General features: G+C 36.4%; 2 protein-coding genes and 4 long non-coding RNA genes across 6 annotated transcripts; 3 read left to right on the top strand and 3 right to left on the bottom strand.

Moving 5' to 3' along the window:
- The first annotated feature begins 919 nt into the window (after nt 1-919).
- Nucleotides 920-21,239, top strand: LOC130054826 (uncharacterized). Its single transcript, XM_056165736.1, has 29 exons — nt 920-998; nt 2,011-2,061; nt 2,168-2,577; nt 2,694-2,846; nt 2,941-3,136; nt 3,228-3,483; nt 3,582-3,747; nt 3,826-3,993; nt 4,097-4,246; nt 4,346-4,921; nt 5,025-5,368; nt 5,521-5,703; nt 5,794-6,055; nt 6,157-6,304; nt 6,396-6,650; nt 6,777-7,034; nt 7,132-7,369; nt 7,545-7,767; nt 7,880-17,944; nt 18,046-18,381; nt 18,472-18,634; nt 18,717-18,901; nt 19,014-19,225; nt 19,348-19,441; nt 19,525-19,633; nt 19,737-19,948; nt 20,045-20,396; nt 20,507-20,706; nt 20,833-21,239. The coding sequence occupies exons 1-29, from the start codon at nt 947-949 to the stop codon at nt 21,121-21,123; spliced, it is 16,308 nt and encodes a 5,435-aa protein (XP_056021711.1). The 5' UTR covers nt 920-946; the 3' UTR covers nt 21,124-21,239.
- Nucleotides 21,240-30,437: 9,198 nt separating this feature from the next.
- LOC130054825 (uncharacterized) lies at nt 30,438-32,255 on the top strand. Its single transcript, XR_008803158.1, has 3 exons — nt 30,438-31,020; nt 31,588-31,886; nt 32,128-32,255. It is a non-coding gene; the product is annotated as an uncharacterized LOC130054825 (long non-coding RNA).
- LOC130054824 (uncharacterized) lies at nt 32,145-34,095 on the bottom strand. Its single transcript, XR_008803157.1, has 2 exons — nt 32,381-34,095; nt 32,145-32,275 (listed from the first exon to the last, which is right to left on the bottom strand). It is a non-coding gene; the product is annotated as an uncharacterized LOC130054824 (long non-coding RNA).
- A 1,330-nt stretch (nt 34,096-35,425) lies between these two features.
- On the bottom strand, nt 35,426-48,565 carry LOC130054823 (uncharacterized). Its single transcript, XR_008803156.1, has 2 exons — nt 48,360-48,565; nt 35,426-39,380 (listed from the first exon to the last, which is right to left on the bottom strand). It is a non-coding gene; the product is annotated as an uncharacterized LOC130054823 (long non-coding RNA).
- Nucleotides 40,353-41,457, top strand: LOC130054822 (uncharacterized). Its single transcript, XR_008803155.1, has 2 exons — nt 40,353-40,627; nt 41,068-41,457. It is a non-coding gene; the product is annotated as an uncharacterized LOC130054822 (long non-coding RNA).
- A 3,694-nt stretch (nt 48,566-52,259) lies between the features above and the next one.
- LOC130054821 (sex peptide receptor-like) lies at nt 52,260-53,751 on the bottom strand. Its single transcript, XM_056165735.1, has one exon. It carries the CDS (start codon nt 53,631-53,633, stop codon nt 52,398-52,400), a length of 1,236 nt encoding a protein of 411 aa, XP_056021710.1. The 5' UTR covers nt 53,634-53,751; the 3' UTR covers nt 52,260-52,397.
- Between the last annotated feature and the right edge of the window lie 18,338 nt (nt 53,752-72,089).

Genomic DNA, 72,089 nt, shown 5'->3' with positions numbered 1-72,089 from the left:
CCATTAACTTGATAGTTAATTGTTATTGAATTCTTCCATTTAGAATGCTTGGGCTTTAACAAAACCATAAAAACCCACTCTGTAAAATGTAAACAACTGTGCACTTCTAGAATTAGACGTGAATAAAATGTGCCCTTCTTAAGCCGTTCCGCGGTAAAGTCGACCTAACTTACAATAAATAATTGTCTCAAGATTAAATAAAACTTGTATCTATTTAAAACATTAAATGAAAGTTTATACAAAAGTAGCTATAGAAAATGAAAGCTTGATAGTGATCACCAGAGTAGATATTAACGATGTAATGATATTTAGTATTGTAAACAAAAGAGGATAAATCGCATCAGTTCTATAAAAAGGTTGTTCAACTCTAATATAATTCACTACTAGCTCTAAAAGCTAATCAATTATACTTATGTAGTTAGTATCTTAGTATTTTTAACGTAACTCGTATTTACTGAAAGTGGAAAATGGAATTCTAAAAAAAGGAAAAGAGTGGAATTTTTTCTATACACAAGTCTATAATATTTGTATAAAATATTTACTATATAAAATACCATTCAGAAAGAAGCACTCAAAATTTTCCGACAAATTAGAAAATAGATAGCAGAATTTGAAAGAATTCTAAACATTTTAGCTTGTGGTACGTAAGTTTGTACGAACGCAAAAACTGCAATTAACTTCCGATTGCACCACAGATTAGTAATTTATATTTGATATGCAGTATCTCTATAATGAATTGAATTTGTCGATAAACGCTATTATTTGAATTGATGAAAACTTTGTACCAAAGATCTGATAACGCTACATACACACAATTAGTATCAGGACTGGTGTCCCCTCGTCATCATTTCTTATCATCGTACTTTACTCTCACTGGATTAGTATAAATTCACGACCGTACAATCCAGATACTAAAACACAGAAAAGCAACCGTCAAGCTCCCACGATGGAGCGAACGTTACTTTTACTTCTAGCCTTAACGGCAGGAATATGGGCGGGTAAGTTCTTAAATCTTATTTTTAGTATATAAATTATGATATCATTAAGAGATATGATTCGATTGAAATCAAACAGAATATACTATTATCATTTTAAAAATTTTTAAATAACTTTCTGGTTTATGATTGTTCTCTGTCTTTCTTTAATCAAGATGAAATACATTTCATAATAACATGTACTTTTCACTAGTGTTGAACCTTTTTATATATAATATTGTATTATTTAGATTACACTCATTACTTAATAATACTTGCATTAAAATGAGTCATAATCGTGTTTGGGCATTTATATTTGGATAGATATCTCATAAACATATGTACTTTTTACAAGTGTTGAATTATTATGATCTTACATAATATCATATTTAAATCATACTCGTTAGTTAACAATATCTCAAGTTAAAATCAGCCGACTACAAATCGTATGTAGGCATGTGTACATGTATATAAAATGTATATCTCATTAAAACATATTTTTGACAAGTGTTCAATTATCATGATGTTGCATGATATTGTATTATTTGAATTTCATTAATTAGTTAACAATATGTAAAGTACATCAACTGACTCCCAGTCGTGTGTAGGAATGTTTATTACGATTGTGTCGTGTAATGATTGTTGTTCATATGGAAAGTAGTGAACATGTTTGTTGACTTTGAACCTTGCCCTGTAATGCACACTAAAGCAATAACATTTTAAGAACTTGTGATTAGTTTAGTGCGTGAACAAAGACTTTTTTATAATTACACTAACCATCTACCTACTCCAACATAGTACTCTGTGTTAAAATATTTAAACACGATATATCTCGTAGTTATCTAAAATTAACTTGACTATATATTTAGCAACGTAAAGATTGTTATAATATACATGTAAAGTCAATTTTATTCTAACATTTTCAACCTGGAACTTGATAATGACGATCTATAAAATTCAACATTAATTACTCTAATTTCACTTTTTCTATTTTACTTTTTCATACATACCTATGCTTTTTCTTTCTAATCTACAGGACCTATAAATGATATAGCATCAGGTGATACATGCTCAACAACATGCACAGGTACATATTGAACTTTGTGTTCTCATTATGTCTACGATTGCTGTGTAGTATTTTCTGCAAAATATTCGGGACATGACAGTTAGAGCATAAATCATTCCTTTTTCAGACTCTACAAAATTCGGATATCAACCTGGAACTACTTACGAATACGACTACGATGTGGACACAACCACTCTCATTCAGGGGGCGTCTGAAGGGAAATCGGGAATGAAAATGACCACCAAAGTTCAAGTGGAAGTTCTGTCAAAGTGTGACCTTGTTCTGAAGGTCAAGAATGTACAGCTTCACGAGCGAAACCCCGAGTCACCAGAAAATTTTGTCCTGTCAGCCATGTCCGGAGAATTCAGCAAACAGTTGGAGGAGAATTCACTGAGATTCTCTTTCCAAGATGGTCGCATTGAGTCTCTGTGTCCAACTGAGAGTGAGAAGACCTGGGTTCTCAACATCAAACGAGGTATCCTTTCCCTCATTCAAAACACAATGGAAGATCTACAGGTTGACCAGAAAGTCAAGGAGGTAAGCATCAAAGACAGTTTATTGGGTTTTTTTTTCATCTTAACTAAGTGATGAAGAGAAAGCGACACGGATATAAGCATGAGAAATCGATATGAATATCTGTACATTAATTCCAGGCTGACGTGACAGGAACATGTGATGCTGACTACACAGTGTCCGAGAATGGGTGGTACACCGTGACCATTAAGAAGCACAAGAATCTTTTAGGCTGCACAGAACGCCAAGGATTCCAAACAGCTCTGCAAGGAACACCATACAGAGTTCCATCGGTAGGATATCGGGTTCTGTTTATGGTTTAGTTGTTGTTTAGTGTCATTTCCTTTCACTGATGCAATTATCATACACTCGGTTCCTTCTCTTTAGGAAATCCAGTCTTTGCCTGTCATGAAGAGTAGTCACTCTTGCCAGCAGGAAATTAGCAAATCTGGAATCCTGAAAGGATCTTCCTGTACAGAACAGCATCTGTTTAGACCGTTTTCACGAGAATCAAGTGGCGCTATCACAGAGAGCAGACAGACACTGAAATACACGACCGAGAAAAGTGGAGTATCATCAGCAAGTAAGTTCAATATTGGTACACTACGTTGCTTGAAAAGCAGTGATCAATGTGAATATGTTCACCCTAACTGAATTCTTTTCAATTTTGACAGGATCTGTGAGCAGGAAGACTGACATGAACTTTGAGCACTACTCAGATGCTGCCAGTAGCATGAAAACTCGCAAAGACATTGAAAGACAATTGGTCAATATTTGCATCCAAACAAAGGAGGATATTCGCCCTGAGACACCTCGTCTTTTCTCCGATCTTGTGTATATCATGCGAGCAGCCGACTCTCAAACTCTGAATGACGTTTATTCAAACATACAGAGTGGTACACTTTGCAGTGACAACAACCAGAAAGTCAGGTAACATGTAAATCTCTCTCAAAGCAACTGTCTTATTATAAAACATTACGTTACTTGTATTATATTGATATAATTAAATGTTTCAATAACTATTCCAGAAAGTTTTTCATGGATGCAGTTCCCATGGTTGGAACATCAGCCTCTGTTGTCATGCTTACCAAAATGATCAACGACAATGAGGTGACAGGAATGGAGGCCGACATGTGGTTGACGACCTTGGCCTTTATCCAAAGTCCTTCGAAGGATATGATCAGAGAAGTCTTGGTAAGAATTTGTACATGTGAAAATACATTATCTTTATTTCATATGAAAGAAATATTCTAACACTTGTCTCCATCACAGCCTCTTCTGAAGAAGAATGGTAAGGCATTGCTGGCTGTGAGCTCCTTAGTCAACACCTATTGCAAGAACGCTGCTTGTGAAAACGATTTGGACATCGCTAATGTCATTTCTGCTCTGGAGGATAAAATTGGATACGGCTGCTACGTTGACGAAAACAACAAAGACAATGTTAGTATGATTTTGAACCATTTTGAGAAATAATCCTTGATTAATATCAATATTGCATTTTCATCTTTTCATTTTTCATCTGCTTTCGTTTATTATTTTTCAGATCATCTTGACGCTTCGCGCTCTTGGGAATTCTGGTTACATTAGCTCAGCTACTGCAACACTCAACAGCTGCATCTCCCGAAAAGACAACCCAATTGAAGTACGAATTGCTGCAATCGAGGCCTTCCGTCGTGCATCTTGTGAGAATGACGTACGTACTATATTAATTAATTTAGGACATTGAATGAAAATATGTACAAACAAAACTAGTATAAATGACTTCTAATATTACGACGATTCTTCATTACAGAGAAGTCAGGCTTTGAAAGTTTTCAATGACAAAGAAGAAGACTCTGAATTAAGAATAGCCGCCTACTTGGCCCTGATGCAATGTCCATCTAAAAGCATTCTGTCTACGTTTCAATACGCTCTGGAGAAAGAAGAGGTTAACCAAGTCGGTTCTTTCATCTGGTCTCATCTCACAAATCTGATGGAATCCTCCAGTCCACTGAAACAGGACATCAGATCCATCCTGGAAAACGAGTACCTGAAAAAAGAATTTGATATGGACAAGAGAAAGTTTTCTAGAAATTACGAAGGATCCTTCTTCCTCGAGAAAATCAACACAGGGGCTTCAGTTGAAAGTAATTTGATCTGGTCGTCGAAATCATTCATTCCGCGATCACTGATGGCTAACCTGACAGTAGACTTGTTCGGAAGATCTGTTAACATTCTTGAAATAGGAGGACGAGTTGAAGGTCTGGAGTTTTTCTTGGAATCCTACTTTGGACCCAATGGGTATTTTACCGAAAAGGATGTCAAGAAGGCAACCAGCCAGGTTGTTAAAGGTATTGATGCCAAGAAAATGAAGAAAATCGACAGCCAGGTATACATTTTTACATTTTACATTTATATTCTTTTTATGTGACTTTTTGGATATTTTTAACTCTCTGAAAAGATCATATACAACGTTTATTTTATACATGTAGTTCGGTATGGGAATGGATCAACTAAAAGGAGCTCTATACATGCGAATGTTTGGAAACGAATTATCCTACAACAGTTTCAACGGATTTGAGAGTCTTTTGAGTGGAGATAGTTTCAACATTCTAGAGATGTTGATCAGCATGTCTAAAAACCACGACTATTCCTTCACACAGAACATCATGTTCTTGGACACTTCCATGATTATTCCAACCAGTGCTGGATTCCCATTGAATTTGACAATTAACGGAACAGCCACAATTGACATGAAAGCCTCCGGAAAGGCTGATCTCCGAAAGCTGGGTACAAGTCCGAGTAGTCTTCTTATTAGTGGATCAATTCAACCCAGGTTAGAGCATTGCTTTTGCCTTCAAAGAAATCGTCTTATCTATCTGTGACATTTAAGTAAAACTCGCATTGCAACGTACATTTCATCCAGATAACAAAAGAATGATACACTAATACACTAAATTGAGAATATATATAATATTTTGTTTGTAGTGCTGCAGTCGAGATCTCTAGTATGATGAGTGTCGATGCTTTTGTGACAAAGAGCGGATTGAAAATGGTGTCAACTGTTCACTCCAGCACGCTGCTAAAAGGTCATTTAGAATTGCAAGATGGAAAAATTTTCAATGCCAACTTGGACATGCCGAAAGACAAAATGGAAATATTTAGCCTGAAGTACGGTATTTTCTAAGATTGCTATTTATTGACTGATTACAAGTATTTACAGAGCAAAAAGGGAATTTTTTTGAAATGAAATATTTGTAGGACTGCTTTCTTTACTGTTCACCGAGATGCGGAAAAAGAACAAAAAATGATCACAAAAAATAGGCAGACTCACAAAACATGCACTGGATCCCGTCTTTCCAAAGTCACTGGACTGAAATTGTGCGGAGAAATTCAATTTCCCAATGCATCTCTTGATGCCAACGCCCCGTACTTCCCTCTGACTGGACCAGTGAATATTGATCTATCCCTGTTGAAAGCTGATTCGCACAAGTCATATAATATAGAGGCTAGGTTTACCTCGGTAAAGTATTTATGTTTTCTACACGTACAGTTATAGCATTGACAATTATTTCTCTTTTGAGGAAACGAACCCAAATTTGTATCATTATTTTCTGTCACTAGAGCAAGAAGGACGTTAACATCCGTATGGCTTTTGACACACCAGGATCACGAATTGACAGGGCTCTTTCCGCAGAATTTCTTCTGAACAAAGCGGACTCTAAAATTCAGCTTGGTTTACAGTCACCATGGAGTAAATATGCCTTTACAGGTATGCTACAAAATATCAAGCTAATATACAATGAATTATAATCCCCGTTTGACAGACATAATTCACAATACTCTTTGAATGTTTAACATAGGTAAACTCCAGAATGAAAAAAATCTGAAACATGTTAGTGGAAAATTCGTCCACAATAAGAGGGAATACTCAGTAGTTGCAGAACTGGCAAAAAAGAGGAAGGGTAACTCTTATACTTATACACCTAATGTGGAGATATCTGCTCCCAAAATGAAACCCATCCAACTTAAAGGAGGAATCAACTACGAAGGAATGAAAGTTTTAGACGCTAATTTGGTGTTTAGCGGAATATCCAAACAACCAATTAAGATTTCAGGTAATATTTAGTTCACACTTTGAAAAATTGTCACTTCTTAATCACGTTTCTTTACAATTATTTTCGGGGTTTTTTTTTCTCTCGGATTGATGGCCTAAACTTTCAGGATAATATATTTCGTTTCAGTAAATTATGCTACAAAGCGCGTAGTGATGTTAGCTAAAGCCAGTATCAGCTTTGAGAAGAAGAAAGAGTATGTGATTGAGTCCAGAGTTCAGAAATATGCTACTAAGAAAGCTGCTAAGTATAGACCATATCTATCCATCAAAACACCTGAAAAGGAACTCATAAGCTTTGGAGGTTCAGCTGAATACAGAAGCGGAAAGGCTTTAAAGGTCGATTTAACTGTTGATCGCATCGTTTCCAAACCCATGAAATTCTTCGGTAAGTTAATCAAGCAGAAATAGTCAATGTTAGATGATACTTTCGCTAGCTTTTATCTGACTTCAGTATACTCACAAATGTTCATCTATCGTTCCAGTTCAACTGAGAGATGCTAGTAACAAAAAGAGTACAGGAATACGATCCAAAATCGACATCAAATCTCCCATCTTAACAACAAAGTTAACTTCCATGTTCCTGTTGAAAAATAAGAAAATAGCCATAGTACGATCAACACTTGATTACGTCATTCCCCGTGTCAAAAGAGACAGGGTCACTCTAAATGGAAAACTTAATGTTGCCAACACGAAGAGCCTTTCAGCTGCAAAAGGAAACATGTAAGATTAAAATAACTCCGGATTAGGGCAAAAATTTGTATCCATAAATACTGATATTTTACAAATCATATATATATATATATATATATATATATATATATATATATATAGGCTGCATGCAATACGCATCAGATATATTTAAATGTTTTTCAATTAAAAATGTTATTTGATTCAGGATTCTGAGCTTCAAACAGCAATCTGACTGCAACGTCAACGTCAACTTCGATATCAGCAAGAACTGGAAACACTCCGAGGCCACTGTCATTGTTCAATACGGAGCAAACAAGAAAGATATGAAGAAGCGGATTGAGATTGCCACTGCAATGAATCATATTCTGAATAAGAAACAGAAGAAGTTCAATCTTGACGCTAACACCAAATTCATCTTCCCGTACCTTGTAAGTAAAATCCCAAGTACCAGGGTTTGCTTCCATATCATTTAATTCAATATTCAGTACTATGTTCCTAGTTTTCTTGAGATATCAATATTGATTTTTTATATACTTACAGGGTGTGAACTATCAAATGAAAGGAAAACATGTTCAGACTTCCAAATCAATTGATTCTTCCTTGGATGTCCTCTTTGGCACGAAATCCTCCTACAGTGCTTCTTTGGAGCTTAAAGACAAATCCAAGAAATTTAGAAGTCTGGTAGGTAAACTAGGCATTTCTATTCCAGGCAGAGATATTGTCATCAGCAATATCTTTGATCAAACCAACGCCAAGAAATGCAGCAACGTTATCACAATTCAACTGGAAAACGGAAAGAAATGCGTCATCCAAACAAAGGTACGCCAAGTTGCAGTAAAGGAATACGACATCTCTACCTCTTTCAACATTCCCTCCTACGAAATGTTGACTGTCTCAGGACAGTACAGACTCATTCCTACAAATCTACAGGCCAACTCTGAAGTTCAATATGGCAAAACAAAATATGCAGTTTCCCTGTCCTCTCTGGTCCGTCCTGGATCTAGAATCCAGTTGGCAGCTGATATCGAAAATCCCGCCCGCAAAATCATAGCGGAGTTTGACACTCGAATGAAATCGCCAGTGTACTCCAGCAAATTGGATGTTAAATGGGATGCAAATAAAGACCCTTCAAAACAACTGATGCTACAAGGCGACATTACCTTTGAAGGAATTGAGAACTTGGAAGCTACAATTTCAAAAGTAAGTCCTTTGGGATCGGGCAGTATTAATCTGAAACACCAGAGTGGAGCTAAATATTCTACCCATGCCCATGCTGAATGGAATAAAAAGAAAGTTTCCGTAGACTCTATGTTTGGTAAGGAAAAGAATGGCTACAAGGCTGGTCTGAAAATTGCATCTCCATTCAAAGACTACAAATCCATTAATATCAATGCTGGTCATCAACTTGACAAAACACAATCTTCGACAAACATAGAGATTGACTGGAAACCAATGAAGCGCATGTCTTCCACCCTCTCCGTGAAACGGCCATTGCAATGGGATGATTTTGAAGCAAGTCTTGATTTAAAAACACCAGTTCCAGGATTTGAAAGATCTGGAGTCGAAATGAAGCACAAGAAGACCGGACGAATTGAAAGTATGATCAAATTGTCTTGGAACAAGGATTTCCTTCAAGCGGATATGCTTGCTGCTGACCAAACGACGTCTTCTTCCAGAGATATCACAGGAAGACTGAGTCTGAAATCAACTCTGCAACAAATAGCATCTCTCTACCTTGCTGCAAAACATGTTGACACCGGAAAGAGATTTGAAAATAGCCTTACTTTCGAGCACAACGGAAACACTTACAGCTACCTTGGAAAGGTAATGCATTTTCGAAATGGATGGAATTTACAGAGCAGTGGCAATGTCAAGCTAAGCAGTCCATCAAGACAAGTAGAATCCTCCTGGGCTCACAGAAACACATTTGAAGAGATCCAAACTATTTTCAAATTTGGATCCGATGGTAGCATCGTTGACTTCAGTGTAAATGCAAAGCAGAGTATGTCAATTCCACGTGGAACACTATCTTTCGATACAACTTTGCGTTCTCCCTTTAGCATTGCTGAAGACATTGCTCTGACGATTTCGCATGAACACGGTGTTGGAATGATCGATAACCAGATCAATTACAGTAGTAAAGGAAGGAAAGTCCTCTCTTTGGTGAACATCTATAAACGACACAACGGAGTTGCTACATCAAGTCACACTCTTTCATGCCATGGAGACACTAAGAGCCTGTCAATCTCCTCTCAATATGATCGCTATCCTCTAACAGGTAAAGTTGAATATCTTTCTAACAAGAAATCCCTTGCTATGATAGATGGACATTTTGATTTCCTTCCAACTGGACTGATGAGCGGAAGAGTCGAACTAGTAAGTCAGATACCTGGAGTAGAAAAGTTGAAGCTTAGTATGGACCAATCCAACGAAAGAGGTGAAACTGTTACAAGATCATCCATCGTCCTACCATCTGGAGATTCCATCACGATGGAAAATCGTGGACAATGGAATAACAAGAAGAGTTTGAACACTGTTTTAACGACACCACATAGAAATCTTCGCAAAATGACCATTGGTGCCGAGTTCTCAGGCAATTCCAAATCATTCCATACCAGTGCTAATTTGATGGCCGATCCTTTAGTTGGAGCTATGTCCGTTACTTCTCAATGGAGTTCATACGGTGGAATAATAGCAAGCATCCAGGTCAAAACCCCATTTGAGCAGTATAAACAAAGCAGTGTCTCATTTACACATAATGACCAAAAGGCAAAGAAAGTTACCGAACTGAGTGTTGAATATTTGCCAGGTAAAACAATTAAGGTGGAGTCTACTTTACGCCCAAATCTTCAAAATCTTGAAGGCAGTATTGCTCTCACAACACCTTTCCAAGAGCTTCCCTATTCTGCAGCATTGATTCGTCATACCGGCAATAGTCGTCAATTCCAATGTCATGGTGAGATTGAATACACCCGAGGAAAGAAAATTCAAGGAGACTTAACCTTTTCCAATGATAAGAAGTTAGAAGGAACTTTGGTACTAAGATCTCCCTTTGCAAAAGATTTTATTGCTGCATTCAACCACGAAGGGTCCATTTCCCAATTCTCTTCCCACGCTGAAATGCAGTATGGAAAGTCAAAGAAATACGAAATTACTGGAAATTATGGCAAATCAGCTGGTAGTATTTTGATTAAATCTCCACTCCATGATGATATAGCCGCTTCTTTCAAACATATGGGTACCATATCCGATTTTAGCTCACATTTGGATGCTTTATATGGCAGAGGAAAGAAATATGAATTGGATGCCAAATATAGCCAACAAACGGGTAGTATTAGCATCAAATCCCCTTTGTCAGAAGACATGAGAGCGTCATTCCAGCATAAAGGAGAAATGACAGATTTTGTATCTCAGGCTGAATTTCAGTATGGCAAATCCAAGAAGTACGAGGCCAATGCTAAGCTTTCACTCGCCAAAACATGGACAGGGTCCTTATCATTTGACTCTCCAGTCACAGATGACTTTGCAACATCTTTTTCACATGCTGGTAAAGTTAAGGACTTCAAAATCACTGCCGATGCTAAATATGGTAAACATAAAGGGTCAATCACTGCAATGTTCAAAAATGCAAAGAAGACTATCGGATCTTTGGAATTCAAATCTTCCTTTGTGGATGATATGACGGCTGCATTTTCTCACGAAGGCTCACTTAAGACTTTCGATACCAGTGCGTCACTGAAAAAAGGAAGAAAGGTTATATATGAAACATCTGTTGCATTCTCAAACGGAAAGAAATTGATTGGATCAGCTACACTAAAAACGCCATTCCATAAGGATGTATCAGCAACATTCAAACACTCCGGATATCTTTCAGGCTTTTCAACGACAGGTGCTGTAAAAGTAGACAAGAAAATGCAGTTTAAATTGAATGCGGATTTGGTAAATAAGAAGAACACTAAAGCAAAAATTCAGATTCAAAATCCATTCACCGAAACCATCACACTTACTCTTGTCAAGAAAGGTAAACCAACGAATATGAGAGTAATTACAAACGCACTTCTAGGCAAAGGAAACAAATATACAGCCGATATTACCATGAAACGAGGATCAGCTTCTGTTGTTATTGTCAACATGGCCACCCCAATTCCCGGGTACAAGAAGATGAAGGGAATCTGGAAGTTCAGCGGAAATAAGAGGAGTTTCAAAACAAGCGTTCGTGGTTCAATTGGAAAGGAATTTATCACTGCAGATCTTAAGATGTCTATCCGACCAAATTTCAAAGCTGATATTTCCTTTGAAACACCGTTTAAGGGACTGAAAAAGGCAGGAGTCATCCTTTCTCATCAAGGGACTCTTCGTGATTTTAAATGTCACGGAGAAGTAACATTAGGAAAGAAGAAACTATATAATGGAGATATTATATTCACCATAGATCCAAAGATCGCTGTCTCAATTGCACTTCAAACTCCATTCAGGAAGTTTGAAAATACTGAACTGTCCGTGACACATGATGGGTCCTTACAAAATTTCAACAACCAAGTAAATATCATGTTCCTGAATAAAAAGAGAATTGCCTCGAGCCTGAAAATGGATTTTGAGTCTGATATTTCAGTTGAAATGTCAGTCCAAACACCGTTCAAAGATTATGAAATGCTACAAGGATCGTTTTCTCACAAAGGCACATGGAAGAAGTTCCAAATCCATGCCGAAGGGTCTGATGGGTCCAACAAGAAATTTACCGGTGACATTGACATGGACGTAATTGATCACATCAAAGGAAATATGCAGTTGACAACTCCTTTTCAATTCATGCATCGTCTGAAAGGCAGTATTTCGCATGACGGAACATTCAACAACTTCAGAAGCCATCTCCAATTTCAACACAACAACGACAAATCTGAAATGGACGTGAATTTCAGTTCTTTGGCCAACCTGGAAGGAAAAGTAATTGTCAAGTCGCCATACATCAAAACAATTGAGGGTACCTTTCTTCATAAAAGTTCTCCTATGTTTACTTCTTCAACAATCAAATACGGAGGTAAAAGTCTTTTGGATGGAAGATTCTCTCTGAAGTCCTCTCCGGTGCAGGGATTACTCATCTTAGATACAATTTACACAAAACCTCTGAAAGCCACTATAAAACACTCGGGTACAAGTAGACAATTCAAGACAGATGTACAAATGAATTATGGCAAACAGAATATTATATTTACAACAGAGTTCGACTCAACTAACGACATCTCTGGCAGAGCAGCAGTGACTACCACATTCGGAAAAATCAACAGTTTATCTGCTTCATTTTCCCATGCAGGAAGAATAAGCAACTTCAAATGCCATGCTGAGGTATCTGCTAATGGTGAAAAAGTGGAGGGTGACGTGACCTTTAACAGCCTTGGTCCAATTGAGGGAACACTGGCCATACGCACGCCGTTTACTGATTATCGAGAGAGTGACTTTTCCTTCCGACATAATGGAGGAATATGGAATTTTAACAGTCATGCCGATTATTCACTTGAAGGCCAGAAATCCGAAGTTCAGTTAACCGTAGACACCGACAGAAAAGTAAACATTGATGGCTTCATCAAACGGCCATCTTCTGATGATATCATTTTTAAACTAAATCATGCTGGATCAGGTCAGAGATTCAAGAGCGGCACTGAATTGACTTATGGCGGGGAGAAGAAAATCCAAGGAAAGCTTTCCTTTAACACCGTTTCTTCGTTATCCTTCGAAGCTTCCCTGAAATCAAAATGTCCAGTGGTGAAGAACATTCAAGTCTCCGTGTCACAAGATGGTACTTCAGAGAATTTCAATATCCAGTCTTCAGGCAGTTTCAACGGTAAGAAAGTGACAGCTAATTTCGGACTCGATCGACGCAGTGGGATGAATGGCTTCGTGACTCTGAAAACTCCATTCTCTGAAGATATCAAAGTCATGCTGAAACATAATGGAGCAGTTACAAACTTTAAAACTGTAGGAGAAATTTCGTATAGTGGAAGAAAACAAATAGAAATTGACACCTCCCTCGATGTCCTGTCGTCAGTCAGCGGACAAATGTCTTTGAAAACTCCACTCCGTCAATTAGATGATGTTCAAGTTCATTTCCACCATGATGGAGATCTGAACAACTTTAGATGCAATGGAAAAATCAGTTTATCCGGAAAGGAAATGCTATCTGCTGATATTTCTTATGACTTCAAACCTATTTCTGTATCTTTCAACATCAAAAGCATAGCTGGAAAATTGTCTGGAGCTTTCACCCATGCACAGTCAACAAGCTCCATGCAATCCCACGCTGAACTGAATGTCAATGGAGAAAATACTCAAGCAGATATTACCTATTCTAATAATGGAATTAAAGAAGGAACTGTAAGATTATCAACTCCATTCAGTGAAACTAGTGGTGCCTCGTTCACTCACGAAAACAAGGATGGCCAAATTAAAAGCAGTATAAACATGCATTCAGGAGACAAATCTATCATCAGTGCTGCTGAAATTGCTTTTGATGATGGAATGAGTGGTAAATTCATCATCACAACACCGTTTGAAGGATTTAGAGAATCTAAGGCTGACTTTACTTACTCTCTTTCTTCCTCCGGATTAAAGACGACAACTAAAGCTACCTTCCGTCAAAAGAGTATTTCTGCAGATCTTAGCTTCGACAAAACGCCACTCCAAGGTAGCATTGTGTTGAAAACTCCTTTCAATGGGTTTGAGGAAATGAAATTGGCCTTTAACCATATCAGCTCTGGATGGGGATTCAGAAATCATGTGGAAGGAACTATGAGAGGTAAAACAGTTGAAATGGATACCGCCTTCAACAACAAGAAATCCATATCTGCAAGTGCAACTATCAAAACTCCGATAGCAGGAATGAACATGTTTACCGCTTCTTTCAACCATGAAGTAAATGCTAATGGTATCTCGAGTGTTGCCAAAGTCGGAATTGAAAAGGATGAAATTTCTGTTGAGGCTACATTGAACAAAAGACCAGGTTCGACTAGTTCTGTCATAATCACAACACCATACTCTGGCTACGAAAAGCAATCAGCATCCTTTGTCCACAGTTTTGAAAAGACTGGCATCCAATCGCATTTCGAGGCTTCAGCCCGTGGCAAGAAAGTGGAAGTCGATGCAAATGTGGATTTTGAGGCGGGTAATCTATTGATAAGGACTCCATTTGAAGGATTCGAAACACAAGAAATACTCTTCACTGTAAACGGAGAGACCCTTCAAGTAAAGGGAACATTTAGAGGAAAGATTGTTCAGCTCGAGTACTCCATTTTCACCAGAAATGGAATCCAACACACGCTTTCATTAAAAACACCTTTCCCAGGATTTGAAGAACAAGCAATTTCCATAGATAACGAGAGAACCCTTCGTGGGTATCAAACGCGTGCAGAAGTTACCTACCAGAGGAAGAAGATTGAACTTACAGCCAGTTTGAATATCGATACAATTGTTGACGTAGATCTGCAAATCATTACTCCATACACTGGTTTCGAAAGTCAGAGACTTTCCTTCAGAGTTGAAAGTGGTAAGGTTCATGCCATCGTGTCAGTCATGCAAGAAACGATCGAGTTTAACGGCGAGCTCTCATCCAATCAAGGATTGTTGTCTCTTAAATCGACTCTCAAAGGTTTTGAGACCCAAAGTTTAAGCTTTACATTTGATGATAAGAAAGTCCATGCACAAGGCAGCTACAGGCAAAAATCAATTGAAGTTGATGGCGAACTTTCAGCAAAGAAAGGGAGTCTCTCGATCAAAACGCCGTTTACTGATTTGGAGAATCAGAACATTAAGTTTATTAAGAAAGGACCAAAAATTCAAGTGGAAGGAACACTCATGCGAAAAACTGTAGAAATGGACATCTCATTTAAAAACAACAGAAAAATGGAGGGAAATATTGCAGTAAGAACACCTTTCTTAGGTTATCAGGAACAAGAAGTTTTGTTCTCTCATGACACTACAGGTGAGGGTTGCCAAACACACGTCGAAGTACTTTTCAACCAAGAGAAATCTGAATTTGATCTCACTGTCATTAATGGATTAAAGAAGGAGTTTAAGGTATCTCTGAAAACCCCATTCAAAGATTTCGAAGAGCAGGATTTCAGTGTCGATATTGTAAAATCTTCCGATGGTCTTCGAGGACATGCCGAAGGAAACTTTAATAGAAAGAAAATTGAAAGTGACATCAGTTTTGATCTTCAACCCCAAATGTCAGCCAATCTCGTCGTAAAGACGCCTTTCGTGGGATTTGAGAAACAAAACATGAAGTTCACCCATGAGCTGACATCACGGGACATCATTTCCCATCTGGAGGGAACATTCCGCAATCAAAAATTAGAAGCCGATCTATCTGTCTCTCTTCGAGATTCAAGCCTGAACGCCAACTTTAACATGAAGACCCCTATCAATGATTTTGAAGTTTTGAGTGCTTCAACATCAAACACATGGTCCTCCAATGGATACACTACTCATTTGGAAGTTGGAAACAATATAAAAAAGATCGAATTCGATAGCTCCTTGGATACCTCTGACGCAGTATCAGTCTCAATGTCTCTTAAGACTCCTTTCACTGGTTTCGAATCTACAGTTTTTACATTGAACAAAGATGGAGCTTTGGAAAACTTACAAGTGTCCAGCAACCTTGTCTATGGATCCTCCCAAACTGTATCAGTCTCATTGCGTAACATAGTCAGCGATTCTTCACGAGAACACTCCTTGAAACTCCAAAGTCCTTATAATGATATCTCTACCACGTACACACAGTCGTCAGATAACGGTATATTTCAATCACAAACGGACTTTTCCGTTGGAAGTCAATACAGTTTCAGTCAAACAAATACTTTACAGTACAATGATGCTTCGTTGGTTGACTTCACAGCGACAACTACATACACCATAGACGGAATATCTTCCACTACAATGACCAAACTACATCATGAGGGAACACTTGGTGACTTCAAGACCGATTTCTCCACAAGGTATGGAACTGAGGAAGCAATTGTATCAGTACAGTTCAAAAACACAGACGCTATTGAGGGCTCACTGTCAGTCAAATCACCGGTACCATACCTTCGTAATATTGATGCTAAATTTTCACATAGCGGGGACCTTGACCAGTTTAGGACAAGCGCTGATTTCCAGCATGAAAACACGGGGAAAATGGAGGGAACACTTAATTTTTTCAGGCGAAACTGGCGTCGCATCAGCTCTATCTTGGTTATTAAAACCCCATTCAGTGGATTTGAGCAAACAAAGCTTACTGTAAAACATGGGGCAAACAGGAACAGCATCGAATCAATTGTTTCTGTTGGATACGGCAACGATCAACATATCAGAGCTGCATGGAAGGTCTCCCTCAGTCCAATGGAAGTAGATATCCTTTTCAAATCGCCATTCGATGGTATGAAAAATCTGAAAGCAACTGTCAAAACTACCACAACTGGAAGAAAATACAACTCCGAAATGACCTTGTCTAGGGAAGACCATACCATCAATTTGCAGTCTACGATCGATCTTGAATCAACACCTATGTCATTCAATGTTGCTTTATCTACTCCGTTTTCTGGTTTGAAATCCACAAAACTGATGGTTTCTCACAACGGACGTCCCCTGGACTTCACCACTAGTGTCAATGTACAAACATCGATTGGAAATGCAAAATCTGATGCTAGATTCAGATACATGTCTATGTCAGATATCGACAGCTCATTTGAGTTCAACAGTGATATTAGTGGACTTGAAAACGTCAGGTTCAGTGTTAAAAACGATAAAAATGGCAATGAATACAGAAACCACATGAAAGCCTCATGGATGAAAGGACATACCATTGTGTCTGATGCAACCTATTCCACAAGTGAGACATGGAGAATCACCACCCACAAAGCTGGACTAACAATCAGCACCCCCTTTAGCAAATTGAGAAGTCTTAACATCCAAGGAAGCAGCGAAAAATCCAGCGACTCTGCCAAACAATCCCTCCTTGCCGAAATTAATGATGAAAAATTACTGGACACGGAATTTGCTTATGCTAAAGATTCAAAACACTCTATGTCTTTCGTGATGAGAGAGCCACAACCAATGAAATTCGATGGGGAAGCAGAGATGTCCGAGTCCGTCAAATATGCCCTTGTTTCCATTAACTTGGACACAGCATCAACAGAGAGACAAGCGAAATTTGAAACTAAATATGTCACCGATTCTTATAATCAGAGAAAAGAAGTTACAGTTAAAGTTTCCACACCATCCAAATCCGTTGAAATCAAGGGATCAGGAGAAATGTCATCTTCCCGCATGCTTTCGTCATGGGATATCCTTATTGATGATTCTCAAATTTTTGGAATCGATGCTGAACATTCACTAGTCCACAGTCGAAGCAACTATGAAAATGGAAACAACCTGAAGCTGAGATTTCCAGAGAGAAGCATTGCTTTGTCTGGATCCTATCAGACTAAATATGGCAAGAAGTCTATCGATGGGTCTGTAATGTGGGATGCAGACAGAGACACATCCAAGAAAATTGGTGCCAGTGCCAGCCTTACTCCTCAAGGAGACTCTATGAAAGCTGATGTGTCCTTTGAAATCCCAAGCATTGGCAAGGTAACTACTATTAATTGTGAAAATATCGTTTTTGAACATTTAAAGACTGAATCAAAATTGTTTTACTAACTGATAAATATTAAATGTTTCTTTTTTACAAGGATGTGAAATTAGACTCTGAAATGACCCTGAACCAAGGAAGCGTTGTTTTCGATGGGAAGACAGAATTCAAATATTCTAAAGACGAAGACAAGACCGTTGTCATCAACTCCAGAATTGAGGACATCTCAAGAGGATCCAACAAAAACTATACCTTTAGCTTCGGACTGAGGCACATCTTCAGCAGTGTTGATGTTCAGTTTAAATCACATGTTGGAATGTCAGATGAAAAGTACTCCAGCGGAATCAAGGTTGACTACCTAACATCGAAACGTATCAATAAAAACTTTGCTCTGATGGGAGAAATCGACAGCCTTCGTCGCCAAATAAATGTTGAGGTAAATAGTAGGTTAAATTAATGGACTTCCTTCCAATATCTTTGCTTCTATTTTGTTGTAATTATTTTGCAATATTCTTTTATATTCCAGGTGACCTCACCCATTAAATCGGTGATTATGTCCGGAAAGATCGAAACCAAACCATACAGACTGAGTTTGCGCAACATGTACGATAACACAAAGGAAATTGACTCTCGCATCACTTTCGACCCTGAAAACAAATTACTGGATGCACAAATTAACTATGACATAGGTAAAGTGTAATTTCATTGGATACTCTCGACAATATACTGGTTACTTTTTCTGAAAGATTAACAAAATATTTGTTTGTTCAGATAACCCAGCGAATGTGTTGCACTTCATTGCTAAGTACGTGAACGACAGTGCCATTCTTGCCGAGGTGTACCGAAATGAAAATTCTCGTAGAATTACAGATAATCTCCTAGCAATGAGATTGAATACATCAAGAATCCTGCACACTCGTATTCATTGGAGACCTTCCATGATCCAGGATCTCAAAGTAAGTAATACCTGGATTCCATTTATAAGGAAAAGTTTTTTTTTCTATTTCGCTAGACTCTTTTCTTGTGTTTGAAATCACTCTAATTTATTTCTTATCTTCATATTCAAAGGTATCTGGACTTGCAAAGATAGCTCTGACCAGCAGGCAAATGAACACCGCTTTCTCTGAAGCAGCCAAAGCCGTGGGTGACGAACTGAATTCCAAATACAATTTGATCCGTCAGGCTGCCAGTGAGGGATACCGCCCATATGGTAAATTTATGGAGGAGATCATGACTGAAATCGAAAAGAACTATCCCACTGTTGATATGACACTCATCAGGTATTTCACTACACACCATTCAAGAAATGAGAAAAGAAAACACAATCCAACTGCAACAAAATACGAAATAAAGCTTGGAAGACTTCTTTATTATTTTACATTCGGTTTGTCTTTCATTTCAGAAAGATAATTAAAAGCAACCCTGTTGAATGGCAGACTTTTCCAGGTAAAGAAGCGTACAACGTTTACGTGGAGGCCACCAAGGAAATAATTACAGTAAGACATGTTTTCCCCAAAAGTTGTATGCTATGTTTGGTGATATTATGCAGAAAGTATACTGTTTCTGTTTTGTTTTTAAGCTGATGGAATCAAGAGGCAGCAAGAATTTTGCTGAACTGATGAATTTCATTGAACAACAGTTTGTTGAATTGTCTGCTGTCATTGAAAGTTCTATGAAAAAATACCAAGGTAGTTTTAAGATTTTTTTTATTACTAGGTTAATATTGATCTAAATGAATGCTCATGTTGCACCTTTTCCCTCTATTTATTATTTCCATCTTCCTCATTGAAGCTGCGGTGTCCAAATTATCAGGAAACCACGTATCTGAGTACTTAAAATCAAAGTACGATGTATATTCAAGAACACTTAGTGAAATGGAAGTGCCAGATATGGCTAGTCAGTATACAAACGCCATCTACAATACCAGGGACCAAATCGCTTCTAGAATGAATGGACCTGTATTAAAAACCATTAAACAGGCTGGAGATCAAAGTTATCAACTGGTTAGGACAATTTGCTTTTATCGTAAGATTTTAAAATCGCAATATTAAATCTCTGTTTCGGAATGAATATATTACATGTATCTCATACATTTGTAGGCTAAAAACGCATACAAATTTTGGGAAGTGGAGGAAAATATCAAATCTGTCATGACCAACATCTTTGATATGATCAAAAAAGACATTGATGATGAGTTTGCGATTCTCAAGAATTCCATTTCCAACCTTCAAAACTCTAGGATTACTGTTTTCAACCCAAAATCAGGGGAAATACAAATGGACACTTACCTGCCTGTAGCTATGCCGTCTTTGAGGGAACTTCCTAAAATATCAGTCACCAAGTATGTCAATCGACTCCACTCCTATGTCCCAAAATATTCCAACAAATGGGGATCTCTGTCGGAGTACATTCCCGATTCTGATGTTTCTAACTGGATTCCACCATTCAGAGGTACTGAAATGTCTTCGTAATACATGTATATCTTCTGGAATTAATTTGTTATTTCATTGTTGTAATTAGTATATATTCAGTTCTGAATTAATATCATCGTTCTATTTCAGCTGTTGCTACTCTGAATGGCAACCGCGTCACAACTTTCGATGGTGAGGAGTACGATTTCTCTGGAAAATGTTCATACGTTCTAGCACGAGACTACACTGATGGAAATTTCTCTGTCATCATGAATGTCCTCGGAAAAGACAAGAAACAACTCATCATCATGACAGCCAATCAGATACTCCAAATCGCCCCTAATGGGAAGGTATGAATTTCTTTAAATAATCAAATTAATCTGCATGGAATTTGAATTGGGTATCATTCTTCCTTTACCCCGACATAAAAAATTAAGATCCTTGACCAATTTCCAATACTTTAAATTCTATTGCAGCTTCGTGTTGATGGAAAAATTATCAGCACCCCATACAGATCTCGAGAATTAAGTGTGGTTTCAGAGGAGCAGTCCTTTAACGTGTACGGCCGTGGATTCACCGTCACCTACAACATTCCAAGAGATCAACTTAAACTCGTTGTAAGTGGATGGTACCACGGAAAAGTAGGTGGACTTTTTGGAACCAACAACAATGAAGTGTATGACGACATGATGACATCATCACGGCGAACTGTAAACGATATGGATCCGTTCGTTAACAGCTGGGAGGTTGACAGCAGATGCCGTTAACCTGAAAAACACTGTTAATACTAACTTTGATTTATCATTCAATTGTTAAATTGTTAAATCCATGTTTTTGTTATATTGATTTCACCAATCAATAAATACAATCATTTCAAGCAGTATATACAGTGTTTGTGTGTAATTACAATGGCATAGATGATATCGTAAAAAAAAAAAAAAAAAAAAAAAAAAAACACGGAAAAAGAAAACCTTTCTGATGTTTTGAAACTGAGTGGTTTTGTTCACATTGGTATCATATAAGTTTTACACTGAGCAAGATTTTAATGTCAATACGAAAGTCAAAAACTTTATCAAAAGAAAAGTCAAGGAATATTTCTCTTGCATCAGATTAAGTTCCGTAAAGGAATTACTTTTCATAAATTATGATCTCAGCAAATTACCATGAATTTGTCCTCCGTTTCCATGACAACCAATGAATAAATGTTATATATGTTAGTACACATGTAGGAGAGCAGTCCTCCGTTTCCAGGACAACCGATGATCAAATGTTCTATAGGTTAATATACATGTAGGAGAGCAGTCCTCTGTTCCCATGCCAACCAATGATTAAATGTTATGTATGTTGATATGCATGTAGGAAAGCAGGCCTCCGTTCCCATGACAACCAATGATCAAACGTTATTATATATGTTGATATACATGTAGAAGAGCAGTCCTCTGTAAACAGATAACAGCCATACATTTATTAACTAAAATATCCAAAGTGCAGTTTTCCATTCTTCAAAAATGCCTTTCGATCCAGGGGAAAATAATTTTTTTTAGAATATTTAAACTTCAAAAAGTCTATGATAAAACCAATCAAAATTCCTGCCAGAAAATTGCCTAGCTATTTGTTAGCGTTGTAAAATCAAAATTTTCGTTCATCCTGAGAAAGCATGTTTGAAATCAAAGTAGATAACTTTTTAGTTGTAGTATGAACAATCCGGACCAAATGCAATTTGCAGGAAGTTACCCAACCATACCCGCTTTTAATCTCACCAAGTGTTAATCTTAACACGTAATCATTATGGGTTTTCCACGGATATACCTATAAAACCGAGTTTTACTTCCATTCAAAGGCGAACCATTCTAAGCTTTTATTGGGTGGAAATACTTTTCTTGATGACTAAAAATATTTAAAACTTGGTGATATGTTATTGCAGTTAGCTTGGAAATAGCAAATCCAGTGGTATTTACATGTGATTTTATAGATGTATGCTTGAGTTCGCCAGTGCAAAACTACAGGTCGTAAGACTTTATGTGAAAATTTAAGCAGCCTCTTAACGCGAATGACAGGACTGTAAAAGTGAAATGTCGTACCGTGCCGTTGAAATTCGAAGAAAACCCTGTGTATTTAAAATGATCTGGGTAAATATTGATATGGGGAAAACCACTTGTCCTAGGATTTATCATACGCAATTGCCAAACCCACTGAAACGCTAGAAAGCAGTTGCCAACGTGTAGGAGGTCAAACGTCAATCTGGTATTCTTCTTGATAACATGTACATGGTTAGTGGGTTTACACAATAGGGTGGCTAGAAACAAAATTTGCTAAAAAACCAAGGATAGCCCTTTCAAAAAATTCTGTATTTGTTATTTAATAAAAGTACTTTACCGTGTAAAGTTATAACCAAAAGTAACAACGTTGACTATGTAGAAATCAGCTTTACGTTTTCCAAAATTTCAACAATTGTATATCAATGATTGATGGTTACGATAGGTTTGACTCCACATTTTGGCACACTGTTTTTCCCTATAATAGCTCTAAAACTTCATTGTTATTTCGGATTTCAAACATTTCGGTTGAGCATCACTGAAGAGACATTATTTGTCGAAATGCGCAGCGGGTGCATCAAAATTGGTACCGTATAAATTTTACATGTAGCAGTAAATTCAGCTCTGCAATTTTCATTATTCAAATTAAAGTACTCAACTTCACTGCTGACTTGCTGTGGTTTGCTGATATGTTGAGTTGGAACGGTTCCAAAGTTGATTGTGTATTGACGCATGGCTTGCATCTGCTCGGTGTACAGACAAAACCTGACAAAATGAACCGAGAGCCTGCAGGAATGGCAGAGGTTTCCTATAACTCGGTGGAAATGCTCTTAAAGAATACTCTTGTCGAAATTCGAACTTGGCATTTCTGAGAAATAGCTGCTGATTGGAGAAACCATCGAATGCGCCGGATTTTCTATTTTAGCTGCGGTGGCTCTTGGTATAGCCGAGAAAATTTTGGCGGCATTCTCACTACTATCAGCAATGTCGGAAACAACTTATATTTTAACAGTGTTCCAAATATGATTTGTTGCTATGCATAAAAGTATATTCCGGTAGGAGAGCTTCCTTCTTAGAATTTAAATGCCTCACTGAAATCTCAATTTGAACATGGGGTCAAAATTACAACGTCGAAATCTTCACCCATGATATTGGACCTAGCTCGTGGTTTTTCCATATCCTTCAGCTCGTGTTATTTGTCTCGTTGTCTGACGACATTATATTCAAGGCTAAGTAGTAGTTATCCCATATGATATTGTTGGTTATGTGCAGATACCCGATGGGTGTGGTCATAATGACACGAGGGAGCGTAGCTCCCGAGTGTCATTATGACCACGCCCATCGGGTATCTGCACATAATGAACAATATTATTTGGGGTAAGTGACTTGTACCATAGTTTACAATTATTCATTATATTTTGTTATAGCTTTCGGAAGCGCGGTCGCCTGTTTACAATATGATGCCAATTGTATGCCTTTACATTAAACTTTGTACACCATATTTTTATTTAACATTTACACGCATTCTCCGACTTTTAGTACCGGTATTGGCTTTAAAGAATTGAAATTTAAAAATTCAAATAAAATTCTAAGAACCCATATTCGTGCATTTTTCTGTTTAAAAATTTATCAATATATTCAACTGATGATTGTAGTTACTCTTTTGAAAATCCTATTTGATATCCTTCATTCTAATACATATTTTGACTAAATTGGCTGGAAAACCATTTACATGTATATACAATAGATTAAAAAAAATGGTGAAACATAAGAGAGAGAGAGAGAAAAAAAGAATTGTAAGATGCGAAACCATAAAAGAAACACAAGTCTGATTCACTCTGTCCGCTAAACAAGTTTATCTCTCAAACGCGTTCTTATCACATGACTGGGTCTTTTATATTTCTACGTACACGTGTTTCTCGACTTGAGGAGAATATGGAAATAGAAAGTCTTTGGGACGAGACCATTGAGGATATTAATTTGTATCAAGGTTTAAGTGAGATTCAGTGCGAATATCTATATTGTATTTGGAGTCTGAGTCAGTTTCTGTGTTTGATATGTGCAATTTTGATCTGGAGGAACTTCATACAGTGGACAGTGATGTTGTTGTTTTTTCTCTCGAGAATGTGGGCGGAGTTTGAAGGAAAGTGTGGGTTATGTACAGATAACCCACACTTTTAACAAAAGAAAGCACACCAAACTATGGTACAAGGCACAGAAATACAAAAGCGACCTTCGTTGCTTGTAACGAACTTCGCACTGCCCGAAAACTGACCAGTAGTAGTATATATACTAATTATAACGACCATAGAATTTGCGAAATGCTGATTTTAAACGAGACTGTTAGAACCCCTGCACCATCAACCCATTTGTCAGTAGCCGGCTTCGATTTAAAAACTGACCATACACAGAACAAACTATTGCGTATCGAAGCAGTTGAGAGAGGTAAACACCATATGCAGGTGATAATGGAATATTGCAGCTTTGCTACATAAATATGGGATGTTGACGATGGAGAAGTTGAAATCATCCCGTTTGTCATAAAGTTGAGTTGTTAGTTTGCCGTTAATATAAGATATAAAGACATTTCCTTTGACTTTGCTTCAAGTTTGATTTCAAATTCCTTTTTGTCTTTTCTAAATGGGCAACTTTTCCCAGATTACCATCTGAATATAATATCGCATATGGTAGCTCGTCTAATATATGCGAATTTTATACAAGGGTATCAGTTTGCAATTCCGGAAATTTTGCGGCTGAGCAAACCAACCCCGGATGTTAGAATTCTCGCCACTTTCTCTTTCAAACCTATATTTAGATCGGGAAGACGTACCAAAATCCGCTCCTGAAAACATCCTTTGAAATCAACATTTATGCAGCTAATGTGTTTGAATTAGTTTATTTAGACATTTATTTTAACGTTTTACTGCTAATGGTGTACGGATGGCTTGATTTTATTCAGATTGGAACGGATTGGGAAATTCGTTATACCAACCCAGACAAAACCATTGAGCCTACCACGCACCTCACTTTCCTGGGGTTAGATATAAATACGGTTAAGATGCAAATGCTGATACCAGTACACAAAATTGTTGAACTCCAACAACTATTACAAAGTGGGATTTCTCGCAAAAAAATCCGTTTTGCAGAATTGGAGACATTAGTTGGTAAGCTCAATTTCTTCAGCCGAGCTATACCTGGAAGTCGGGCTTTTATAAGACGGTTTTACAATGCATTATCAGGGACATATAGGCATTACCATCATATCGGAATCACTGAGCCCCTACGTCAGGACTTGTATATTTGGTTGGAATTTTTGAATAATTTTAATGGCATTGTGTATTTTCCTGAAAGTGAATGGGCGACTCCAGACACCTTGCGACTTTTCACAGATAGTGCCGGTTCTGTCAACCTGGGTTGTGGGTGTTACTTTCAAGGTCAGTGGGCTCATTTGTCGTGGCCAACCAGTTGGTTAAGCACCCCAATTTTGAGGGACATAACTTTTCTGGAATTAGTGCCTATCGTCCTAGCCTTTACAATATGGGGCCTCAGTTTGCAAAACAAAAAAGTTATTCTTCACGTGGACAACCTTGCCCTGGTACACATTCTAAACAAACAGTCTGCTAAGTCACATAGGGTAATGCATTTTATTAGACCATTAGTACTTATGGCACTCAAACACACTATTCAGTTCAAAGCCGAACATATACCAGGCAAAGTTAATGTAATTGCTGACGCAATATCTCGTAAACAGTGGGACATCATGAAGTTGGCTGCGCCACAAGCAGACGAACACCCCCGGTCAATCCCAGTCCAATTCCTGAAGAGGCTCTCAGAAGTCAGATCCATCAGTTGTTAGATGCTTCGGTAGCAACCAACACTAAATCATCACATCGTGTAGGCATCAAGGCCTTTAAGGCATTTCGTAGAATACATAATCTCCAACAGATTTGGCCTCCACCGGACTCGCACATTACACAGTTTATTGCATACTTGTCAATAATGGGCTACAAACACTCCACAGCGCAATCGTACATTGCGGCAATTAGTTTTTATACCAAAGTCTCGCACAATATTGACCCTACTGGTCAGTTTATCATCAAAAAACTTTTGCAGGGCATGCAAAGAACTAGCACGCATAGTAAAGACTCGCGACTGCCCATTACATTGGAGCTTTTGAACGGTATCGTTTCAATTTTACACTCAGCATGTCACAACCTTTATGAAACCAAATTATTTTCCGCGGCCTTTACATTGACATTTCATGCTTTCTTGCGCATAGGCGAAATTGCACTATCTAAAGGCAACAATCCTCAATCAATACTACAGTTCGATGACGTTATTTTGCTTCAGTCCAAAATTCAACTCACTATTAAGCGTTCAAAGACCGACCAGTTAGGTGTAGGTACAATTCTCAGTATTACAGCATCCCATGCCACAGCATGCCCATTTGCCTCTATGCGGGCTTATATACAATACCACCCTGCGAAAAAGGGCCCCTTGTTTGTTCATTTTGGGGGACAGCCTCTAACTCGTTATCAGTTTTGTGCAACATTAAACAGGTGTTTGACTATCCTTGGGATTGACACCACAAATTATAACTCCCATTCGTTCAGAATAGGAGCAGCTACTACCCTGGCTATGCAAGGGGCCCACAGTAATGTTATTCAAGCAGCAGGGCGATGGTGCTCCAATGTGTTCCATTCATATATTCGTTGAATATACTTGTATTGTCATTGTTTGGCTTTAATTCATTTATATGCCAGTATTTGCTACCCCAAGCTAATTCACACCAAGAATTTTAGATGTAACAAATGTTTGGATTGTGGGATCTTCAATTATAAAGAGAGCGGCCAGTTTTGCAGCTACTAGACTTGGGGGGCTCAACCTCAACTTGGACAATATCTCCATTTGGTGGCAGGGCTATAGTGGCATGAAGCTACAGGACCTTGCTCCCAAACTAACGACCTTATTACGGTACGAAAATCCACCCGCCTTCTTAATTATTCATTGTGGAGCCAACAATGTGGGACAGACTACAACGGAGCGCCTACTGCAAATTCTAATTTCTACTTTGTTACAAATTCGTGCCATGTTTTCTACCACCTCTATCGTCTGGTCCTCGTCATTGCCAAGGTTTTCGTGGCGTTTTTCAAATAATACCAGGGCAATGAACAGGATCAGAGGTAGAATGGATAGGGAAGCTATCAGGTTTTTGTCAGTTCGGGGTGGCCGTTATATTAAACACCCCAAATCAGCGCCAAACCACCGTCCCTCTTTGACTCCAATGGGGTTCACTTATCTCAGCTTGGCAATGATTTGTTCTTGAATAACTTCCAGGGGGCCCTTCTAAACTTCACTTGTTGCGATGCAATAGGCTTTCCAGTCTAACTCTAGGGCAACGTATTCACTGGCCAGCGGTGACAAATGGAGCTGGGGAGCTGCCGCCGTCACCATTGTGGGCACTCCATTGGTGGCGGTTGAAGAGCCATGTTCATGGCCCTTGCAAGTGGCGTGTTTCGTCACACCCCTACTCCAATGGAAGAGTGTCAACCATCTGGAAACAAATTCTGATGTGATATTCGAACTGTCTATTTAGATTTGAGTATGTTGATTCGTCATCCTGTAAATACGTTATGCAGTTGACTAAACTACCATGAACCTGCTGAATGGACACCATACATTCCCATATATATACTTGTATGAACATTTGTTGCCTTTGACATTTTGAATGATTATTTGTAAAGTTTGTGCTTTGAATTTGTTTTTCGTGACGATTGTGCTTTTGCGATCACCCATTGCACAATGAAGTTTGTGCTTTGAATTTGTTTTTCGTGACGATTGTGCTTTTGCGATCACCCATTGCACAATGAGCCTCTTGATGGGCCGTCGCATTTTGTGAATTTGTTGATTGAGTGACGTTTGTACTAATGCGCATTAATCCTCTTGATGGGCCGTCATATTTGTGATTTGTTGTTTTCGTGACGCTTGTGCATTTGCGATAACCCATTGCACAGTGAGCCTCTTGATGGGCCGTCACTTTTGTGTGAACTTTTGTGCGAGGCGGCCCTATCCATTGGTAGCCTCAATTTACTTCACCGCGGCCAGTAACGCCATTAACATAATAAATTTATAATTCATTTAATATGTGTTCTTATGTCATACATCTTGGATAATGTATTTGGAATTTCAGTTTTCAATTTCCTTGAATACATGTAAACTTTGCTCAACTTCAAAATTTAAGTCTGAAATGGATTGCTGGGTCAAACATGGATGTAAATCTGCTGTAGAATGAAGTTTCTTTGGTTTTCCTTTGTTGTTTTGGTGAACGTCTGATTATTCCGTAGGTGGAGACCTAAACGTGATAGGTTTGTGGGGTGTGTAACCTAAGTTTAGTGTAGGGAAGGGGTTTAAGGTAGCACATCTGTCATCTTCAAAATACTCTTAACATATCCTTGAATCTTCTTTGGTTTCAGGTTTTGTGACTCATACTTTCTGTTCACAATGCTTGTCCATTTCTTCTGTGCATAATTGTCGTAAGTATATAAATATTCGTAAATAATTGATGTACATACAATATATATTATGAACATGCTTCAATTCCATCAGGGAATAAAAAATGTTTTTACTATAAACCCCGTTATTAAAAAAAAATTGATTTCATAAAAACTTTTCAATATTTATCAAGTAATGTTTAGTGTGTCTTTTGCACTTTTCACACAAAAAGATTGTTTCTTTGTGGCAAAATACATCTATACCATATTTCCCTGAACTGTATTTCCATTTGATAAAACTTCCCCCTTCCCCAATGCATGACAAAACCAATCACGACACCTTGTGTGCACGAACTTTTAATCTGATGTGGTTGTCAAAACAGTCAATCTTGCTTAGCTCCTCCTCGGTTCTGCGCTTGGAAACAAAATGACTAGTGATTCAGTGTGTAAAACAGTTATCTGATATCATGTTAATTTGTAACTACAAAAGTTTTCAGTTTAACAAAATATGCTGTCCTTACAAACAACGAAAACATGCCTAAAACCATAAACTAGAATCTAAATCAGATTATTTACAAGTTAGTCTATATTAACAGGTCTAGACGAGTTTGTCATGTATGGAAATCACGAAGGACAACAAAAAGAATGAAATTGTTCCAAATGAAATAGTTTAGATTTTACAACAAAGTTGTACAGTGTAATTTAGCTTTAAAACCAATTTTGCAAATTCACCACAGTGCAGCAATGACAGAAGTGAGCAGAAGACTTTCATTGATTAACAATTTTCATTATTGAGAGAGAAAAGAAAAATGTTAATTAATGATTTTCAGGACAATAGCATTCTATAAATACAGCTGTAATAGTAGTAGCAATGATTTCAATTTTCTTGAGTTTTTGGGACAAATTCAATTGATAAAACAATTAAACATAATGCAATGCATGTCAAACTCACTACTGCTAGTAATATCATAATTCCACGTTGTCATATAATCCTTTTAATTTTTAAGGGGGGGGGATAGGAACATAGTTTTCTCTTTTTCACTTGATCCGACATTTATCTATTATTGTGTCCTTCTCTACCTCGTTACATCAATACATATGAAAAAGGTTTTTACAAAATATATGCAATAGAGGTAAATGATGAAATGTGAAGATAACTTATAAGGACTACAAAATAGGGAGTTAGGCAAGCAGGGACTCCTGGATATACCAGGAGTCGTATGCATAAAAATTCTTAAGTCCTTAAGCATATACTTAAGTATGAATTTCTTGCTTAGCAGGTTGAGATTTTACTTAGCATATTGCTTAGCAGATTGCATAAAACTTCTTAACTCTTAAGTATATGCTTAAATTTAAGCATGGTCTTTACTTGTCTTAAGTTCTTAAGCATATTGCTTAGCAAGAACAAAATGGCTGACAGAAAACAGAGAACATTCAAACCACGAATTAATCCCTTAGAATCAATGACAGCAGCAGAACTGCAGCACAGATTTAGATTTGATCAGGAAGGAATTGAATTTATAACAGATTTAATTCAATATGACATTATGCCTTTGACCAACAGAAATCACAGTGTACCTGCAATTGTGCAAGTCATGGTTGCCTTGAGATACTATGCTACAGGTAAGATGCAGCTATGTAGTGGTGACAACTTTGGTCTTCACCAGTCAACGGTTTCAAGAATAATTCAAAGAGTTACTACGGCTCTTGTTCAACCAAATATTGTCAAGCGATTCGTTTCCTTTCAAATGGACCCAGGAACTATTCGAAAGCACCAGGTTGACTTTTTTACCATTGCTGGTTTCCCTGGCGTGGTTGGGGCGATTGATGGAACTCATGTGCGAATTATAGCTCCCAGTGAACACGAAGTGGAGTATGTCAACCGGAAAAACTTTCACAGTATAAATGTACAGATTGTATGTGATGCCAGTTATAAGATTTAAGACATCGTGGCAAGCTGGCCGGGAGCGACTCACGATGCCAGAATACTGAGGGAGAGTGGTCTATTTCAGCTCTTTCAACGACGTTTATTGCCCGTGAAATGCCATCTTCTCGGTGATAGCGGTTATCCTGGGAAAGACTGGCTGCTGACACCTTTTTTAAATCCACAAGCTGGTCCACAGTCACGGTACAACAGGTAAGGAAATTAGGGCCTAATATATATTGGAGCACTTTGAAAAATAAACACTTATCGCTTATATTACGAGAAATATTCTCAAATTCTCTAGCAGCACACCCATCATGACGAGGACGCTGCTGTTCATCCAAATTGTTGGGGTTGCTGCTTTCGGTAAACGGTACCGAGGCATTTCGACCCAGTTTAAATTTGCTCTCCCCATTCTGCATAACAAACATAGATATCATTCATGTTAACTATTACGAAAGATACAAGTCGAATTTTTGTTGTTGACATGCGTGTATCTTTAAAACTTTAGAAAAAACATGGCTTAGTGACTAACATAGAGTACAAAAATAATAAATTAAAAAAAAGAAAGAAAGAAAATATACAGCTCAAAAGTATATTCAAAACACTAACGCATTCTGGATTCTAATATCCATCTTCATGTGGATATACTTTGGAACTGCATATTTTCATTCACACACATCTCTCTTTCTTCTCTATCTATATATGAATGTAACACACACCTCTGACACCCCCCCCCCCCCAATTATTTTTCTCAAAGTATATCTTCATTTTTAAAAGGTCGCATAAGTGCACTCGCACCCTTGTTGAGAGAACAATTGGTCACTTAAAAAGACGGTTCCATGTTCTTCATGGAGAAATACGTCAGCATCCTCAACGTGCCAGCAATGTCATCATAGCATGCGGAGTTTTACATAACATCGCAAAAATGTTCAATCTGCCCCTCCCTGACGATGATGACAACGCAGATGCTTACAATGGCAATTTAAATGCCAATGACCACATAGTTGCAGATATCCAGGGTACAGATGGTCGAGCTTACAGAAACCACATTGTTTCTGCTCATTTTATGTAAACAGGTATGTGGTCACTGCGTAACAGTAAATGAAAAGATACAGATAATCAAAAAAGTACTGGCAACATTATTTAATTCAAGATTATAGAACTATTTGATAATTACTAAATGTGAGTAAATTCGTGTCAAAGCGCTTATAATTCACTACTTGTATCTACTCCTTCAATTCTTTCTATCTGAAGTCGTATAAACTTGTTTCGGAGGGTGAGATTCTCAATTTCTAGTTCTAGCTTCTGCTTTTGCAGATGCGGGTCAATTACGGTGTGGGTGCAAACATTGGTAGGACATGCGTTTGGCTGTGGGACAGTAACAAAGTTTATTTGTTGCTGCCCATCTCCAGATTCACTGGTGCTGATGACATGGAGATCTTGAGTCACAAGGCCATCTGATTCACTGAAATAAAAGGAATCGAATTCTTATACATTGATAAGTTTTTTGTTTTTTTTTCAATTTTCAATCCAAGAATTAAGAAATGGTATATAAAATTCCTGAACATACATCGTACTCGCTGTGGTTTCCGTGCTGATCTTTGGTCTGTCGAGCATTAGATATGTTGTGTCAACTGTACCAGGGATCCCACTGATACTTATATTGTTGGTACCAATAACACTCCCAACTGCTTCTGCTAATGGCGTTAAAGGCTTTCCCGCTGGTCCACCGCCTACAAAATTAAACAAAATACGCTGGTGCCAAAAACAAGTAATGATAAATAATGTATTATAATTCTAATGTTATTTATTACAATTGTTTTGATTGGACAAAAACAAATCTAATCGTGAATTTACACATCAATAAATCCAAAAACGCTATGCATACGTACATGTACTCGCCTGAAAACAAATAACAGTGCGGGAAAACTATTCAAATTTTTTAAATTGATAATACAGGGAATCAAACCTTTTTTTTTTTTTTTTGAAGAATTTATTATGAGTAAATTCTGAACATTTTACACACAAACTTAACATAAAAGTGCCTTGCACTTTTACTCCGTTTGTGAGTAAAATGTCCAGAGTTTACACATCGATAAATTCTTTAAAAAGAATGTTCAATCCTATAATATATCTATCAATCGATATTGCACATAGAGATGGTAGCAGCTTGGACTGGTTGCCTAATGGGGAGGGGGGGGGATAATTCATGCGTTCGAATGTTGGGATAGAAGAATACTTGCTAGTATAAAAAAAAAATGTTAAACTAGGCAATTATGTGTAATTTCGAAATTGATACAAGTATTTATTCTTTAGAAATAAAAGAAAATAATTCATACTCAAATGCATCAAGGAATCAAAGACTGTCTGAAGTTTGTAATCAGTGGCGGATCCAGAGGGGATCCGGGAGTTAGACCCCCCCCCCCCTTTCGTCACATGATTTTGCTAAAGAAAAGTATAAATTACGCATCTTTAAGATGTACCCCCAATTTTGAAAACCAGAATTAATTGTATCCCCCCCCTTCAAAATTCCTCGATCCGCCCTGGTAATAATTAGATGATGAAAAATTGTTTGAAAAATTCCATTTTAAGTGCATGCACATTATATTTATTTAGAAGGGTCATATCGATCAAAGGTTTTACATTATTCATATTTTTCTGTCATTAAGTTAAATTAAAAATTTCTCAAAATAGCAATGGCTTATACGTCACCTATGTAAGCTAACTTTCCACACTTACTTTTTCATGATTTATAAGGATCTATTCATGACCGGAAGAGGGGGGGGGGGGCAAAAAAGGGACATAACCTTTGAATAATATTACGTCATTTCAGTCAATGACGATGCATATTTCGACATTTTGTTTACTGTGTATAACTTTGTGCAGACTGCGATATTCGAATTTGTTGAGGATTTGATTGCTGAATACAGAAACAACATATGATATTGGGCCTGTTTGGATACATACTAGATGGTACGGTAAGATAACATGCAATTAGGCTACCCTCGAGTGCCTAGAGGTCTCTATTTATTTATAAATGCGATAGTAAAGAAATATAGTTCATCATCAGCACATTATGGAGACTGGATTTAGTGCCTGTCTTGTTCGTGTATGTTTTTCAAGCAAATTTGAAATGCATACTATATATATACTATATAGATTTAATATATATTCGTTTACCCGTTTGTTTCACACTACGTCGTGCGTCTGCCAGCTCTGCTTTCCCCTTCATCTGTGGAGGAAGAGGCATTGATGGCATCTGTGATTTTCCTCCAAATCTCCCGTTTCTTTAATGTCGTAACCTCCGTTCCGAATTTAGCTCGAAGGATACTTTTATGTTCTTCTACACACTTTGCTTAAAAACAAGCATTCATCTGCTGTCCAATTCGGTTTTCTTTTCTTAGTTGTCTGTAATGACTGACTCTCAACACCTTCTCTTTCTGCCATATTTTCAAGGATCAATGCAGATGCAGACGATAAAATCGGATATATCGTCATATAAAACGACATTTGATTTTTGGTCTATTTATTTTTATTAACCTTGCATAACACAAAAAATTATAGTATTTCATCATTTGTTAGCGACACAAGAGAGACTTATCAAGAAAATGTTCAACTCCATGCAATCTGTGTTTACGGTAAAGTGAAAGCGGAAATGACGTTTGACATAACAACGATAAACTTAAGCATATTGCGATGTACTTAGCTAAAAACAACTAAGCATGTTGCTTAGAGGTTTTATGCAACGGAACTTAAGAATCTTACTTAGCTAAGTGTATACTTAAGAAATTTAAGTATATACTTAAGAAAATTCTTAGAATATTTATGCATACAACTCCAGAGGTGGAAACAGGTGGAGTAAGCATACCCTGTCGACCGGTCATACCCGCCGCGAGTTCTATTAATTGATCGTATCTTGTTAAGCGTCTCACTCGAGAATTTTTCACTCTTATAGAGACGTCACCAATACCGGTGAAGGTCCTCAAATTTAGGCCTTCCCTCGGCGCTTACGGCTATTGAACAGTGAGGGTTCTTTAGCGTACCACACCTACTGTGACACGGAACATCCGTCTTTAAGGTCATCCCCGAGGACCCTTGACATTCACGCCTAATGCCGAACGTTGGCGATGGAACTGTCACTACCTGTTCTAACGACTTAGGTCTGTCGCCGCCGGGATTCGAACCCCGGTTTTCCACACGCGGGGCAAACGCTCTAACCTCTAGACCACCGCGGCGGTGTCCGTGAGTTCTATATCGTGAGATAATTGTGTAGGATTATCAAAGGATATAAGGTTTATCGTGTTGAACTTTACAGTGATTATAGTCTTGCTTTACAAAAAGATAGAAATATTTTCCGACATTGTTCCTATGCTACAAATTAGTACAAAACTCGTGATAAACCACTAATAGATACAACTGATGCCTGCTGTAAAAAGGACAGTGACCTTGAAGTAACCTTGCCCTCATGATACCCAATTTTCTGTGTGTCAAAAGAATGTATATATATTCTAGAGCTGTTGCATACAAAACTTCCCATTTCCACAATGACTATGAGAAGGATAAATTCTTAGTACTACACTAAGCCGCATCGGGGACGGTTTGCATTGTTCTATGAGCTGGGATGAAACATACTTGTAAACTAAACCACGTTTTATTTCAAATCCTTTTTCTGTTTACCGATCTAGTTTAACACTTACTAGTTTGTATGAAGGAATTTCGACCACTTCACACAGAGCAGCCACAGTAATGTAGCCATATCTGATTTTTTTTTTATTCTGACGTTTTCGGGATAGAGCTAAAATTCCATAGGATCTCCGTAATAACAAAAATAATTTTATGAATAACCGATAATAAGCTCAGTGTATTAGTCCCAAATGTTGTTTACACCAAACGGAGTACCAACTCTGTTTTTGGGCATGTCTAATAAAGGTGTTTTTCATTAAACATCTTGTACAGCATGCAAAATTTTTCGCCTGCTCCGCCATGATTTTTATCGCGAGATATCGTAGGTGGATCTACTGAAAAACCTAAACATTGACAATCTGCGCGAAAATGTAGTTACTCGAGCCAATCCGACAAAGAAAGGAAAATCATATGTATGCAGAAAGAATTTACACTCTGCTGTTCGTATTTTGAACTTGATATCAAATCTAAACCTTTTTAATACCGACGAAATAGCTTTCTCTTTCGTACTTGTCCATTGATGTAAATACTACCTTATATGGCATATGCAAATAACTTGACAATCGGAAGTTAAAACTTTCAGTACATCAAACATGGCGCACAAATATGAATCGAGAAATTGGAATATATCGAAATTGTTGAAAACGGTAGAATAGAGCCTCACAAATCGTAAGTTGCAGGTTGTAAATTTATATACTGACTAAGAAACATAGAATATCATTTTATTTACCTATAAAGAAAGTCAGCAAATGTTTAGAATAATCGAAAATGTTGCGGGAGTGAATCACTCCCGCATCTGCACCATTTCAGAGATCCTAAGGATTTGTAGCCCTTTCCTAAAAAAAAAAATCGGAGAGGGCTACATTATTGCAGCTACACCCAGAGGAAAAGAAGGGCTCTCCTTCTTCAATTTACTAGATAGCAACATGCTCTCACAACTCCGCGCCTCCATACATACATACCTCCATATATACATACCTACATACTTACATACATAACGCATATTTATGTGCAGTATCTAAAAGCCTTTTTTCAGAAGAAAAACAAGAGTATTAAGATTAAGGGAGCATGTTCCATATCGCTATTGTAAATTAATGAAGAAATTTGGTGGCTAAGAATAGTCACTGCTATCCTCAAGAAAAAGTAGACTGCTTCAATTTAAAAATTGATCATACGCAAAACGTACTCTCGCATATCGAATCAATTACAGTTGTACGAGACATAAACAGGCTGATAATGGAATATTATTTCATAAATTAAAAACAATTAATGATGGAAAAGCTGATGGCATCCCGTTTGTCAGAAAGCTAACTTGTTAGTTTGCCGTTAATGCTTATGTTCAGTATAGATTCCTACTATGAAACAGACGTGTAAGACAGAAGTGACGTATTTTGAGTTCATTAGGATGTATCGAATCAACTTATGAATGAAAGCGAGTATTGTCAATATATAAAACGCCGTTGATATATCTAAATGTCGAGGTAGAGGCTGCAGAAATATATTTCTAGACATGTAGAAGTTTTTGGATAAATTCTCTTTCATATGAATACAAATTAAACATGTCAGCTAATAAAGAAGCATAATCTGTGTCCATGGGAACTGCAACAAACTGTTAGACGATCGGAAGCAGCTGTCTATGATGTCTTTTTGTCTACTGTGAGAGATGATGATATTAATTGTTGAACAGTCATGTTTTGGTGATGTGGTTTTGGAAAAGTTCTGTGATTTCAATTTTACTACAGCTTTTAAATGCACTATAAAAACTAAGAAGTTCTACATTTTTAATCCGCCTCCTTTGACTTTTTGTGACGTAGCTGTAAGATATCGATGGGGGGAGTCGACCTGAAGTGTGATATATGTCAAATCAATATTTACATAAGTAAAAGATGCAGGATCAAGCTAGCACTATAAACACTGCAAATTACAATGTCTATTGTTCTGGCTTGCTAATCAATGAGCGAATTAGGACATTTCCTATTTGTCTAGTAGAATTCTGATGCAAAAAAAGTTTTCCTTAAAGTGTGCGGGAACATTTATTATCCATACCATACAAATCATATCCTCCATTCCTCTTTGTATAGAATGATAGGAATGGGGGGGGGGGGGGATTATGGAAGATTCCAGTAAGGTTAGCTCAAAGAACAAACATAATTGGACTTACATTTTACTGATTATATTGTTAATAATAATTAACAATATAAATCATTAATAATTAATAAATAATATTAATTAAAGAGACACTACAGCTCATTTTGCGCAAAAATCATGAAATGACAATTTTCTCAGGGCTTTCTCAATTTTTGTTGCATTGTTGAATGTATGAACTTTGCGAAAATAACACTTATCTAAAGTTACAAACTCTCGTTTTAACATAAAAATTAATACTTTTTGATGGCCTATACAAAAAATATCGAGTCTCCTCCTTCGGTCTTCAGACGCATGCGCATAGACAGTAAACAGTGTAGCATGTCGTCAAGTGAGAGAAAGTGTAGTGCAGTGGATATCGATAGATCCAGAATTTTGAAAGATTCTATGAGAAAAGAGGTAAAAATAAAATGAGACAAAACTCATACGTGAAATAAAATTTACCTTGGGATCAGTATGACCGTTGGAAAACAAAGAGCTAGGAGAAACGATTGTAACTCAGTGGCGGATCTAGGATTTCCGAAGGGAGATGTGAAAGTCAAATATTAGCCAAAGTAATCGGCCATTCTGGGTGCAAAAATTGGAGTTTCACTCACAATTTGTGGTTAAAAGGGGGAGGGGGATCCTGGCCTCCCTAAATCTGCTATTGGGACTAGCCGCGAAGAACTGCTTTAAAAGTGTTATTTTTATCTCAACACGACAAGTGTTAACCGGTTGTAAAAACATCGGTCAATAAGAACATAGGTGGGTTTCTGTTGAATTATGATTTATATAATTACTTATTATAATGAGCAGGAAATAATCTAGCTTATACTTGAAAGGTGAGAGTGGTCCCCTTGAAGGGGAGTCCTACACAACACCTTTGCTGTCATTCAAAACCACGTGATGTAAATAAGCATTCAAAAGTCCGAGTCAGCATGAAGAAACGTTTGAATTCCGGAGGATCTTCAAAGCGCAGTTGAGAGTAAATGAATGCATCCAATTGTTCAAAATTGTCAGTATCGATATGAGTTTTATCATTTTATCAATACGTGTTTTTAAAAACACTTTATTAAAATGTGGAAAATGAGCTGTAGTGTCTCTTTAAGTAGATATATTGTATGCATGCATAGAATTAGATTACCAGTGCAAAGTGTGGGAAAATATTGAAACCAAACTAGTTCAGAAAAAAAACTTCCTGTAGTCAAATTACATGACGTCAGCGGAGACTGTTCTCAAACAACAAAATCATCACTTAGTTCATGATAGAAACACAGAAAATATTTCATACTTCTATAATAATTATATTCATTTCGAAAAAGATCTGTTAAAACCTTGAATTTTAGAGATTTAGTACTGTCCTTCTTGATTTCCAAATTTATAGGAAAATCGCTTAAAATTGTTTAAATCTGGTTGTATTCATTCAGTTGTCTTCCTTGAAGTTGGTTCCGTCGACAGAACAGCCTAGTTAATAATCCATGCCTTACCGTACTGTCCTTAACACAAAAAAGTAGACAATTGAAAAAAGCCTGGGAGCTGTCACCAACGCTCTGAAAGTGCATGAGTACCATGTCCGTCTGGTCAAAATCCAGCTCGGACGTTTGACCCGTACTGGCCTCGTAGACAAATTTCACGTATCTTGCTGTTCCCCAGATTCGTAAGATGTAAAGAACAAACCACAAGAGCACGTAATTCTCGTCGTCATCACGGAGACGGTACGAGATTTGGCTATAACGGAGGTTGGGCTGGCCCTCTCTACGACGCTGTGAATGAAAGAAAATATCTTTGTTAATTCGGAGAGAAAGAGAAGCGTTATTTTATTTTATTTTTCTATTTTGTTTTATTTAGATTCAAACTTAGTTCCAGTTTATGATTGCAACAGACACAACGAGAATTTGCAAGTGGAAATACACATATGTTTAAAAATTGTTATGCAAATAAATGCATAGAGTATTATTTGATTTTATATCCGTAAATGAAAAACGTAAGTCATGAGAATTGCAGTGGGAAGTTCACAATTATATTTCCTGGTACATGTATTAGACTAAGTTACTTAGGGGAAAATAGTCGTATGTAAACAAATTGTCCAACGATACATCTATTTCCTGTTGATTAAGTATATATATTTTATTTGAATTATCTTATTTCAATGACAAATAATTTATACATCATACTTATGCTTGGGTCCTTGTGATAGAAGTGCTCATTTATAGGTGAGATTGCAAGTCATTTTGTTAAGAATTTATTATTTGAGGGAGGGGGGTGTATTTTTAGTGTTGCTGCAAGTTATTTAATAACCTAACGAATGGACGACACCAGGACCTCAGTTTCAATATTTCATCCATGCAATTTTCACTTTTAACGCAAGTACTCAGCGAATGAAAGGGTGAAGTTATCAAACATTGACCAATCTCATAATTACCATAAAGAATTCAAATGAAGAGAGAAGGGCGAACACGGACCCCTGGATATACCAGAGGCGAGATATGGTGCTTAGGAATAGTAAGATTTCCCTGTTGACCGGCCATACCCCCTCCCCAGAGCCCTATATCACAATCTGGTAAACGGTTGTTTGGTAGGTTGTATCGTCGACTGCCCTATTTCGGTGACTGACCAGAATCGGTGACCCTTTGTTTACGTGTGCGTGTTGTCGTTTTCGGGTGTAGATTGCATCATCAATTTCGCCGTAGTGTTTGCAAACATATATAGAGTAAGTCTTAAAAAAATTTCCGAAAATGAACTACTAGAAGGAGAGTATGCAAAAAATCAACAAGAGCTCCCTGTAACAATCACGAGTATGCCATATCGAATACGCCCTTGAAATTTGAATTACCCATAATTCTCCGCAAATAGCTCAGTGGCGCTCGAACAATAGTGGCCGGGTCATTTCCAGCAGAGTCGCCATGTAAGACAGACGGGTACATTGTCACAGCGGGCTAATATCTTCATTCGTTCAAGAATTCAATTTTAGTTAGGGAACTTATGACTTGGGCACGGATAGCAGACCGTGGTGAGTATCTTTTGCATTATATTTGTAGTATATATATTTAGTGGTAAAATGTACTTTTCAACTTTTTCACCTTGGCACCTCGTCATTCACTGGAGACTCTTACCTGTATATGCTCTCAGGTGTGACATAAGCGAGAGAGTGTTTTTATAACATTGGTGTTTTCTATAGATATTTTGACATAGCTGTTATACACTACCTGTAAAACGAATGCTTATTCTGCTTTATTTTATTTTTGTTCTCGGGTGTTGCTTTTCTTTTAAATGGCTGGGTGGAAGTAAGTGACCGGAAGTTTGATCCGCCATTTTATAAACGGCCATTTCAATAAAACGATGTTATATTAGTGGACATGTATTTACTATTTCCTAGCTTCATTAATTGCCAATGAAATTTTGCCATTATAATACGGGATCATACGATTTATGAATCGATCAATGTTGTAGCGTCATATCTGTGATGATGATGATCGTGATGGTGACTTCATCGTGGTGATGATAATTGTGACGATGGTGATGATATCAACGTGGATTGTCTCGGACATCCTATACCATTCCCAGCTTTGGATATAAAGCCCGGAAGGACTGGAGGGATTGGGTGTGACATCTACAGTTTGATGTGACTTTTTGTGATACAAAACGATCCATTCTATTGGCAATTTAATTTTCCCGGGTTTTCTTTTGTTTGAATTTTTATACATATACGATAGGTACTGTTTTCCTGTTATCGTGAATATTAGTTTTTTGTTTTTTTTTGGTAGGTGTGTGATTGGTGTGAGACTGTTACCTATATATCTTCCTTTTATTTGAAAATAATTTTTTTTCAATAATTCTTCAGTACTGTTCTTGTTTGTTATTTGGATTGTAGCGTCGCTCATCCCGTTACACACCCCAAAAATAAGCCCATTTACTTATTACGTTTTCAAGCAAACCTTCAAATTGATATAAAGTATACCAAAAGTCTAGAATTCTGCACTATGTTATTTTAGTCATTTATAACGTGTCGTGTGATTGGTCCGCGAATAATCCCGAGACCATTCGGATGATCCCGAAATTAAGCAATGTCTTTGCGTACAATAAATTCGTACTCTGTGACCTCCTTTTTGACTGCGAGTGAAAGAGATAAAGGCCTTTCCGGACAATCAATGCACGCAAGATTGTGTCAAATAAAAGAGATGAGATGGGTATTGAGTTGAAGAGACTTGTAGTATGACATCTCCACGACCTGCCGCTCGCCAAAATTCCTTAGGTAACGCTGCAATTACTTGGATAATGTGCCCCGAAACGGAGACCCCGTTTGTTTACAAATTTTTGTTTCATACCTTGTGTATTTTATTATACCGGTACTGGCAGAAGGTCAATCTCTAAAGCTTACAAAAAGCGTGAAACGATTACATGAATCGAAAGAAGGATAAGATAGACAGGGAATTTACACATTTCAGAACAATTATCAGTGTTTATTGCCACACATAAAATATCATTAAAAAAAGGGGGGGGGTAGTAATATCCATACTCCAAATGCCTGTGAATTGCATTGTACATGACTGAGGTACATTGACTATTCATGTAGTGTTAAACTTTTACAATGATCCATGTTCAACATTTGGGATTACGGGGGCATCAGAAAGTTGGGGAGACGGATGAGAAAGAGGGGACCAATTCATATTTCCACCAGCATCATAATAATCATCTTAATAATATTATTTCTTTTGAGAGGATCCGAGTTAAAGCTGACATGAATTAATAAATATAGTATAATTCTATATGTCCGCCATATTTCTCTGCTAATCCGCCATATTAGTTGGATATTCTATTGTTATATGTATTAGGGTTCGTATGGTATATAAGGGGACGGGTTTTGCTACGCTTCACTTCACATCAGTGTCTTCGATTTACTTGTGCGAGTAGCTTCGCCAGGTAACACGTACATCTCCGATACTAATTTATAGAACATCAAGAAGAAATGAAATCACGTTTTGGAACATCTATTGATGAACACCACGCATTGCTCAAAATTATAATAAACATATCGTACAGTAGTAAACCATTCTAAAAGCTTTGGATAAATATATATAGAATGCCTTTTCTTCACGTGAATGTGCGTACATTTGCAGTAAATATGTCAAAACTATACAAAAACGCGGAGAAATATTTCATCTCTTATCTATTGATAAAATGGAACAAGCAAAGGGTATACAATCTATATCATTCACAATTACTTCAAGTAAAAGGCAAATATATAAATACTACTGTACTTATAAACATGAGTCATGTTTATAAGTACAGTACTTACATGACATGTATGCTCGCCTTGAAAACGCATCGAATGCGGACGACTATTTACCTGGGTCTACTCGTAATATCTGTAAAGGACCGCAGATGTACGTGTACACGTAGTAATTACCCCATATGATATTGTTGGTTATGTGCAGATACCCGATGGGTGTGGTCATAATGACACGAGGGAGCGTAGCTTCTCGACTTGAGGAGAATATGGAAATAGAAAGTCTTTGGGACGAGACCATTGACGATATTATCTTGTATCAAGGTTTAAGTGAGATTCAGTGCAAATATCTATAATGTATTTGGAGAACTTAGTCTGAGTCAGTTATCCGTGTTTGATATGTGCAATTTTAATCTGGAGAAACTTCATACAGTGGACAGTGATGTTGTTGGGTGGTTTTTTTGGTTTTTTTTCGAGAATGTGGGCGGGGTTTGAAGAAAAGTGTGGGTTATGTACAGATAACCCACACTTTTAACAAAAGAAAGCACGCCAAACTATGGTACATTTGTCGAAAATACTCTTAAGTAGTAGTAAAACTCCCTTTATTTGCATAATCCATGAAACAAAACGATAAACTCCATTTGCATTCCAACAGTAAATACCGTTGTCCATTGTACAGACTGCGACACACTTAGCCCGTGCCGATCAGCTATCTTCAATCAGGGGAAGTATCAGTATAATATTTACCGAGAGAGAGAGAGAGAGAGAGAGAGAGAGAGAGAGAGGATTCAAACGATCTTGTAATACTCACGCTCTTATTAAAACAAATGATATCGCTAATTCAATAAAAGAGAACAGTACTAGTAACTCAATATTGCTCTCATGAATTGATAATACAGATTTATTTGATTCATTTAAAGCACGCAATAATTAAAAATTAAACATATCTTTAAATAGTGTTATTTTCAATTACTTTATTTTATGCTAATTTGGCGCCCAAGAGATCTTATATATCTATATGCCATTTTGCCTTATTACATTCTGCGTTGAACTCGACGCAAATTGTACTAATGCAAAATGTAATAGTCGAGTTTATCATATTATGCGTCGTTATCAAGCACATAGAATCAAGGGGAGAGGAAAAGAGTGTCTGTCCCCCACCTTTAATAACAATATCCATTTTTTGTTATTTTGTAATGCAAATAAAAGATAATATTGGGTGACAACCCCTCCCCCACTTGACCCCAGCTTGAAAGTTCTGATATAATAGTAGAAGACACACACCACCACCAATTAAGAAAATGAAGATATGAGGCACTCATAGTAGAGGACTCGAACCACCCCATCCCACCCCCAACGATTGAAGAAAATGAAGTGTAGGGGGAAATTATTGAGGCAGTCAAAGTAAACGACTCTTTAACCCTTTAACCCTTCATTGTCTTGTATTTATATTGTATATGTGCCTATTCCTAAATTAATAAACTATTTTAAAAACACCTTAGAACTTTGAACATCGGACAAAACATCTTGGTTTGTTTGGGTGTTTTGTTTTATTTCATTGCTGTTTTCGTTCATCTTTTTTAATTACTATTTTGAATGACAAGAAATTTTGAAGAATCCAATTTTCCATTATTTCCCCCTGTTGTACCCCCCCCCCCCCCTGAAAAATGACGATACATGTCTGGTTATTACAAGTACATTTTGCTTTGTAACACATGCGTGTATACTTATTGTATGGTGTAGAATTGTATCCTTTACCAAGTTTTCCTTCATTTACACAGTGTAAGGAATGGTAAACCAAAATCACAAAACAAAATGCATAAAGGCCAAGATAGTTTTAAGCGTAGGAACTTCATTCACGAATACATAAATACATGTATTCAGAAAAATCGCATGCATGCATTGCAGGAATATAGCATATGTGTGTTTTAACGTTTTTGTAGCATGTCATAATGATTACTTTCAGGCTTGAGTGTAATTTATTCATAGATATTTTCATTTCGTAGATCTGGCGCAATGGCCATACCGCTGTATGTCGAAATTTCAAATTCAAATGTATTCGATAAGATGTTAGTATTAATAAATCAGTAAAATTCGTGTTGAGGTTTTATTTGATGATACAATGTCAACATACTGTATGCATTATAGTAGGATATGCAAAAGGCAAGAGTATAAACATTTTCCTTTTTCATTATTAGTATCAATATCTATATGATCACGAAAAAAACATTATATAATTTATATCCTGATTCATATACTGATTTAGATATCAATAGAAACAAAGCTGCATAGTTTGGGTGAGGGGGTTCTAATGAGTCTGATGAAATTAAAATAAGGAACCCAACATTTCCATTCAAACTCGATGTACTTCAAAATGAATTTCTGTTCTGACTGAAAGCATGATTCTAAATTTGGGAACAAGTCTTGCATACAAAATAATAAATAGGGGAACACATAAATTCGAGCTCCTTTGGAATTTAATGAAATGCAGATATGCACCTTTCTTTCAACACGAATTGATATGTTGTTTCAGGCACGTATACAGAGGGTTGGGGTTGGCAGGAAATCTGCTTCCCCCACTTTTTTCCCGTTATTCTAACATACAAAGTCAGTATTTTCTACATGCACAGTTCAAACTAATATTTTCTTTTTAATTTGCTTGTAAGCTTACATTTATATCAGTGATCAATTTTCTTTCCTTCTGTGATATGATATATTGTACATCGAAGTAGGTCTCTCTCTCTCTCTCTCTCTCTCTCTCTCTCTCTCTCTCTCTCTCCTGTTCAATCAATGAATATGGACATACAGAGACCGTAAATAATTGTGGTTCCAAAAGAGACAATAAAACTATATTTTCGTTTATATATTTCCTTTTATATGTGTCTTTTTGTAATCAACTGTCTATCATGGATTGCAAATGTAATACACGCATTTTCACACAGATATATTTTTTTGATCATTATTCCCTTATTTGTATATCCAAGTTTGTATATGATCATCTATAAATTTTGAATTGTGCACGCAATATATCCAACCAGATAAAAGATTCCCGATTTCTATAAACTGCAAAACCTCGACCAGACAAGCTTTCAATGCAGGAAAAAAATTTCGACTCTGACATCTCCCCTGATTGAAGACACCCTGTTTGGCACGGGTGAAGTGTGTTGCAGTCTGACAACATGTTGTAAAGTTCTAACGAGATACAAATGGAGTTTATCATTTTGTTTCGTGGATTTATCAGAATAAAAAGAATCTAATAATTTCGGTAAGTGCAAATCTCCGATATCTGTTGAATAGACGCCCGTATTTGATACGGTTTAATTTTTTTTTTTTTTTTTGGCGAATATATCGTGTGCATTACATATTATGCATATGGCATGCACCTTTATTTTGCAAGAATTGATATAAGGAATATATTTTATGCTCTTTGCTTATTCCATTCTATCAGTATGTAATTGGCAAATGAGTTCGCCGCATTTATTTTATAAGAAACTGCAAATACTTGCATGCACTTGCAAGTATGCAAGAAAAGCTTTTTTGCATTTTTGTCCAACTTATCTAAATTTCCAGAATGGTGCATTGGTATACAATAAATATTTTGTAATTTTGAGCAAAGCATAATGTTTTAAAATGTTATTTTATTTGTTTCTCATTCCCTATATATTACAATCGGAGATGTACACTGGTCGAATCCACCTAGAAAAATCACTCAGGTGTGAGAATCATATCTGGGGTATATACAGGTAGAGTAAATTAGGCTACCTGAGAGAAATATGGCGGATAAGATGAGAAAGGTGTACATATTTATTAATTCATGTCAGCTTTAAAATAGGTCCTCAGTACCCCTTGCAATTTCTTGTCGTAATAGGCGACTAAATGGGGCGGTCCTTCGGATGAGACCGCAAAAACGGCCGGAGACCCCGTGCCACAGCAGGCGTGACACGATAAAGAGTCCTACTCAAAGGCCGTCAGTGTCGAACATAGGCCAAAATTTTGCAGCCCTTCACCGGCAATGGTGACGTTTCCATGTGAATAAAAAAAAATTCGAGTGTAATAATTGCTGATTCAAACATATTACACAGCTGTTGAATCCAAATTATCGTGAACAAATACATGGTAAGCTTGTGTAAAAATCAAAGTTCACACTTCGCTACTCCATTGACCACAGATAATATCGTAGTTGTGTTCGCTGCTCCAATGTTGCAGATATTGACGCAAGCTTCAAGAATGGCTGCAAATGATTTGTTTTATTTCACTTTATATTTTTTTCCTCATCCCCTCTCCTTTTTTCAAAATTATTGGGTCGGCATCTGTATAACGCGATTAGTTCCTTGTTGAGTTTGCATCTACTTAGATTGGAGTAAGTGATGTACATACATGTATATCTCATTTATGTACATGTAAATGATTTCATGACCAAGTAGATACTCATATAAAACTTTGTCGCAGGATATAAAATAAAACACACATTACACACATGCAGTAATCATATATAAGCGAAACCATCAAATTCAGTTTGTTATTTCAGGGTTGTTGTTTTTTTTCTTTTCAGATAAAATGTAAAATCTAATTGCAAACCACATGTATCTTATGATACTTATAGTTTAACATAGTTAAAATTATTATCCAAGGTTGTATGAATATACTCAAATTTCACATGTCGTATGCAAATATGATAATGTATAATTCAAGATTTTTTTTGGAGGGGGGGGGGGGGGTACTTGTTGTAGAGCTTATAGCTTTTAAAATGATATGACAACATATGATTTTCTTAGTCAAATCCTTTTTCTGTGATAATAATCTTTAAATTAAAACAATTTATTCAAGGTTTAGTCCATAAAAAATTGGGGGAAAAGACCCAATATTGACATCAATTGGTATTTTCAACAGTATTTCTTTTAACATGTTTAGGCTCACAAAGTGTACATTATGAAACTAGTTATTCATATTTAATAAAATAAACGATTACATATCATTGAATAATGGGTATATAGTCTATGTTGCTTATTACAGCCCATTTGTTTGGGGAAAATAATAATTATTAAGAAAATAAGAAGGAGGGGTACATTTTCATTAATGCTGATTATATGTGGATGGGGTGCTTAGTTTTGAGAAGCAATAACAATGAAAATAGCATGTTAACATGTATATTTTCCAATGTTTGTCTATTACTGGAATATATATGCCGCATATTATTATTATTATTATTATATCTTATCTTATAAAAACAATTTTTTCATGATTGAGTCCATAGATCTACCTTAAAATTGTGCAATAAAAAGTTATGGCACTTGAAAATAATCAATTTATTTCGTTATATATATATATATATATATATATATATATAATAGTTCACGTAAAGTTCTACATACCCATATTTGACATTCAAATACATAAAATGTGCATATTTGTAGAACATTTCAAATTAGATACTTTTGCGTTATTTCCTTTAGCGTTCGTAAAAAGTTTGAACGCGAATAAAACGAGATTTCGACTTGAACCAGGAACTGCTTACCTTCCTAATCATGTAGTACTTGAGATAAATGTACAGGAACGCTGTGACGATATAGGTCAAGATCTCCCAGCCTTTCCCACCCACTGTCATCCAAAGAATGATGTTTTCCCGGTCCAGACAGCCCCTAATCCAGCACCATGGGCCGCTTACGATGTAGAGATCCTCACCGAGAACATTCTTGAAAGCAGCTGTCAAGGTGATCACGACTGATAGATGGAAAGAAATGTATAAATTAGTAGTAATAAATGTATTAATTAGTAGAAATAAATTTATTAATCAGTAGTAATAAATGTATTAATTAGTAGAAATAAATGTATTAATCAGTTGTAATAAATGTATTAATTTGTAGTAATAAATATATTAATTAGTAGTAATATGTATTAATTAGTAGTAATAAATGTATTAATTAGGAGGTGTTTTGTATGTTGATTTTGGTGTGGGAAATATTAGCGGATCCACAAAGTAATTTGACATGCTTTTTCTGCACATTATAATAGCATTGAAATTATTAAATTGGAAATGATGACACTTTTGCATTTGACAATCGGTTTAATCTGTGTTCACCGTTTACTGATTTCACAACCCATTGTGTTTCAGCGAGTCTCGATTTCAGAAAACCTACTTTTTCCTCTTTAAGGTAGGTAAATCCTATTAGAAATTTCTGTCAATCAAATTTTTTTCCCATTTAAATAACTTTACCAACTCATAAACTAACTAAAAAACCCATATTAGACATACCTTTGCAGGTTTATTTTTATACTATGTGCTACAGAGCATATATACCCCCAAATGCAAAAGCCAAATTTTAACACAAGAATGCATGATCTCATGTTTTATTAAAAATATGCACCAAAGCACATCATATTAAGCTATAATATATAAAAACCAATAGCTATTCAATTATTGAGAGAATTTTTAAAGATATTCAATTGAAAACATACACAATTGCTGTTTAATCTGCTCACATCCTTCAGAAAAAAATCACAGAATATCGCAATTTTGAAAAATTCTCAAAATCTAAATTGTTTACATGCCAGTTTTTCTTTAAAAATATTTAGAATTATATCTAAGGTTAACAAAAAAACATATTTTACCATAGTTGACCAGAGATATTTTGCAAAATGGTCTCTTGAATACGCAAACCCCCATTTTTGAATTTAAGTTTTACAATTATTCTTTGCACACTTTGAAAATAGTAAATTGTAACAGCAAATACAATCTTAAAATCAAGATTAACAGAATATGAGAATATATATATATGTAAAACATACTGAAAATTTTGTCCTACCAGACAATTAGAACACAGTGAAGGAGATGGGGGGGGGGCGCACCCCCTCCCCTTCCTTTTTCTCACATTTTTTTTTGGTGTGTGTGTTATTCCTTTTTTGTTTGGCTATCAATCATATCATACTTAAAAATACCTACATGCTATCTCATACTTATAGAAAAAATAACTATAATATAACATATGTGTAGATTCTAGCAACTACAGCTCATGTACAAATAATTTTGTTTCTTGAAAGTACTTGTGAAGAAGAGTTCAAATATTCAACAACTTTGCTGATGATTTTCTGAGGATTTATAATTCTGGGTTTCTTTGAACCAAACACAAACTCACTAAAAACAGTTTGAATTCCACTGTGAGGGTCACGCCTATGTATGATTTTTAACTTGTTCAGGCTTAGATTGCAAGCTATGAGCCTTTTAGAGATCAATGTAGATATTACATTGCTTTGTACCATTGGAGCTAGTGAGGACTTGATACTATAATAATTTATGGTAAATATATCTAAGATTCACATTTGAATGCTAAATTTGACTCGTACAGTTCTCGTAAACTACAAACATCAGACAAAGAAGTTATAACTGGAACTTTCTAGTCGGTGTTTAAAATTTAAAACCGGATACGTAAAAGCACGGACTTTCCTTAAAAGATAGTGCAATAGACAAATGAAGTGGTAGTTTCCTTTTATTGACTAACACACTGAGCAAAAGTTAGACGGATAAGGACACATTTATTTCAGGAAGAAAAAAGTAATAAACATTTTTTATTATAGATATTCAATCTTTTTAAGTCGTTTATTCGACAAAGTTATGTCGTTTATTCGACATATTAAGTCGTTTATTCAACATAGTTATGTCGTTTATTCAACATATTATGTCGTTTATTCGACATATAATTTTTATTAACTTGACCCTTATAGGCTTCCGTAGTTTACCGAGTATTGGAATTTGAAGTTTTTGAAACTCAATTATTTATTATTAGGTCATTTCTCCTTGGAAACCAATATTTTTGTTGACAACCAAACATGTAAACAATATTGATACTGCTACTGATTAGGCCTACGCTCGGCACTTACGGCCTTTGAGCAGGGACGGACTTGATCGCACCACACATGTTGTGACACGGGACCTCTGTTTTTGTAGTCTCATCCGAAGGACCGCCCCATTTAGTCGCCTCCTACGACAAGCAAGGGGAACTGAGGACCTATTGTAAACCGGATCCCCATGGGATTAATACAAGAAGACAACACAACTAACAATATCAGGGTTTGAACTTGGCAGAAACTTTACCATGTACCTACTGAGCTGCTCGGATCCCGCCAATGCTGATCAAACCTGCCTGAGCTTTCTATGTTTTCATGATCAGAATCGACTCAAATTTAGATGTTTTTGATCCGCTATCGTCAGTGGATCCAAATTGGTTACCAGTAATGTTATTTAGGATTAGGAGACTTCCAGGGTGAAGAATTTTAGAGATAGACTTTGTACACCTTCTGAAGAGTTTAGAGAATTGTTTATACGCCCTCGTCTATGTGAGTAAGAAAAGTAAATCAATAAACAAACAATACGGAACATGATTTGTCAACAGGTATTGATACACTGTATACAGAAATCGACATGTTTTTTTTTTTTAAATTTTATTGTTTTTGTACACATATAGCACATGAATTCACTCAAGCCATAGATAAGTATAAAGGTTTCTTGGTGCACTTTACAGTATAAACATAACATTTCAGCCATAAAATGATAGTGTTTTGTATATCACTATTGTTTTCAATACAAGCTAAAATAAAGGATTTCTTTGTGATTGCTAATATTGGAATTCCAAAAGGTATTCAAATTCTACTAAAATATAGTTGTAAGCAATCACATTCCCTCAAAAGATGTTCTATTGTTTCCTCCTCAGACATTTTTATGAAGTTTTCTATCATCCAATATTTAAAAAAAATATAGCATTACCCTCAAGTGACATTCCACGTCAGTTTCAACTCAGATTACTCTTAGAAATGGCTACAGCTACATGTATTGATCAACATTACAAGCATATTCCGAAAACATTAACCAATGGGTTACGTGTAAAATCTATTTATAAGTTTCCGTGATTCTCAGAAATATACAGCCGATCGTTTACCAATACAGCCACGAATACGGGACTTTCGAGATACGTCTAAATGCGCCTTTTTCTTTCTATCTAATTTACACCCAGGCACTAAGCACCAATAGTGACTTGGATCGTCATCGTGGGACTGCGCATAGCTCTTTACGGACCGTCTACTAGCGAAACACCATTTGTATCGATGTCAACATTGCCCTACAATTGCTTACTTTACGTGACCGCGGTGTATACACGTCATCAAATCAGTCATTCCGACACATCCAGAACGTTCCGTATTCCGTCACTGTGACGTTATAGCAGTTTCCGACACGGGCTAGGCTTACTTGTTTTTGCTGACAAAAAATGTTTAAGGTGAAAGAGTAGGGTATACTATATCTGCATATGTGCATCGCCATGTTTGTTTAAATATGTATTACATGTAGCTCGTGGTAGAATTCATATTTGAAAATCTATTTCCTTAGGGTGTGCTTTGATAACCATGTAATACATCTTCTCTTGAACAAATTGTAAAATAAGTTTAATTCTGTTATTGGAGTAAGCAATATCGTAACGTTAAGGACAATCAATCAACTTGAAGGCTTTATCATTGCACAAGTACAATTCACTGTGATGAATGTTGTAAAAGATTTCTAGAATAATTAAACCACCGTATTTCTATCGTTTCTACTCGTGACACTAGTGCTTCGTGCGTTGGAGTCACTTTTATCCTCAGAGGCTTCCAAAACTAAATAGATGTTGGCTTTCCGGAGTCCAGACCGAAACACATCCAAAAGCGCCGAGCGAAACTGCTGACTCATGAAGAAAAATATCCAGAAGTTGCACGCATAACTCAATAAGGACAAGAGAGAAGAAATAGTGTCCCATTTAATATCGTCTTCCTTAGATAATATTCCTCTTTTTACGTCGCGAGAAAGCTCATCTGCATATATGAAATATGCTATGCCGTCCTGGATCTCAGCGATTAGAAAAATCACCAGAATAATGCAAATCAGAGCGGTGATTCTCTGTATTTGTGCTTTTTTCTGCGTTGCAACAGGTCCTATTTTCTGTCGCGTATACAGAAAGTACAACAACATCACGGTCGTGAACAGGAGAACGGCAACTGGAAGTACGCGATAAAGTAGTCCAGAAAATATATAGAATATCAAGTTTGACTTTTTAGAATCGCCAAATGCATTGATTAAACCACGTGACACATGTCTAACGCAACTGGACGGCAGCGATTCATTGTAATAGTAGTTCGTATAGATTGGAAGCTCGGCAATGTAGATACCAAAGGCTTCATAGAGATTAAGCAGGAACGAAACAGTAACAATCACAGCAATTTCTATAATTGTTGCCCGGTTGCTGCATATTCTGTTGTATTTGAAAGGCAATGCTACAGCCAGCAGACGCTGTGTGCCAAGAAGAGCAGTACACCAATTCGATGTCATTCTAAAAATCTGGTAAATAATATACAATACATGACTCGCTTTGCACCATCGATATGTGACGTAGAGATTCTGGTAGTTTTTAGCCATATTGAAATAGATTGCCTCCGGTAGCCGTGTCATACATATGATGGAATCCGAAATCGCCAGGGACGTCAGAACAACAGTGGTAGGAGAACGGGAACTTCGGAAGATGAAAACTGAGATCAGCAAAATGTTTGTTAGTATAGTAACAAGGGCTACGAAAAATGTTACATAGCCTCGTATCGGAATTTCCCAGTCTTCAACATACTCGTATTTTTGAGCGTAAAATTCCGAGTAGTATTCCAGAGGTTGGTAATAGTTCCCGGTCCCATCGTCCCCGTCAGAACCGTAGTAATATGTTTCGTCTCCGGTGTTATTCAGTCCGCTGAATGATGAATTTTGTTTGGTTTCGTTTATCATCCCGTTTATTTGATAGTATTTTCTATTGCATCTGTTTACTCAACAAAGAGTTGCTTTTTCAAATAACACAAACAATCAGCTGCTTGATAACTGATCTGTCAACACTGAAACCCTACATGTATATATATATAGTTTATATATATACCTCTAAAGACACCGGAAGTGCGTATCTAATGGTGTCATTTAAGTGGTAGGGAAGGAACGCGGAAGATTGAATCAGAAGTAGTTCAGCCCTATGAATATGAAGGATTGTTATACTTTGATCTTAAACGAACCGCTTACTAATCAACCAATCTCTTCTACCTAATGTTATTTTTATATCCTTTTACCTGGTGACAAAGTCTGTCTGACTTATAAATAACCAACCTACATGTATATGCCTGGAGTTTGTGAAGTTAGGTTTAAAATCCAATTCTACATATGACCTGATTGTCATTACCATCTACGATTAATGAATTTTATGCAAACTCCAAATGTGATTTATAGTTTAGTTCCTACATTCCGTGAGATGTAACATTTCAGACATTACATATACAAAGTATAGATATATAGTACAATAGTATACCCGGTGTAAGAACATCACATATCATTGATTTCGTGAAAATTGTAATCGTAATTTATTTTCTTCAAAAAAACCAACAAATGTTTGCCTCAGTTAGTTAATTCTTTGGTATTTGTACTACATAACCGTATCAACTTGAAGACACTTGGTCTTTGGGGGACAGTAATTCTTGATATACTTTTCTCTTAGTTACAAAAAACTGGGCATTAGGGATGTCAACTTTACTCGGATAGCTTAGTCAAATACTCGGAGGCTTTTTGGTCAACAAAGTATGAAGACTCAAGATGAATCAACTGACAAAGTTTGATGATCCTAGCTTTCATAGTGTCCAAAATATGCATCTAAATTTGAAAATGTGAAATTTTAATGTCTGCAAAATTCAAAAAGTAGATCACTGTGACCTACGTTTTTTAATAAATATGTTTTGAGGCCTCTAGACGCATCAACTTACAAGGTTTGATGATTCTAAACCTCTCGGTATCTGAAATAACAACCTAAAATGTATTCATAAATGATTAGCCAGGAAATTCAGAAAGTAGGTCATGGTGACATACTTTTCACATGACGCAGTTCAAGGTCCCATGATCCATCAACTGACAACTTTTGATTATCATAGGATCAAAAGTGTCCAAGATATGCATCAAAATCCATTTAATAATAATTACCTGCGAAGTTCAAAAAGTAGATGCACTGTGTTCCTCTTGAGCTTAAAGGGAATTTTCAGAACTTTGAGAATATAAAATGGAGAATGGCATTAGAGTCTATGGCCTTTCCGTTTTGAAACACCCATGTGATTTTAGCATGCTGTGGCTTTCAAAACTTAAATATTAACAAGTCAAGATAAAAATCTTTTTGTTTCAAGATCTAATTACCTGATAAGCAGGATTTTACTGTATACCGATATGTATGGAATGGAAAAAAGAATATCACATTTAGGCCTATATACTGTTTTTCAAAAGCTATTTCAAATGAGTTATTTATCATGGGTTCAAAACATTCTTACGTGAATTTTTAATCTTCAGATTGTTCTCACACTCTGTCATGTTATTCCAAAGTGAATTGTTGTTACGTTCTCAACTGATGTCTCAAATATGTCTCATATGTTTGAAATAGTTCTCAAATTTTGATTAATAGTAAACAACAACAATTTTTCATATATTCTTATTGCTGAAGTAGTAAAATTTTGAATCATAAAATCTTACACCTTGAAAAGTCATTAATGGAATTCTCGAGTTTTCAGAAGATATCTTGACTCAGCTAGAGTGTCTTAGTCGTCTTTGTTCCTGTTTTTAAAAAATTCAACTTATCTCAAATATTCTTGTAATTGTAAAACTTATACGGTACCAATTTTGATGCACCAGATGCGCATTTCGACAAATAATGTCTCTTCAGTGATGCTCAACCGAAATGTTTGAAATCCGAAATAACAATGAAGTTTTAGAGCTATTATAGGGAAAAACAGTGTGCCAAAAAAGTGGAGTCAAATTCGTCTAAGGATAAGAGCTATGCGTGAGGGACATAATCCTTAATTTTGAAATGGATTTCTAAATTTTATAACAGTAATTAAATATACATCCGTATTTTCATGCTAGTAACGAAGTACTTAGCTACTGGGCTGTAGAGACCCTCGGGGACTAACAGTCCACCAGCAGAGGCCTCGACCCAGGGGTCATAATGTAAAACTTATACGGTACCAATTTTGATGCACCAGATGCGCATTTCGACAAATAATGCCTCTTCAGTGATGCTCAACCGAAATGTTTGAAATCCGAAATAACAATGAAGTTTTAGAGCTATTATAGGGAAAAACAGTGTGCCAATTTCTCAGTCATATGACATTTCAGTAATCTAATCCCAATAAAGAACTCAAAAGATCTCATACATGTATGTTCAAATAAGGAGAAGGTACGCTTAGCATATGAATTTGGCCTAGTAAAATCAAGAAAAATAAAGTAGAAGATGACACACTTTTAACTATCGAAGTCATTCAAATACACGTTAATTGTAAATAGAGTTTGATTATGATATTTCTATAATGTTATTGAAAAGAATTTTGTGTGTGTCAATAACTTTACAAATTATCCAAAACATTTTAATTAACAAGGTATATTGAACTATTTTTTTCTGTATACGAATTGAGAAAACGCCATCAGACACAGATCAAAGACGCAACGTTAAATCCTGCACTCGCAAAACATGCCAACTTTGCTACTTCATATCACAAAAATATACGTACACTGTAATACACGGATACCGTTACTATATAAAGAAAGTACACACCTTATATAGTATTAGGGCATATAATTACCAACTTCTGAAAAGAGGCCAAAATTGACCCTTAGTGTACCGTCTCCTTTCCATCTATTTTAACCATTAAAATATTTCTCATGTTCATAGATTTGCAAATAGTTCTCATAATGTTCAAAAGTTGTCAAATTTTTCAGTAATTCTTAATCTGTTAATAGAATATAATTTTTCTAGAGTAAAGTAATGCAAACCTCAAAACTACTAAAAAGTAAATAATCTTAAAGGTAACGGAATATTCAAGTTCTCACAATATTTTGACTCCATTACCGTCGTGTGTGTTCCTGACTTTCTGTAAATATTTATCCTGTTTGCTCTCATATATAATTTTAAATTCTAGATTATTAGTTATTCTTATCTTTAAATAGTCCACGGTCATGTAATCTTAAAATTGAATGATCAAGTTCTCAAACAACATCGGGAAAGTTTTCATGTGTTTAATGTATTTCACATGAAGTGTTATTCCAACTTATTTCAAGTTCAAGTCTACACCCAGTATTTCCTACAAATATACTTCTACTATTGCATTCAAACGTTTTAATTATAAACAAACTTTGCAGTGCCTAGATATAGACAATCTTATACTTAATCCACCTACGTGTTCTCGTTCTTCGTCTTCTTTCAACTAGAGTCCAGCTGGACATGTTATTACTGGTGATGTTGATATAGTTAAAAATGAGGACCTCAAATGACTTATTCTAAGAGGTCCTAAATACAGAGAACCTCGGTCTTTTAATTGGCGACAGAACTTCATCTCTATTATGAATTCTGTCGAAGATTATGCCAGGTGATGGGCTAAATATAATAAATAACTTGATACATTGTCAGAATGGATTACAAAATATAAGAGGAATATCAAAATCCCGCATTAGACATATTAAAAAAAAAGTACGTACCATGAAAGGTGACGATAACGAACAGTGATCAACCATCTATCCTTCTGTGTTCAGTAAACCAGAAGCGATAAAAGAATTAGATACGTGTAAGTTACATGAGGAATATATTTTAGTTCCAGCTAACAAAGCTTGTAAGAACATTGTCTTTGTAAGGTTCATTATTACAACTGTATTTTAAACGAACTTGGCATTAATTCCACTTTTAGTAATCGTACTTATACTCCAACTACCCTTCCAAAAGACGAAATTCATCAAAACCATGCTTCAGGTTTAGACACATTTAACATCCCAGTCAATAGGTCGGATGAATATGAGTTACCGTACCTATACTGGATTCCTAAACTTCATAAAACCCTTACAAAGATAAATTGCTGGATTCAATAAGTGTTCTACCAAGTCTCTATCTTTGTTCATCACAAAAATATCAACAGCTGTTAAGGAGAAACTACAAACGCACTGTGCGACTACATATGCCAGAAGTGGTGTAAATCAAATATGGATTCTAAAGAACGTTTGGTAAAATTGAAATCGCAATACTTTTCTCAAAGCAACAACATCAAAACGTATGACTTTCCAACACTTTACACGACCATTCCTCAAGATAAATTAAAGACTACACTTTTTTACACCATAGACAGTTGCTTCTGCAATAAAAATAGAACAGGGAAATATTAATAGCTAGTAATCAGTCATCCAAAAAGTTACCTTGTTAAACACCACTCTAATTCCACTCACAGGTACTATATAAGTTGAAATAAAAATTATGAGTTCTTCATTGAAAACATCTTCGTGGTCTATGATGATCATGTCTTCCAACAGTCTATTGGAATTCCCATCGGCACGAATTGTGTTTCTTTGTTAGCTGACCTGTTTTTATATTCCTATGAAGCAGGAGTTATTCAAACACTTCTACGTGATAAAACAAAATCTCTTGCTGTAGCCTTCCATTCGACATTTAGATATATCGACGACGTTTTATGTATTAACAATAATGATTTTCATTCATATGTCGATTCGATATATCCCAGTCAACTCCACATAAAAGACACCTGCTCTTCTGCTTCTTACTTAGATATTTTATTGAAAGTAGATATTAACGGCAAACTTGCAACTCTATTTTGTGACAAATGGGATGATTTCAACTTCTCTATCGTCAATTTCCCATATTTATGTAGCAATATTCCATTATCACCTGCATATGGTGTTTATATCTCTCAACTGATTCGATAAGCAAGAGCTTGTTCTGCGTATGGTCAGTTTTTAAATCGAGGCAGGCTACTAACAAGTTGATGGTGCAGGGGTTTCAACAGTCTCCTTTAAAATCACCATTTCGAAAATGTTATGGTCGTTATAACGATCGCGTTTGCCATTATAACCTTTCATTGGGTAAAATGCGATCTGACGTGTTTCATACCGATTGTTCTTGGCACACTGATGTAGACTACGGATAACTCCGTTTACCTGATCAAGATATATGGTTCACGGTGGATGTGACCGGTCGACAGGGGATGTTTACTCCTCCCAAGCACCTGCTACCACATCTGGTGTGTCCAGAGTCCATGTTTGCCCAACTCTCTATTTTGTATTGCTTAAGAATAGGAGTTATGAGATTGATTACTCTTCGTTATCTTCAACTTTCATTCAATAATTGTTTAAAGTCTTTGAATTCTTAATCACTAATTCTCAAACCAATAGAATGTTAGAGTTTTCAAAAGGATATATAGAGTAAACTGGATCAGAGTATAGGGTCCCGTGAGAATCCTGGTTAGAATAGGTCATAAGTACCCCTTGATTGTTGTAAGAGGTGATGTTTAAAGGGGGCGGTCCTTCGGATGATATCGCAAATACCGAGGCCCCAAGTCACAGCAGGTGAAAGGCGATGATAACGAACACCGATCAACATCATAACTCCTATAAGCAATACAAAATAGAGAGTTGGGCAAACACGGATCCCTGGACACACCAGGGGTGGGATCAGGTGCCTAGGAGGAGTAAGTATCCCCTGTCGACCGATAACACCCGCCGTGAGCCCTACATCAGGTGTGGCACGATAAAGATCCCTCCCTGCCCAAAGGCAATAAGCGCCGAGCATGTAGGCCTAAATTTTACAGCCCGTCTTTGGCAATGATGACATCTCCAGTGCAACAATCTCGGGTGGGACGTAAAACAACATTCAACTAATTGCGTATTTTAAAGAATGTAAAATTCAAAAGGAATATACAAAACTAGCTAGAAGCATTTCAACTAACTACAGCAAGTTAGTTAGAGGGTGAACTTTATCAGCATCGAGAGAATCAATTTGTATGGAAACAAGGTTGGGGTCAGCTTCAAATTAGGCGAAAACAACATGAACAAGCATTCTGAGGGTATTGCATGGCAATACATAGTCCCCTACCGGTTGCAAAAATTACTGTACCACAACAATATTCAAAGTTCATTATGCAGGTTATGGTAAAAAGGAAAATTGGTGAACCAGGATAGGAATGGTTGGAAATCAACTACTATTCGAGTAGAGACTAGACCAGGGAAAAAGACAAATTTATAATTAGGTTTGGGTCTTTAACCAAATCAATAAACTGTGGCATGTAGGTGATCATTTAGCTATATTGTTGTATTACTTTGCTAGAAGTTTTTAATGAGTGTACTACTCTTATCTACAGAGATAAGAAACTTGGATGTAAACTAACAATTCATGCAATTTTTCTAAGTCCAAGACCCATAACTTAATGAAAAATCAACGGACCAAGACGAAATTCGAATATGATCTGTAACTTGTAATGGCAAAGCAATGTACCAAATATCAAATGAACATCTGCAAGCACAACCAAAAAAAGTCCGGAAAACTGATAATTCATGCTATTTTTCTAAGTCCAAGGGCCATAACTTAAAGAAAAATCAACGGACCAAGACAAAATTCAAGCTTAATCTGTAACTTGTTATGGCAAAGTAACGTACCAAATATCAAATAAATATCTGAAATAACAGAGAAAAAAGCGCGGAAAATTGGACTGACGGACGGACAGACGGAGCGCAAACCTAAAGTCCCCTTCGACTTCGTCGGTAGGGGGCTAATCAAAACAATGTATAAAGTGGACCAGAATTTGACTCCAAGCTATCATAAAGATATATTTCCTGCTGAAATTACAACATAAGAAATATTTTAAATTGCATTTACCTAAATGTAAATCTAATAACTTTTGTGTACCAACTCCTGTAGTGTACCAAGTCTTGTAATGACCATACAAAACTTCAGCACAATTGTATATTAAACATTTATTCCATTTGTAACATCATCGATATTCCTCTATGTACTTGTAGAAAAATTGAAGATCGGTCCTTGAAAAACAAACAATTATTGTCAATTCTAATTGTATACTTTTATCTATTTAATTCGCAGAAAGAAGTGTATGTTAATTAAATTGTGATTAATTAGTGACTTCATAGTAAACTAAATTGTCGGTAAACGTTCGATGTACGCATCTACAAAGCTTTTTCATATCATTTATCTTGACGAACGGAATACAATTTCCGTTGTCCAGAAATTCATATCTTTATTTTTAAGGTCTTCGATTTTGTGCACAAATGATACAGAAGATTAATGCTTATAGAAAGTTAGCGTGATTAATTCTGCACAATGAGTTCTTTAAATTCTTATTTACATGTCTCGTTGAATATTAATGAACTAAGTTGTATGGAAAGGTATTTTACAGTTATCAATTGAATTCACGGATGAGACAGCAAAATTGTTTAATCTATCTATTCAGCAAATGACAACTAAAGTTTTCTCGATTTTTTATACGAGATCCACGTGCTCCATCTGACAATCAGCTGACACATGCTGCTTGAGAAGTTGGTCATGGCTTTATGGGGAAAATGTTTAAAACAAACTGAAATTCTGTAGCGTGAAAGATGAAGATAACGAACAGTGATCAATCTCAATCTCTCGTGTGGTATGGTTATTACAAGATTTCTCGAAAAACACAAACAAAATCTATTGTAGCTATCTATTTCAATTCACAAGTGAGAGTTTGGAAAAGTTCGAGAGGTTGTTTCTACACTAAAATAAAATGAATGTACTGTCGAACTCACGAACACAGTTCTTTATTTTGGTGATTCATGCTAACTTCATTTGAATTACTGCGATTTGATGCTAGCACAAAGCAATTGTCGCCGTTATCAACGTTGACAAATTGTTTCTATTTTGATCTGAACTATCCACGCAACTTACATAAAAATATTTTAAGATTATAACTCTTTGGCTGGAGGAAACTCGTCGCTTTGCGTAATGCGTACAGTATCAAAGACATCGAAATTCACGAGACGAAGGGATAATTGTTTCAAAACTAGGTCATGTGGACTTGATCTGTTGGACTTGGTAAGTTGGAGTATTTATTCAAACATCGTTCTTGATACTCTCAATTAAATAGACAAACCAACAAACAAATCATAACTATCGTACAAAGACTAACGGCAATTTTTATCAATATAAATTACTACACAAAATACAAATGATTTGAAAATTAGAAAAAAATTAAAGTTGAAACAAGAAAGCATCCATTCGAACAGTTCACATTGGCTCATGGAAAATAGATCTTTATGCTTTAAATAATCAATATTATAATGGCATTTTGAAGAAAAAATGTACTGTGCATTATATCCATAGAATTATTTTTATTCTGTGGTTGATGCAGTGAAAACACACCAGGACATTCGGTGGACACGTCATCTTACATGGAAGGCTTTAAGATTTAAGGCTGGCGGAGAAACTGGAACTTCAAAAGCGCCGACTATTGGTTACAGCGCCGTTATCTTGTGCACATTTATGAAGATTCTCTTCGCGTATATAGCACACACTTTTATCGAAAAAGCTTTTCAAAAACTTTTTACAATCATGCACTGATAATTTTGATAATAAAAACAAATCCATTTTCATGATTTTTGGCCTGCTAAATTCTCCCACTAAGGCCCCCGTGTATATGGTGTATATACAGTAACGACCACTGAAGGGGTGGGTGTAAATGTAGTCCGGGACATATGTCCCGCGATGTCCCATATTGATATTCGCCGATTTATCGTTTTATGTTACTTTTTCTTTAAATATCTTACTACATATGTTTTAAGACAATCACAAAGTGTCTTCATTGTGAATTTGGTGTATGAAAATTGCCTAATTATTTAATAAATGGTTTTTATTTATTCTTTAGGGTGTAAAAGTAGTCCCGAAAATTTTACGAACAAAACGCATTTTCGGTTTTTGTTTTCGACTTGTTGATAATAAAAATAAAGTTTATAATGTGTTTTATTTGGCTGTTGATTTTGCTTGCATATTGTTTGATATCATAACAAAAATGTTCCACTTGTTATATGAATACTCGTCCTTCTTTCTATGGGACATCGCTTCGATGGTTGATCCGACACGAAGAGTGTAAAAATAAAACCGGAACAAGGTGACAGTTTGAACCCGTATTATGAATAGCCAGGCAAATGTTTTGAAGGAAGTTTGATTATAATTGATATATTTATAAAGTATTATAAATAGTAATACGTAAATAAATAAATTTTAAAAAAGACTATTTACATTTCTTGTTGAATATATCGGCTGTCCTCTCTATGGAATATTCTATATCAACATGTAGCATTTTGTAACCTATTTGAAATTTTCTCTTCAATATTATCAAAAGTGTGTAAGGTAAATACTAAATTGTAACTAGTAGCATGATTGTTAATCAATATACACGGTTTTACTAATTAATGACATTAAATGAGAGTTGCTATCAAGATTAATGATCGTCTAAATTAATTAAATATTATCAAAAGTGTGTAAGGTAAATACTAAATTGTAACTAGTAGCATGATTGTTAATCAATATACACGGTTTTACTAATTAATGACATTAAACGAGAGTTGTTATTAAGATTAATGATCGTCTAAATTAATTATTCAAATGCAGAAGTGCACATATCATGATTTAACGATGAAAAGTAAATTGTTAACCCCGTTTTACTTGATTGGTTGACAAAGGTTTGCCACCACCCCTTCTTAAATTAATCAAAATCAATTATAATACAGATACACACACATGAACATGGTCAAATTCTTTAACGTTATTGGGTGTCGAAGTTTTCCCCCACCAATATTGAAAATCAAAATGTATGAACCATATCCTTGTTGTTTTTTCAGGTTATTTTATTGGTTGTAGGCTGCTCATCATAACGATTCGTCATTACAGCTTTCTAATACAATGGCGCAAATTTTCTAGTGCAAAATTGTGTACACAGGTTTACTGCAAGAGGTACATGTATATACATAAACATCTTTCAAATTTAAAATCAAGAAAAGATTTAGCAAAATATATATCAAGTAATAAGATTATGGCTTTTTAGGGGAGTGGTCTCCGTGCAGCAAGAACTAGACAACGTAATTCAATCAGACAGTCTATACCTGTCTTATTAACTTACGGCTAACACTTTCCACGCAATATCAATTTTATTGATCTTTTCACGATATCATATGTAAATTACATTACATTTAACTTCTATGAAATACATCAACATTGCTATTAGATTATTTTGAGTTTGTAACGAAGTGATATATCAATATTATAAATATTGATAATAAATACCAGCCCTTACTCGAATGCGGATTTAATGTTTTCATCTTAGTCCGGTTCTTTTATTAATATCTCAATTAGCTGCGATGTCCCGAGGAGAAAAAGGGGTTAAAAAGCGTTTATTAGATTAATTTGTGTAATCAGACAATATATATAACTAGAAATAAAGATGACTTATGATTATCAACAGGGTACAATACACAAAGCCTTAAAGGTGAAACTCGTATTCAATTTCATCTAATTCATTTAAATCACATTTTCTACTTCCCCTTGTTAACTTAACATATCTCCCAGTTTCGATCTTTAAGTCCTGTGAGGATAATCGAAACTTGCTTTTTAGACGGTGGCCATTTATAGCCACTGTCTTATGCTGCCACTGCCGTGGGCGTTCCTGTATATACACGGGGATCCTAGGATACAGAAAGTCAAGAAATTTGACTTGTTTTTATTATGAAATTTAAATGTGTATGATTGTAGACAGTTTTAGAAACCTTTTCAATAACATTTTGTGCTATATATGCAAAGATAATCCCCAATTACTGATATGTTACATTGCTCGATTCATACATATTCATAAGATGACTTTTATCGAAAAGCAACAAAAATAATTTTCATGCACTGGCATTGTCGCAAACCATGGGTTATTATCTAATTCTATTTCACAATTAGAATGAAACAATAACGCGTGGTTAGCGACGATGATGCAATAGATGATTCATCCAAATTGATGTTACATTTTTTAACAAGAATACTTGGAACATTACAATTGTACTGGGAGGATGAAAAACTGTAAGGGTGAAATATGAAGACTTCTTAATGTAATCAAGAAAAGTTTCTAGAGCTGACGAAAATAACATTTAATTACATTTCGTTCATTTGAGTTAGATAAAGTATGGGCCGCAGGCATTTCCCTAAGAACACGGGACGCTCAAGACTGAAAGACAAAGCGTAGGCCTACACGATAGTCGGTGCCTTTGAAGTTGCAGTTTCCGCGTCGGCCTCGGAAAGCCCTCCGTAATACATGAAATATAAATTTGTATTCTTTAGATATAATGTACAGTACATTTCCTTGCAAAATACTATTAAAAGCTTGATTATCTAAACTATAAAGATATATTTTCCGTGGGCAATTTTAAATTGTTTGAAGGAGGCGATTTCGTGTTCCAATTTAATTTTTGTTCATTTTCAAATTCTTTGTCATAGGAATAATTCATATTGATATCATTTTCCGTTGGTCTTAGTACGATATTTATGATTTGTTTATCGGTTTGTTTATTTAATTTAGAATATTAATGATAGCTCAAGTCTATGTGGCATATTATATAACAAGTATTCCTTCACGTCGTGAATTTCGGCGTCTTTGAATTTGATGTTGTACACATTAGCGATGATATTCCTTCAGCAAAAGATAAAGATGTTACATGTAGGTGTGTGGGGCAATTAGATTTTGGAACTAGTAACTAGAGAGAGTAACATCATCATTTTTGTTATAGTGGTGGGAAAGGACCACTAATACCCTACCCCCAAAATTTCAGTCCCCGGGGTAGGGGTCTTCGATGATTCCGAACCCGATGTTTATTCACTTGGTGTAATGCATTATGCATAAAAATTGAAGGGGCGGATCTCCGTAACTAGAGAGTACCATCACCATTTCTTCATAGTGGTGGGAGAAGACCACTAATAGCCTACCACCAAAATTTCAGTATCTGGGGTAGGAGTCTTTGATGATTCCGAATCCGATGTTTATTCACTTAGTGTAATGGGTTATGCAGAAAAAGTGAACGGGAGAATCTAAGTATCTAGAGAGAGTACGAACACCATTTCTTCACAGTGGTGGCACTGGACGACTTATACCTTACCCCCAAAATTTCAGTTCCCGGGGTAAGAGTCTTCGATGATTCCGAACCCGATGTTTATTCACTTACTGTAATGCATTATGCATAAAAATTGGAGGATCCGATCTCCGTAACTAGAGAGAATAACATTACCATTTCTTCATAGTGGTGGGAGAGGACCACTAATACCTTATCCTAAAATTTCAGCCCCCGGGGTAGGAGTCTTCAATGATTCCGAACCCGATGTTTATTCGCTTAGTGTAATGCATTATGCACAAAACTTGGAGGGTCGGATCTCCGTAACTAGAGAGAGTAACATCACCATTTCTTCATAGTGGTGGGAGAGAACCACTAATACCTATCCCCAGAATTTCAGTCCCCGGAATAGGGGTCTTCGATGATACCGAACCCGATGTTTATTCACTAAGTGTAATGCGTTACTCCTCTTACGCACCTGATCCCACCTTTGGTTTATCCAGGGATCCACATTTGCCCAACTCTCTATTTTGTATTCCTTTCAGGAATTATGCGATTTATCACTGTTCGTTATTTTCACCTATTCGTAATGTACCAAGAGAAGATAGAATTCGTAAGATATGTTTGAAAAATGGAATTGGTGATGAGTGCTACTATTTGTTTAATTGTATTGATCGATTTACATTGCATTCTAGATTATCATATGAAAGGTGAAGATAAGGAACAGAGATCCGATCAATCCTATGTTTCAAAGTACTTCCATTTACACCCAAATGTGTATAAGTTTGAACAGATTCTTAGCCCAAGAAATAAACATATTGATAAAATTGTGCAAATTTATATAAAGAGTTAGCTTTCCTGGTTAACTCATTATCAGATATTGTATTTAAGTTTTTTTCTCGCGCACACATTTATTTAACTATATTAGTGTAATATATCTCTACACTATACATTATGTCAGTTTATGAGAATAAACCATTGTCAGTCAGAGATAGGTGAAAGGTGAAGATAACGAACAGTGATCAATCTCATAACTCCTATAAGCAATACAAAAAAGAGAGTTGGGCAAACACGGACCCCTGGATACACCAGGGGTGGGATCAGGTGCCTAGGAGGAGTAAGCATCCCTGTCGACCGGTCACACCCACCATGAGCCCTATATCCTGATCAGGTAAACGGAGTTATCCGTAGTCAAAATAGTGGGCCAAGATCGGCCATAACAAATAGATACAATTTATTCATCCCTGTATAATTGCTGATGTTCTATTGTTTGATCCGCCCCCGGACAAATTGCTCTTGGTAATTATCACACTCAGTTCCATTAGCTTCCTTTCCTGTTGCTTTTCAATCTCGTCCCGTTGGGGATCCGGGTTAGAATAGATTCTCAGTGCCCCTTGCTTGTCGTGAGAGGCGACCAGATGAGGCGGTCCTTCGGATGAGACCGCAAAAACCGAGGCCCCGTGTCACAGCAGGTGTGACACTATAAAGACCCATCCCTGCTCAATGGCCATAAGCGCCGAACATAGGCCTAAATTTTGCAGCCCTTCACCGGCAGTGGTGACGTCTCCATATGAGTGAAATATTCTCGAGCCAAGAACGGCCATAACAAATAGATACAATTTATTCATCCCTGTATAATTGCTGATGTTCTATCGTTTGATCCGCCCCCAGACAAATTGCTCTTGGTAATTATCACACTCAGTTCCATTAGCTTCCTTTCCTGTTGCTTTTCAATCTCGTCCCGTTGGGGATCCTATAAGCAATACAAAAAAGAGAGTTGGGCAAACACGGATCCCTGGATACACCAGGGGTGGGATCAGGTGCCGTCCCGTCCCGTTAAATAATATTTAATCAATCAATCAATTTCCTGCAGACAGGTGATTGTCCTATTAACAGACCAATAATTTCTTAACACACATACAATGGTGGATCAAAAGGGGGTTTCTAGTCTAAATCAAATCAACAGTAATTGTCAAATAGAATGTCTCCTCAAACATGATCTTTTCATCGTATTCCAGATCTTCGACTAAACCTGCTCGACTCATGTAATTAACGTGATATTATCTTTCATGAAATCTGTCAGGAATAATTCAATTTATTGATTCACTCAAAACCAGATCACTGGTACACGAGATACAAACAAATATATACATATATAAACTAGGGTTACAGGTAAGGACCACAAAAAAATAATTGAAAAATAATTAAACATATAATTAGTCACATGTGCATTAGTTCAGTTCACATGGTATTGTCCTAAGGTAAGCAAGTCAACTCTTCACAGCTTTGGTTTACCAATAGTTTAGGCAACAGAGCTAGCATGGATCTGTGGATATCGGGTTATCCTTTACAGCCGTCTACACACTTTGCAGTTTTTTATTCAGTGGCATGCCCAGGTTCTTGTAGACGCAGCGCACATTCTTTGCTATAAAATCAGGTTTAGTCGCCATTCTTATAACTGTCACAATGCATTGATGCGAAAGTATGCAATGAAAGGTGGTATCGTCTCTCATCGGGGGGATGGATAAAAATATCTTGTTTAATTTTGATATTACCTTTGTCTTTGATTATAGCTGGCAATTAGTAGCTTTACTACTAAATCTTATTTTGAATCCAACTTCACTCATTTATAAATCTGATTCGACATTTCAATTCAGCCAACTTGAACCTGAATGCTTCACTTTGCATGGAATACATTATCAGGTCGACAGGTTTCCCAATAGCAAAGGATAGGGCCAAGACAATGGATGAAAGCGAATGAAAATGTTTAGTGGAAAGGGAAATCAGATTACAAAATTAAAGCTTGAAGTATTGCCTGAGGTATTTGTTGAACAACAAAGGATATCCCTAGGAGTAGAGAAACTTTCATTAATTGCAAGTATTTCACGGGCTTTCTTTCATGGCCAGTCAAAATCGAGACAACCTTGATTTGTTTTCTCATAAGTACCAATAATATAATTGTATTAACATAAGGAATAATAATACCGATTATGAAATATAGGAAATGTGCCAAAGATGTGGTATTGTTATAGGAAAGCAGAAAATTGAGATATCCTTTATCACTGAGAAACACACAGGCCCGGATAATTTTCAGTGGTTTCCCTTGCTTGAAGTTTTGCACTGTGGTTACAGGGATTTTTTAAAAATAATATCGGAGTGGACAGAAAGTAAACACAAATCACAACATGGACAAGTAGAATTACTATTGCCAATTTCTTTAGGTGAAGAAAATATGCTTGCATTGGATAAGCAAAGAGCAATAATGTTCTCATCGCGATTTCAGCAAGAGAGACGAGTTATGAAGAACTCCCTGTAATCGAAACGAAACCACGAAAGGTCTGCAGATTTCGTATTCAATGAATACATAATTCATGTCTAACCAATCCAAAAGACCGTCTCTCACCCCTGTTAAGAGTGTGAAAAACATATCTATCATTAAGGCGGCAAAAATTAGTTTTTGGGTGACTCCAAATAATTTGGCTCGTTTGAAAGTAACAAAAACCACGATGATAACAATCAATGACAAGATCCAGATGTAAGGAGTCACGTACACAACGAACGGAATCGCATATGAATCATAGTAATCCGAAAATTTCAAAGCAGATACAATATCTACTTTTGCTTTGTAAAGACTCTTCCCGAGGTCAAGTACCTTTTGTAACACTGTTCTATTCACCATTTCCATTTCCAAAGTGGCCAGGAGTCTGGAAGGTAAGAACCGCTGACGCACACTCAAAATTCAGGAAAACACTAAAACTGCCATGTAGCTAATGAATGAATAATGGACCAATTCCAGTTTTTTCACAAGTGAAAACTGAAATATACGGTGCATGTTGCATGCCAATTATAAGACTACGGAGAAATTCCAGTGTACCTATATACAATATAAGGTCACATAGGGATAATAGGGCGGCTAAAATGAGTTGAACGCAACTATAAAGTTGTTAAAAACCATGGCTTTATTAAGCCGATTAAAAACAAAGTTGATTAAAACGAATGGAAAGTTCAATGTGACGTAATAATGATCTAATTTGCCAATACAACCTACCATAAGGCCAAATGCTGTCTTGCATGTATCATACCGAGTGTTAGGCCGTTCTTGGCACACTGCATTTGACTACGGATAATTCCGTTTATCTGATCAAGATATAGGGCTCACAGCGGGTGTGACCTGTCCTCCAAGGCACCTGGTGTGTCCGGGGTTCCGGGGTTTTCCAACTCTTTAATTTGTATTCCTTATAAAGAATAGGGAGTTTTGAGATTGGTCACTGTTTTCATGAGAATATGCTCTTTAGGAAACACACACGCTACTGTTTCATTATTCACTTAACTGCAATTTGCTGTAAGACGAAGAATTCCAATATTTGATTTGATTGAAACAATATTTTATTCACAAATAAATGAATGGGATCGGGCAGCAGTTATATCCTATTTAGTCCCTCCCTATTTCATTATATATATTCAATACAAATTAGAAAGAAGAATTAAAATTATTTTTACCCAACAATAAACAATCCTTATCCCCGTTCATTAGAACAATACCCCCAACTTAGCACACTACCCACCCCATGCTTTATCCCGTTCTTGAACAACCATTGAATATTCATTTGTGTTATTTTTCTTACAATTGCAGATGCAAGTGCTCATATATAAATGTTTATCTTTATATTTTTAATGCTATGTCAACGATACAACTGTACAAAACGTGTATATATTTATATAAAGTTCCTTAAATTTAGTTGAAAATAGACTTGAAGTCGATGAATCTTCGTTACACGGTGGTACACCCCAAATCGTCGCCCCATTTCAAATCGTCGCCCGACTTCCCAAATCGACGATTTGGGACAAAATTGCACTATCATTAGGGATGACGATTTAAGATGTACTATTGTACATCCCAAATAGTCGCCCGTCCTAAATCATCGCCCGCCAATATTTTATTGACGTTTTTAGGATAGATTATACAAAGGTTATTTTATTGTATCCCCTCTTACATGGGGGTACATAAGTTTCACTTGGTCTGTTTGTCTGTCTGTCCGCACTCATATCTCTGATGTTTGTCGACTTATTTGGCTAAAATTTTGTATGTGGGTTACAAGTCACCCTCTGACATGCCTCCCTAAAAATGATAACTCTGGAATGAGAGCTAACAGGCGTAATCTAATACAATCTGATGTCACTAACAAATCTGCTGCGGTGCACAAAATCTAACAACCCCATGATCAGCAGGATGACTCTACAACAAAAGACAAAATGGTCTATCGTCGGACATCTCTCTCTCTCTCTCTCTCTCTCTCTCTCTCGGACTGGACGAAAAAAAATCATAGACAACAATAACACAACCACCTACACCACCAAAAAATACAACTCTTTCAATAGCAACAACACCACTACCAACCAAAGCAACAATAACAAATACTGTGTTCATTAGTCCCCGAGGGTCTCTACAGCCCAGTAGCTAAGTACTTCGATACTAGCTTGAAAATACGGATGCATATTTAATTGCTGTTATAAAATTTAGAAATTCATTTCAAAATTAAGTATTATCCCCCTCATGCATACCTCTTATCTTTAGACGAATTTGACTCCACTTTTTTTGGTACGCTGTTTTTCGCTATAATAGCTCTAAAACTTCATTGTTATTTCGGATTTCAAACATTTCGGTTGAGCATCACTGAAGAGACATTATTTGTCGAAATGCGCATCTGGTGCATCAAAATTGGTACCGTATAAGTTTTACATCATAATGATAAATCTTTTTAAAAGATTATACAACAGAACAGGTAAAAGTCAAAGTAGATTAGAATGTTTTGCTTATAGGGTCTAGAGAACCTTTTGCGATTTTAGCTGGACCACAAAAGAAGAAAGAGGGGGAGAGGAGAAGGACTTAACAAACAAGGGCAGTCTGTATGTCAACGAAGTTTCCAAATACATGTAATTGCAGCAAGGGGGACGACAATTTGGGGTGTGAGGTGTTGCCCAAATCGTCTCTGGCGACGATTTGGGACGGGCGACGATTTGGGGTGTAACACACGGTGTGTTATAGGTATTCACTGTTAATTATAGACTTCGTTACACGGTGTTATAGGTATACACTGCTAATTATAGACTTCATTACACGGTCTGTTATAGGTATCCACTGATAATTATAGATTTCGTTACACGGTGTTATAGGTATCCACTGCTAATTATAGACTTCATTACACGGTGTTATAGGTATCCACTGCTAATTATAGACTTCGTTACACGGCATGTTATAGGTATCCACTGCTA

The sequence above is a fragment of the Ostrea edulis genome, chromosome 5, assembly GCF_947568905.1.
Source record: "Ostrea edulis chromosome 5, xbOstEdul1.1, whole genome shotgun sequence".
Lineage (NCBI taxonomy): Eukaryota > Metazoa > Mollusca > Bivalvia > Ostreida > Ostreidae > Ostrea > Ostrea edulis.
This window is presented reverse-complemented; position numbering and strand designations above follow the sequence as displayed.

Bases quoted from the DNA above. Each gene is read 5' to 3' on its own strand.
- LOC130054821 (XM_056165735.1), bottom strand. From the start codon at position 53,633: ATGATAAACGAAACCAAACAAAATTCATCATTCAGCGGACTGAATAAC.
- LOC130054826 (XM_056165736.1), top strand. From the start codon at position 947: ATGGAGCGAACGTTACTTTTACTTCTAGCCTTAACGGCAGGAATATGG. The intron at 6,305-6,395 runs GTATGCTACAAA...TGTTTAACATAG, and splicing joins GAGTAAATATGCCTTTACAG to GTAAACTCCAGAATGAAAAA. The intron at 18,902-19,013 runs GTAAGTAATACC...TCATATTCAAAG, and splicing joins CCATGATCCAGGATCTCAAA to GTATCTGGACTTGCAAAGAT.